Raw genomic sequence first — 71644 nt, 5'->3', positions numbered from 1 at the left:
TTTTGTTAGACTCCTGCGAATTCTTTGATCCTCTATTTGGCTTTTCTTCCCGAACGCCCAACAGAGCATCAGGGGCTACTGTCTATGCGGTAACATTATTTGAACATTCTTTACTTACCTCAAAGCCTGTTAAAAGGCTTGTACAAGCTTCAGTCAGTCCGCTTTTGGTAGACTCAACCTTCTGGATCACCGCACTCATAATAGTGCGGTGCCCCTGTCGATGGAGGCACCTTGGAGCGCCTCCAACATATTGTCCGGCGCCTCCGGTTGGACGGAGGTCACCGGCACGGTAGGCTTGCTCCTCTTGGAAGGAGATCGCCCGCCGGACTCTGGAACCCTTGAAGATTCCGGAGCTATGTCCGGCCTTAAGCCGGACTTGGAGCCCTGGGGGGGTTTTCATCCCCTCTACTCCTGGAGTCCGGGAGGTCGCCTTGCGGCGCCTCCAGGACCGCCTCCTCCCGGCTTGGAACCTGTTGGGACAGCACTTCGGTGTCGTCCGCATGGCAGGGGGATGAAGCCGTCGGAAGCGAGTTCACCTCTGACGAGTCCAGTGAGCCGCTCGATGATGCGTCGAGCCGGTCCTTGGGTGGGCTGCTAAACATATTCGACATAAGGAAAAGCTGTGCGAAAAATGAATACTATGAATTACCCTGGTATCCGGACACTTACGATTTCGCCAGGGGCTTGGCCCTGGGCTGCCACTCCTCTTCGTCGCCGGCGGCGTCGGTGGAGCAGTCCGGAGGAAGGGTTTTCCCCTTCTTGGACCCTCCGGCCTCCTCGGAGAGGGTGGCCTTCCTTTTCTTCTCTCCTCCCGCTGGAGAGGGAGAGGTCTCTTCTTCTTCCTCCTCGTCTTCATGAGAGGAAGGTGCTTCGGGACCGTCGGATGACGAATCCGACACCTCCTGGCGCCGGGCAATCTTTGGAGTCCCCGTGGCCCTTTTCGTGGCCTTCTTCTCCGGCACCACATAGGGCGCCGGAACCAGCAGCTTCGCCAAGCGAGCGTCCGCTGGGCCTTCGGGTAGAGGAGCCGGACAGTTGATCTGTCCGGACGTCGCCACCCAATCCTATCAAAAATAAGGGAACTCAGATCCCGCATAGAGTCAAACTATGAAAAACTGATAACCTGTAAAAGGACAAAAACGGCTTACCGCATGAGCGTGATGCTGAGTACTGAATCCGCAATCCTCGGCAGCGGATGCGGGAGCCTCGGCGCCCTTGAAAAGCACCCTATAGGCATCTTCGTACGTTGTGTCAAAGAGCCTGTTTAGAGTTTGATGCTGCGCCGGGTCGAACTCCCACAGGTTGAAGGCCCGTCGTTGACACGGGAGGATCAGGCGGATGAGCATAACCTGGACTATGTTGACAAGCTTGAGCTTCTTGTTCACCAGGGTTTGGATGCATGTTTGGAGTCCGGTCAGCTCTCCTTTTTTACCCCACAACAGGCCGGTCTCCTTCCAGGAGGTGAGCCGCGTAGGGGGTCCGGACCGAAACTCGGGGGCTGTGACCCCTTCGGGGTCGCATGGCTCGGTGATGTAAAACCATCCCGACTGCCACCCCTTCAGGGTCTCCACAAAGGAGCCCTCGAGCCACAGGACGTTGGCCATCTTGCCAACCATGGCACCGCCGCACTCTGCCTGGCTGCCGCGCACCACCTTCGGCTTGACATTGAAGGTCTTTAGCCATAAGCCGAAATGAGGGCGGATACGGAGGAAAGCCTCGCACACGAAGATAAACGCCGAGATGTTGAGGATGAAGTTCGGGGCCAGATTGTGGAAATCCAGGCCGTAGTAGAACATGAGCCCCCGGACAAATGGATGCAGAGGGAAGCCCAGTCCCCGGAGGAAATGGGGGAGAAATACCACCCTCTCATGGGGCCTAGGAGTGGGGATGAGTTGCCCCTTCTCGGGAAGTCGGTGCGCGATGTCGCTGGCCAGATATCCGGCCTTCCTCAGCTTTTTTATGTGTCCCTCCGTGACGGAGGAAACCATCCACTTGCCTCCCGCTCCGGACATGACTGGAGAAGGTCGAGGTGGTAGTGCGGACTTGGGCGCTGGAGCTCGAGTGTGCAAGAATGGATAGGCAAAGGAGGAAGAAGGCGTGGGTGAAAAGGTGGATCCTTACCCCCTTATATGGGTGGGCGCGACTACATGCCCTCACCAGCCTGGTAAAACTTGCTTATCTCCAAGCGCCGTAATCAAAGGCACGGTTGGGTTACCCACGCCCATATTGATGAGAATCCCGGAATAAAGGGACACGATCTCTGCTTTGACAAGACGTGCCAAGGAAACCGCCTCGCATAACGCGCTGAGGTGGGATAATGAAACGATTTGGATAAAGGCTTGGCCGTGGCGTGTCGCACCACGGAATACGTCAGTAGATTAGATTTGTGTTAATATTATTATTCTCTTTATGGCAATATGTGGAAACTTATTTTGCAGCGAAGGACACTATCTTTGTGTTCAAAATCTTCTATGAAGTGCTTGTAGGAGGAACCCGCCTTGCAATGCCGAAGACAATTTGCGCGCCGGACTCGTCCTCATTGAAGCCTGGTTCAGGGGCTACTGAGGGAGTCCTGGATTAGGGGGTGTTCGGATAGCCGAATTATACCTTCATCCGGACTCCTGGACTATGAACATACAAGATTGAAGACTCCGTCCCGTGTCCGGAAGGGATTTTCCTTAGCGTGGAAGGCAAGCTTGGCGATACGGATGTTCAGATCTCCTACCATTGTAACCGACTCTATGTAACCCTAACCCTATCTGGTGTCTATATAAACCGAAGGGTTCTAGTCTGTAGGACAACATACACATCAACAATCATACCATAGGCTAGCTTCTAGGGTTTAGCCTCTCTGATATCGTGGTAGATCAACTCTTGTATTACCCATATCATCAATATTAATCAAGCAGGACGTAGGGTTTTACCTCCATCGAGAGGGCCCGAACCTGGGTAAAAATTCGTGTCCCCTGCCTCATGTTACCATCCGGCCTAGACGCATAGTTCGGGACCCCCTACCCGAGATCCGCCGGTTTTGACACCGACAACGGGTGTAAGCCAGATTTACACACGCAATACACTTAGGTTGACTTGACGAGCCTAGCATGTACAGACATGGCCTCGGAACACGGAAGACCGAAAGGTCGAACATGAGTCGTATAGAAGATACGATCAACATGAAAATGTTCACCGATGATGACTAGTCCGTCTCACATGATGATCGGATGCGACCTAGTTGACTCGGATCATGTATCACTTAGATGACTAGAGGGATGTCTATCTGAGTGGGAGTTCATTAAATAATTTGATTAGATGAACTTAATTGTCATGAACATAGTCTAAAAATCTTTGCAATATGTCTTGTAGATCAAATGGCCCACGCTAATGTTGCCCTCAACTTCAACGCATTCCTAGAGAAAACCAAGATGAAAGACGATGGCAGCAACTACACGGACTGGGTCCGTAACCTGAGGATTATCCTCATAGCTGCCAGGAAAGCATATGTCCTTGATGCACCGCTAGGTAAAGCACCTATTTTCCCAGCAGAACAAGACGTTATGAACGCTTGGCAGACGCGTAGTGATGATTACTCCCTGGTTCAGTGCGGCATGCTTTACATCTTAGAACCGGGGCTCCAAAAGCGTTTTGAGCAACACGGAGCATATGAGATGTTCCAAGAGCTGAAAATGGTTTTCCAAGCTCATGCCCGGGTCGAGAGATATGAAGTCTCCGACAAGTTCTACACTTGTAAGATGGAGGAGAATAGTTCCGTCAGCGAGCACATACTCAAAATGTCTGGGTTACACAACCGCTTGTCTCAGCTGGGAGTTAATCTCCCAGATGATGCGGTCGTTGACAGAATCCTTCAGTCGCTCCCACCTAGCTACAAGAGCTTTGTGATGAACTTCAATATGCAGGGGATGGAAAAGACCATTCCTGAGGTATATTCAATGCTGAAATCAACGGAGGTGGAAATCAAAAAGGAACATCAAGTGTTGATGGTGAATAAAACCACTAAGTTCAAGAAAGGCAAGGGTAAAAAGAACTTCAAGAAGGACGGCAAGGGAGTTGCCGCGCCCGGTAAGCAAGCTGCCGGGAAGAAGCCAAAGAATGGACCCAAGCCTGAGACTGAGTGCTTTTATTGCAAGGGAAATGGTCACTGGAAGCGGAACTGCCCCAAGTACTTAGCGGATAAGAAGGCCGACAATGCCAAAGGTATATGTGACATACATGTTATTGATGTGTACCTAACCAGTGCTCGTAGTAGCTCCTGGGTATTTGATACCGGTGCAGTTGCTCATATTTGTAACTCAAAACAGGAACTGCGGAATAAACGGAGACTAGCAAAGGACGAGGTGACGATGCGCGTCAGGAATGGTTCCAAGGTTGATGTGATCGCCGTCGGCACGCTACCTCTATATTTACCTATGGGATTAGTATTAAACCTCAATAATTGTTATTTAGTACCAGCTTTGAGCATGAACATTGTATCTGGATCTCGTTTAATGCAAGATGGCTACTCATTTAAATCTAAGAATAATGGTTGTTCTATTTATATGAGAGACATGTTTTATGGTCATGCCCCGCTTGTCAATGGTTTATCCTTGTTTAATCTCGAACGTGATGTTACACATATTCATAGTGTGAATGCCAAAAGATGTAAGGTTGATAATGATAGTCCCACATACTTGTGGCACTGCCGCCTTGGTCACATTGGTGTCAAACGCATGAAGAAACTCCATGCAGATGGACTTTTGGAGTCACTTGACTATGAATCATTTGACACGTGCGAACCATGCCTCATGGGCAAAATGACCAAGACTCCATTCTCCGGAACAATGAGTGAGCAACCAACTTGTTGAAAATCATACATACTGATGTGTGCGGTCCAATGAGTGTTGAGGCTCACGGTGGCTATCGTTATGTTCTCACCCTCACTGATGACTTGAGTAGATATGTGTATGTCTACTTAATGAAACACAGGTCTGAGACCTTTGAAAAGTTCAAGGAATTTCAGAGTGAGGTTGAGAATCAACGTGACAGGAAAATCAAGTTCTTACGATCAGATCGTGGGGGAGAATATTTGAGTCACGAATTTGGCATGCACTTAAGGAAAGGCGGAATTGTTTCACAACTCGCGCCACCTGGAACACCTCAGCGTAATGGTGTGTCCAAACATCGTAATCGCACTCTATTGGATATGGTACGATCTATGATGTCTCTTACCGATCTACCGCTGTCATTTTGGGGTTATGCTATAGAGACTGCCGCATTCACTTTAAATAGGGCTCCGTCAAAATCCGTTGAGACGACACCGTATGAATTGTGGTTTGGTAAGAAACCTAAGCTGTCGTTTCTGACAGTTTGGGGATGCGACGCTTATGTTAAGAAACTTCAACCTGAAAAGCTCGAACCCAAATCGGAAAAATGCGTCTTCATAGGATACCCTAAAGAAACTATTGGGTATACCTTCTACCTTAGATCCGAAGGCAAGATCTTTGTTGCCAAGAATGGATCCTTTCTAGAGAAAGAGTTTCTCTCGAAAGAAGTAAGTGGGAGGAAAGTAGAACTTGATGAAGTATTGCCTCTTGAACCGGAGAGTGGCGCAGCTCAAGAAAATGTTTCTGAGGTGCCTGCACCGACTAGAGAGGAAGTTAATGATGATGATCATGAAACTTCAGATCAAGTTGCTACTGAACTTCGTAGGTCCACAAGGACACGTTCTACACCAGAGTGGTTCGGCAACCCTGTCCTGGAAATCATGTTGTTAGACAATGGTGAACCTTCGAACTATGAAGAAGCGATGGCGGGCCTAGATTCCGACAAATGGCTGGAAGCCATGAAATCCGAGATAGGATCTGTGTATGAAAATAAGTATGGACTTTGACTGACTTGCCCGATGATCGGCGAGCCATAGAAAATAAATGGATCTTTAAGAAGAGGACAGACGCGGATGGTAATGCGACCATCTATAAGGCTCCGCTTGTCGCTAAGGGTTATCGACAAGTTCAAGGGGTTGACTACGATGAGACTTTCTCACCCGTAGCGAAGCTGAAGTCCGTCCGAATCATGTTAGCAATTGCCGCATTCTATGATTATGAGATATGGCAAATGGACGTCAAAACAGCATTCCTTAATGGTTTCCTTAAGGAATAATTGTATATGATGCAGCCGGAAGGTTTTGTCGATCGTAAGAATGCTGACAAGGTGTGCAAGCTCCAACGCTCAATCTATGGGCTGTTGCAAGCCTCTCGGAGTTGGAACATTTGATTTGATGAGATGATCAAAGCGTTTGGGTATACGCAGACTTATGGAGAAGCCTGTGTTTACAAGAAAGTGAGTGGGAGCTCTGTAGCATTTCTCATATTATATGTGGATGACATACTATTGATGGGAAATGATATAGAATTCTTGGAAAGCATAAAGTCCTACTTGAACAAGTGTTTTTCAATGAAGGACCTTGGAGAAGTTGCTTATATATTAGGCATCAAGATCTATAGAGATAGATCGAGACGCCTCATTGGTCCTTCACAAAGTACGTACCTTGAGAAGATATTGAAGAAGTTCAATATGAATCAATCCAAGAAGGGGTTCTTGCCTGTATTGCAAGGTATAAGATTGAGCACGGCTCAATGCCCGACCACGGCAGAAGATAGAGAAAAGATGAGTGTCGTCCCCTATGGCTCGGACATTGGGTCTATTATGTATGCCATGCTGTGTACCAGACCTGGTGTAAACCTTGTCGTAAGTTTGGTAGGAAGGTACCAAAGTAATCCCGGCATGGAACACTGGACAGCGGTCAAGAATATCCTAAAGTACCTGAAAAGGACTAAGGATATGTTTCTTGTTTATGGAGGTGACGAAGAGCTCGTCGTAAAGGGTTACGTCGATGCTAGCTTCGACACAGATCTGGATGACTCCAAGTCACAAACCGGATACGTGTATATTTTGAATGGTGGGGCAGTCAGCTGGTGTAGTTGCAAGCAAAGCGTCGTGGCGGGATCTACATGTGAAGCAGAGTACATGGCAGCCTCGGAGGCAGCACAAGAAGCAATCTCGATGAAGGAGTTCATTACCGACCTAGGAGTTATTGCCAATGCGTCGGGCCCGATGACACTCTTCTGTGACAACACTGGAGCTATTGCCCTTGCCAAGGAGCCCAGGTTTCATAGGAAGACCATGCATATCAAGCGTCGCTTTTAACTCCATTCGTGAAAATGTTCAAAATGGAGACATAGATATTTGTAAAGTGCATACGGACCTGAATGTCCCAGATGTTGGGGAACGTTGCAGAAAACCAAAATTTTCCTACGGTTTCACCAAGATCCATCTAGGAGTTCATCTAGCAACGAGTGATCGTATTGCATCTACATACCTTTGTAGATCACGCGCGGAAGCGTTCAAAGAACGGGGATGAGGAAGGCGTACTCGACGTGATCCAAATCACCGGAGATCCTAGCGCCGAACGGACGGCACCTCCATGTTCAACACACGTACGGTCAGCGTAACGTCTCCTTCTTCTTGATCCAGCAAGGGGGAAGGAGAGGTTGAGGGAGATGGCTCCAGCAGCAGCATGACGGCGTGGTGTTGATGGAGATGCAGTACTCCGGCAGGGCTTCGCCAAGCACTATGGAGGAGGAGGATGTGTTGGAGAGGGAGAGGGAGGCACCAAAGATCAAGGTAAGAAGTCCTCCATCTCCCCACTATATATAGGAGGGCCAAGGGGGGGGCGCAGGCCCTAGGAGATCTAATCTCCTAGGGGGGTGCGGCCAAGGGGAGGAATCCCTCCTCCCCAAGGCACCTAGGGGTGCCTTCCCCCTTTGGGACTCTTCCCTCCTTGAAACCCTAGGCGCATGGGCCTCTTGGGGCTGGTGCCCTTGGCCGATGTAGGCCAAGGCGCACCCCCTACAGCCCATGTGGCCCCCTGGGACAGGTGCCCCACCCGGTGAACCCCCGGGACCCTTCCGGTGGTCCCGGTACAATACCGGTGACCCCGAAACTTGTCCCGATGCCCGAAATAGCACTTCCTATATATAATTCTTTACCTCTGGACCATTCCGGAACTCCTCGTGACGTCCGGGATCTCATCCGGGACTCCGAACAACATTCGGGTTACTGCATATACATATCCCTACAACCCTAGCGTCACCGAACCTTAAGTGTGTAGACCCTACGGGTTCGGGAGACATGTAGACATGACCAAGATCATTCTCCGGTCAATAACCAACAGCGGGATCTGGATACCCATGTTGGCTCCCACATGCTCCTCGATGATCTTATCGGATGAACCACAATGGCGAGGATTCAATCAACCCCGTATACAATTCCCTTTGTCAATCGGTATGTTACTTGCCCGAGATCCGATCGTCGGTATCCCAATACCTCGTTCAATATCGTTACCGGCAAGTCACTTTATTCGTACCGTAATGCATGATCCCGTGACCAGACACTTGGTCACTTTGAGCTCATTATGATGATGCATTACCGAGTGGGCCCAGTGATACCTCTCCGTCATACGGAGTGACAAATCCCAGTCTTGATCCGTGTCAACCCAACAGACACTTTCAGAGATACCCGTAGTATACCTTTATAGTCACCCAGTTACGTTGTGACGTTTGGCACACCCAAAGCACTCCTATGGTATCCGGGAATTACACGATCTCATGGTCTAAGGAAAAGATACTTGACATTGGAAAACTCTAGCAAACGAACTATACGATCTTGTGCTATGTTTAGGATTGGGTCTTGTCCATCACATCATTCTCCTAATGATGTGATCCCGTTATCAATGACATCCAATGTCCATAGTCAGGAAACCGTGACTATCTGTTGATCAACGAGCTAGTCAACTAGAGGCTTACTAGGGACATGTTGGTGTCTATTATTCACACATGTATTACGATTTCCGGATAACACAATTATAGCATGAATAAAGACAATTATCATGAACAAGGAAATATAATAATAATCCTTTTATTATTGCCTCTAGGGCATATTTCCAACAGTCTCCCACTTGCACTAGAGTCAATAATCTAGTTACATTGTGATGAATCGAACACCCATGGAATTCTGGTGTTGATCATGTTTTGCTCTAGGGAGAGGTTTAGTCAACGGATCTGCTACATTCAGGTCCGTATGTACTTTACAAATATCTATGTCTCCATCTTGAACATTTTCACGAATGGAGTTGAAGCGACGCTTGATGTGCCTGGTCTTCTTGTGAAACCTGGGCTCCTTGGCAAGTGCAATAGCTCCAGTGTTGTCACAGAAGAGTTTGATTGGCCCCGACGCATTGGGTATGACTCCTAGGTCGGTGATGAACTCCTTCACCCAAATTGCTTCATGCGCTGCCTCCGAGGCTGCCATGTACTCCACTTCACATGTAGATCCCGCCACGACGCTCTGCTTGCAACTGCACCAGCTTACTGCCCCACCATTCAAAATATACACGTATCCGGTTTGTGACTTAGAGTCATCCAGATCTGTGTCGAAGCTAGCGTCGACGTAACCCTTTACGACGAGCTCTTCGTCACCTCCATAAACGAGAAACATTTCCTTAGTCCTTTTCAGGTACTTCAGGATATTCTTGACCGTTGTCCAGTGTTCCTTGCCGGGATTACTTTGGTACCTTCCTACCAAACTTACGGCAAGGTTTACATCAGGTCTGGTACACAGCATGGCATACATAATAGAACCTATGGCTAAGGCATAGGGGATGACACTCATCTCTTCTATATCTTTTGTCGTGGTCGGACATTGAGCTGAGCTCAATTTCACACCTTGCAACACAGGCAAGAACCCCTTCTTAGACTGATCCATATTGAACTTCTTCAATATCTTATCAAGGTATGTGCTTTGTGAAAGACCTATGAGGCGTCTTGATCTATCTCTGTAGATCTTGATGCCTAATATATAAGCAGCTTCTCCAAGGTCCTTCATTGAAAAACTCTTATTCAAGTAGGCCTTAGTGCTGTCCAAGAGTTCTATATCATTTCCCATCAAAAGTATGTCATCTACATATAATATGAGAAATGCTACAGAGCTCCCACTCACTTTCTTGTAAACACAGGCTTCTCCATAAGTCTGCGTAAACCCAAACGCTTTGATCATCTCATCAAAGCGAATGTTCCAACTCCGAGATGCTTGCACCAGCCCATAAATCGAGCGTTGGAGCTTGCACACCTTGTCAGCATACTTAGGATCGACAAAACCTTCCGGCTGCATCATATACAATTCTTCCTTAAGGAAACCATTAAGGAATGCCGTTTTGACGTCCATTTGCCATATTTCATAATCATAGAATGCGGCTATCGCTAACATGATTCGGACGGACTTCAGCTTCGCTACCGGTGAGAAAGTCTCATCGTAGTCAACCCCTTGAACTTGTCGATAACCCTTAGCGACAAGCCGAGCTTTATAGATGGTCACATTACCATCCGCGTATGTCTTCTTCTTAAAGATCCATTTATTTTCTATGGCTCGCCGCTCAACGGGCAAGTCAGTCAAAGTCCATACTTCGTTTTCATACATGGATCCTATCTCGGATTTCATGGCTTCTAGCCATTTGTCGGAATACGGGCCCGCCATCGCTTCTTCATAGTTCGAAGGTTCACCATTGTCTAACAACATGATTTCCAAGACAGGGTTGCCGTACCACTCTAGTGCGGAACGTGTCCTTGTGGACCTTCGAATTTCAGTAGGAGCTTGATCAGAAGTATCTTGATCATCATCAATAACTTCCTCTCTAGTCGGTGCAGGCACCTCAGGAACATTTTCTTGAGTTGCGCCTTTTTCCGGTTCAAGAGGTAATACTTCATCAAGTTCTACCTTTCTCCCACTTACTTCTTTCGAGAGAAACTCCTTCTCTAGAAAGGATCCATTCTTGGCAACAAAGATCTTGCCTTCAGATCTGAGGTAGAAGGTATACCCAACAGTTTCTTTAGGGTATCCTATGAAGACGCATTTTTCCGACTTGGGTTCGAGCTTTTTAGGTTGAAGTTTCTTGACATAAGCATCGCATCCCCAAACTTTTAGAAACGACAGCTTAGGTTTCTTCCCAAACCATAATTCATACAGTGTCGTCTCAACGGATTTCGACGAAGCCCTATTTAAAGTGAATGCGGCAGTCTCTAAAGCATAGCCCCAAAAAGATAGCGGTAAATCGGCAAGAGACATCATAGATCGCACCATATCTAATAGAGTGCGATTACGACGTTCGGACACACCATTACGCTGAGGTGTTCCAGGCGGCGTGAGCTGTGAAACTATTCCACATTTTCTTAAGTGTGTGCCAAACTCGTGACTCAAGTATTCTCCTCCACGATCTGATCATAGGAACTTGATTTTTTTGTCACGTTGATTCTCAACCTCACTCTGAAATTCCTTGAACTTTTCAAAGGTCTCAGACTTGTGTTTCATTAAGTAGACATACCCATATCTACTTAAGTCATCAGTGAGGGTGAGAACATAACGATAGCCACCGCGAGCCTCAACACTCATTGGACCGCACACATCAGTATGTATGATTTCCAATAAGTTGGTTGCTCGCTCCATTGTTCCTGAGAATGGAGTCTTGGTCATTTTACCCATGAGGCATGGTTCGCACGTGTCAAATTATTCATAATCAAGAGACTCTAAAAGTCCATCAGCATGGAGCTTCTTCATGCGTTTGACACCTATGTGACCAAGGCGGCAGTGCCACAAGTATGTGGGACTATCATTATCAATCTTACATCTTTTGGTATTCACACTATGAATATGTGTAGCATTACGCTCGAGATTCATTAAGAATAAACCATTTACCATCGGAGCATGACCATAAAACATATCTCTCATATAAATAGAACAACCATTATTCTTGGATTTAAATGAGTAGCCATCTCAAATTAAACGAAATCCTGATACAATGTTCATGCTCAAACTTGGCACTAAATAACAATTATTGAGGTTTAAAACTAATCCCGTAGGTAACTAATCCCGTAGGTAAATGAAGAGGCAGCGTGGCGATCACATCGACCTTGGAACCATTCCCGACGTGCATCGTCACCTCGTCCTTCGCTAGTCTCCGCTTATTCCGCAGCTCCTGCTTTGAGTTACAAATGTGAGCAACTGCACCGGTATCAAATACCCAGGAGCTACTACGAGTACTGGTAAGGTACACATCAATTACGTGTATATCACATATACCTTTTGTTTTGCCGGCCTTCTTGTCCGCTAAGTATTTGGGGCAGTTCTGCTTCCAGTGACCACTTTCCTTGCAATAAAAGCACTCAGTCTCGGGCTTGGGTCCATTCTTTGGCTTCTTCCCGGCAGCTTGCTTACCGGGCGCAGCAACTCCCTTGCCGTCTTTCTTGAAGGTTTTCTTACCCTTGCCCTTCTTGAACTTAGTGGTTTTATTCACCATCAACACTTGATGTTCCTTTTTAACTTCTACCTCTGCTGATTTCAGCATTGCAAATACTTCAGGAATGGTCTTTTCCATCCCCTGCATATTGAAGTTCATCACAAAGCTCTTGTAGCTCGGTGGAAGCGACTAGAGGATTCTGTCAATGACCGCGTCATCCGGGAGATTAACTCCCAGCTGAGTCAAGCGGTTATGTAACCCAGACATAGTGAGTATGTGCTCACTGACAGAACTGTTTTCCTCCATCTTACAGCTGAAGAATTTGTCGGAGACTTCATATCTCTCGACCCGGGCATGAGCTTGGAAAACCATTTTCAGCTCTTCGAACATCTCATATGCTCTGTGTCTCTCAAAACGTTTTTGGAGCCCCGGCTCTAAGCTGTAAAGCATGCCGCACTGAACGAGGGAGTAGTCATCGGTACGTGCCTGTCAAGCGTTCATAACGTCTTGTTCTACAGGGAGAACAGGTGCGTCACCTAGCGGTGCTTGTAGGACATAATCTTTCTTGGCAGCTATGAGGATGATCCTCAGGTTCCGTACCCAGTCCGTGTAGTTGCTACCATCGTCTTTCAGCTTGGTTTTCTCTAGGAACGCGTTGAAGATGAGGACTACGTTGGCCATTTGATCTACAAGACATATTGTAAAGATTTTAGACTAAGTTCATGATAATTAGGTTCATCTAATCAAATTATTCAATGAACTCCCACTTAGATAGACATCCCTCCAGTCATCTAAGTATAACATGATCCGAGTTAACTAGGTCGTGTCCGATCATCACGTGAGACGGACTAGTCAACGTCGGTGAACATCTTCATGTTGATCGTATCTTCTATACGACTCATGCTCGACCTTTCGGTCTTCTGTGTTCCGAGGCCATGTCTGTACATGCTAGGCTCGTCAAGTCAACCTAAGTGTTTTGCATGTGTAAATCTGTCTTACACCCGTTGTATGTGAACATTAGAATCTATCACACCCGATCATCACGTGGTGCTTCAAAACAACGAACTGCCGCAACGGTGCACAGTTAGGGGGAACACTTTCTTGAAATTATTATGAGGGATCATCTTATTTACTACCGTCGTTCTAAGCAAACAAGATGCAAAAACATGATAAACATCACATGCAATCAAATAATAATAGTGACATGATATGGCCAATATCACATAGCTCCTTTGATCTCCATCTTGGGGCTCCATGATCATCTTGTCACCGGCATGACACCATGATCTCCATCATCATGATCTCCATCATCGTGTCTCCATGAAGTTGCTCACCAACTATTACTTCTACTACTATGGCTAACGCGTTTAGCAATAAAGTAAAGTAATTTACATGGCGTTTCTCAATGACACGCAGGTCATACAAAAAATATAGACAACTCCTATGGCTCCTGCCGGTTGTCATACTCATCGACATGCAAGTCGTGATTCCTATTACAATATCATGAACATCTCATACATCACATATAGATCATTCATCATTCATCACAACTTAGGACATATCATATCACAAAGCACTTGCTGCAAAAACAAGTTAGACGTCCTCTAATTGTTGTTGCAAGTTTTACGTGGCTGAAGTAGGGTTCTAGCAAGAACGTTTTATTCCCTACGTGAAAGCCACAACGTGATTTGTCAACTTCTATTTACCCTTCATAAGGACCCTTTTCATCGAATCCGCTCCGACTAAAGTGGGAGAGACAGACACCCACCAGCCACCTTATGCAACTTGTGCATGTTAGTCGGTGGAACCGGTCTCACGTAAGCGTACGTGTAAGGTTGGTCCGGGCCGCTTCATCCCACAATACCGTTGAAGCAAGATAAGACTAGTAGCGGCAAAAAAGTTGACAACATCAACGCCCACCACAAATTGTGTTCTACTCGTGCAAGAGAACTACGCATAGACCTAGCTCATGATGCCACTATTGGGGAACGTTGCAGAAAACAAAAAATTTCCTACGGTTTCACCAAGATCCATCTAGGAGTTCATCTAGCAACGAGTGATCGGATTGCATCTACATACCTTTGTAGATCACGCGCAGAAGCGTTCAAAGAACGGGGATGAGGAAGGCGTACTCGACGTGATCCAAAGCACCGGAGATCCTAGCGCCGAACGGACGGCACCTCCGCGTTCAACACACGTACGGTCAGCGTAACGTCTCCTTCTTCTTGATCCAGCAAGGGGGAAGGAGAGGTTGAGGGAGATGGCTCCAGCAGCAGCACGACGGCGTGGTGTTGATGGAGCTGCAGTACTCCGGCAGGGCTTCGCCAAGCACTATGGAGGAGGAGGATGTGTTGGAGAGGGAGAGGGAGGCACCAAAGATCAAGGTAAGAAGTCCTCCATCTCCCCACTATATATAGGAGGGCCAAGGGGGGGGCGCCGACCCTAGGAGATCCAATCTCCTAGGGGGGTGCGGCCAAGGGGAGGAATCCCTCCTCCCCAAGGCACCTAGGGGTGCCTTCCCCCTTTGGGACTCTTCCCTCCTTGAAACCCTAGGCGCATGGGCCTCTTGGGGCTGGTGCCCTTGGCCCATGTAGGCCAAGGCGCACCCCCTACAGCCCATGTGGCCCCCCGGGACAGGTGGCCCCACCCGGTGGACCCCCGGGACCCTTCCGGTGGTCCCGGTACAATACCGGTGACCCCGAAACTTGTCCCGATGCCCGAAATAGCACTTCCTATATATAATTCTTTACCTCCGGACCATTCCGGAACTCCTCGTGACGTCCGGGATCTCATCCGGGACTCCGAACAACATTCGGGTTACTGCATATACATATCCCTACAACCCTAGCGTCACCGAACCTTAAGTGTGTAGACCCTACGGGTTCGGGAGACATGTAGACATGACCAAGATCATTCTCCGGTCAATAACCAACAGCGGGATCTGGATACCCATGTTGGCTCCCACATGCTCCTCAATGATCTTATCAGATGAACCACGATGTCGAGGATTCAATCAACCCCGTATACAATTCCCTTTGTCAATCGGTATGTTACTTGCCCGAGATCCGATCGTCGGTATCCCAATACCTCGTTCAATCTCGTTACCGGCAAGTCACTTTACTCGTACCGTAATGCATGATCCCGTGACCAGACACTTGGTCACTTTGAGCTCATTATGATGATGCATTACCGAGTGGGCCCAGTGATACCTCTCCGTCATACAGAGTGACAAATCCCAGTCTTGATCCGTGTCAACCCAACAGACACTTTCGGAGATACCCGTAGTATACCTTTATAGTCACCCAGTTACGTTGTGATGTTTGGCACACCCAAAGCACTCCTACGGTATCCGGGAGTTACACGATCTCATGGTCTAAGGAAAATATACTTGACATTGGAAAACTCTAGCAAACGAACTATACGATCTTGTGCTATGTTTAGGATTGGGTCTTGTCCATCACATCATTCTCCTAATGATGTGATCCCGTTATCAATGACATCCAATGTCCATAGTCAGGAAACCGTGACTATCTGTTGATCAACGAGCTAGTCAACTAGAGGCTTACTAGGGACATGTTGGTGTCTATTATTCACACATGTATTACGATTTCCGGATAACACAATTATAGCATGAATAAAGACAATTATCATGAACAAGGAAATATAATAATAATCCTTTTATTATTGCCTCTAGGGCATATTTCCAACACCAGATTCGTTGACTAAACCTCTTCCTCGAGCAAAACATGATCAACACCAGAACTCTATGGGTGTTCGATTCATCACAATGTAACTAGATTATTGACTCTAGTGCAAGTGGGAGACTGTTGGAAATATGCCCTAGAGGCAATAATAAAATGGTTATTATTATATTTCCTTGTTCATGATAATTGTCTATTGTTCATGCTATAATTGTATTATCCGGGAATCGTATTACATGTGTGAATACATAGACCACAGCATGTCCCTAGTGAGCCTCTAGTTAACTAGCTCGTTGATCAATAGATGGTTACGGTTTCCTGACCATGGACATTGGATGTCATTGATAACGGGATGTGATGGACAAGACCCAATCCTAAGCAGAGCACAAGATCGTGTAGTTCGTCTCCTAAAGCTTTTCTAATGTCAAGTATCTTTTCCTTAGACCATGAGATTGTGCAACTCCCGAATACTGTAGGAATACTTTGGGTGTGCCAAACGTCACAACGTAACTGGGTGACTATAAAGGTGCACTACGGGTATCTCTAAAAGTGTCTCTTGGGTTGGCACGGATCGAGACTGGGATTTGTCACTCCGTATGACGGAGAGGTATCTCTGGGCCCACTCGGTAAGACATCATCATAATGAGCTCAATGTGACTAAGGGTTGGTCACGGGATGATGTGTTATGCAACGAGTAAAGTGACTTGCCGGTAACGAGATTGAACAAGGTATTGGGATACTGACGATCGAATCTCGGGCAAGTAACGTACCGATTGACAAAGGGAATTGTATACGGGATTGCTTGAATCCTCGACATCGTGGTTCATCCGATGAGATCATCGTGGAACATGTGGGAGCCAACATGGGTATCCAGATCCCGCTGTTGGTTATTGGCCGGAGAGTTGTCTCAGTCATGTCTGCATGGTTCCCGAACCCGTAGGGTCTACACACTTAAGGTTCGATGACGCTAGGGTTATTAGGAAGATTTCTATGTGATTACCGAATGTTATTCGGAGTCCCGGATGAGATCCCGTACGTCACGAGGAGTTCAGGAATAGTCCGGTGGTGAAGATTTATATATGGGAAGTCATCATACGGTCACTGGAAATATTCGGGGGTATACCGGTATTGTACCGGGACCACCGGAGGGGTTCCGGGGGTCCACCGGGAGGGTCCACCTGCCCCAGAGGGCCTTATGGGCTGTAGGTGGAAGGGAACCAGCCCCTAGTGGGCTGGGCGCCATTCCCCCCTAGGGCCCATGCGCCTAGGGTTTGCGGGGAACCCTAAAGGGGGGCGCCCCCCTTGCTTGGGGGGCAAGCCCCCTCCCCCTTGGCCGCCGCCCCCCCTCTAGATCTCATCTAGAGGGGCCGGCCCCCTTCTCCCTATAAATAGAGGGGCGAGGGGAGGGCTGCAGCACCACATCCAAGGCGCAGCCCCTCCCCTCCCCAACACCTCTCCTCCTCCGCGTGAGCTTGGCGAAGCCCTGCCGGAGAACTACCACTCCATCACCACCACGCCGTTGTGCTGCTGCTGGAGCCTTCTTCCTCAACCTCTCCCTCCTCCTTGCTGGATCAAGGTGCGGGAGACGTCACCGGGTTGCACGTGTGTTGAACGCGGAGGCGCCGTTGTTCGGTGCTTAAATCGGATTCGACCGCGATCTGAATCGCTACGTGTACGACTCCTCCAACCGCGTTCTTGCAACGCTTCCGACTCGCGATCTTCAAGGGTATGAAGATGCACTCCCCTCTCGTTGCTAGTTACTCCATAGATTGATCTTGGTGATGCGTAGAAATTTTTTAATTTCTGCAACGATCCCCAAGAAACACGTGCATATATGAACTTGTCATAACTTTCGCGCCCAAGCTCCAATTTAGGTTGTTCTTATTTTCTTGGAGAGGCAACGCAATGGTGAACTCCAATGCTCAAATTGACCGCGCGCATCCTTCGGTGTGTTCAAGTCATCCTTTGGGATTATGTCATTTTTGAGAGTCCAACATCGGAGCAAGCTGGTCAGTCTGCTTCCACGAGCTTCTTTGCAATAAGAGAATGATATTTGATTGCACTTGGGTCCGTGTGAAAAATGCCAATAGAGGACGAGCTCCTTGAGCTCGTCTTCAAAATATCATTTTCTACAACCCGCTCAGAAAAATCATTTTTTTATGAACATACATACACATGTATAACATGTATGCAAAATTTCATAACATTATGCTTTCATATGTGGCGTACAAAAAATAACAACAAATACATATTTACAAAATGGGCTGACTTTTTTATTGTTGGGCTGGAATTTTTTACAGCCTATATACATCACAATGTTTTCAAACTAATTTTCACACGGTCGTGCTGAACACATGTAAGTTTCCAAGGAGCCCGTCCTCCAAAGTTTGAAACTAATAGATGTGCCTTTTGAATTTTGTGAAAATAGCGGCCTCCAACGAGCCCGTCCTTCAAAAATCCGCACTCCGGGTCTGTGGCCCTTTTCCTCCAAATTCCAAGCGGTTGAGCTTTAAGTTCGTGTAAAGTGACATACGTAGGGTACGTGGGTTGCAGATGCTGGCACATTCTGCAGCATCGGCCGTAAAACTGCCCGTGATGTACCGATCTAGGAGCATGATGACCAGCTGTCCACCTGACCCGGGGCTTGATGGAACAGTGGTACGAAGCATAGGACACAGTACGCGACCGACCATATCTCCTCGGGATGCACGCAGCGTATTGCATCTTTTTGGGCAGAGGCCTGCAGGCTGCAGCAGCTGTACACACCCACCCATTGCTTGCCCGCTGGCCTGGGTCTGGGTGGATCGCCGACCGACCCTGATCGCCTTGCTGTTTTGGTTTGTCTACTTGCTCGGTGGCGCGCTTTGCCCGCCTAAGCCTAGCGCCTAGTGGCATCCTCTCTCCGGCCGGCCCTCGCCACCGTACGTACGACGGCGTGCATGCATGGAGTACGTGCAACGACGCAGGCAGCTGGCCTGCTTCCTTTTTCTCGCTTCTTGCTTGGGGGCTCCTCGCAAGTGCGATCCTGCATGGGTCACACGTAATGCACGGGCCTCACACAGGCACAGCCATCATGGCCTTTCTTTCACCGCAACGGTGGAGCTAGCTTGATTAGGCGGCCCTCCTATGCTAGTTTGGTGCTGCGTCCCCTCTGTCCCTCTCCACCCACTCTGCCGCTTCTCTCCTTCCCGATCAAACATTGGTGCTAACAGCACGTCCATTTCTGTGTTCTCGTTCATTGATCTGGGGTTGGTGCCTGTTCGCCGCGCCAACATGCACATTTGCGCTATCCCGCCTTTTTGGCGGGCCAAAATGCCATCCATGGCCAACAGATTTCAGCCACTTTACTCTCTTGTTTGAAACTTTGGGTGCTACTTTACCATGCAGGTGTCCGCATCACAAGTCATATTTTTCCAGGGAGACAAACGTCCTCCCCAATCTGGTGGTTTCACGTCAAATTACGCCGTACGTGGCATCCACCCCGTCCGGAAAAGGACAAGTGCAGGTCGTATCATCCAGTCAAATGCAACAGATGCTCAGTTTCACCGACAATACAGTAGAGAAATCATGTGCGCTGCCATACATTGTAAATTAGAGTACTGCATGCAGAAGTCATGTGTGCCATCCATTGTAAACTGACTTACTCCCTCCGTTCCAAAATAGATAACCCCATTTTGTACTAACTTTGTACTAAAATATTTATTTTGGAACGGAGGGAGTATTAGCGACCCATAACTGCGAAGATCATCTTCATGATCATTCGATGCGCCTACCAAGAAAAGCAGGCATTTGGCAACGACGCAACAGAAGAGCGGCCTGACTGGATGATGAAGGCCGATATGGAGATTTGAGCGCACACCAGATGATATGACAAATGAAACAATGGGCAGACAACTGAGGGAAAAACAAGTTTTTACTTACTAGTCGGAATGAAATAAGGGTACTGATTAGGTACAGCCAAACTGCTACTAGAGACCTTATCTACTTGGTAATCTTTCCTCGTACCATGACAAACAGAACAAAATCAAACACTGGCACTAATCAATTCCTCCCTCACTTAATAATGGTAATATAATAGCAACATATAATATAAGCAACACACGAACTGCGGAACTGCGGTTAAGCCTTGGTTTTGGTTTTTATTGTGCTCCCGTCGACACCACCCTTGGAACCAGCTCTGTGAAGCCAAGTTGTAAAAGTGAAGCCCATCTGCACAACAAGGAGCGATTACATACTGAATCAAACTGACTTATTAATGTGTATGTACATTGACTTCTGAATTCTGAGATGGATACCTTGGTTAGTGACTCATACCACCATGAAGAGTCGAAGTGATAGAAAGGTCTAACACTTCAAACTTCTAGTTATTATCTTTCTGGTTGATCAGAACTCGAAGCTCCATTAGGAGGTGTGGACATGTTGCTCGTCGATCCATTCTCCGCTGGTGGAGGAATTCCCCACTTTCTCTCAGATTCCAACGGTTCCATGACATAAACGCTGCCATCGGTAAGGCCTAGAGCAAACTGATTTGCTTCCGAAGGATGTGCCGCAACCACAACTGGATGAACATTTGAACTATAAAAGAAACATGTCAGCAGTTTACTCACAATTCAACAAAACCAGTTTCTGAGTGGCAAATGTACTAATGACTTGCTTGTTAAAAGAATAGTTTTAAGGAAAGCAAACATGTGGGTGGCGAGGAAAAAAAAACTGTTCTATAGAACAGTTCTGTTGCAACTTTAGTTCAACAGAGCAACTAGTTTGTGGTTACACTACTGAGAGCCACAACGGCTTGCTGATCTTTAGATTCTTTATAACATATATTCTAAGTTTTCCTAAAAGCCTAATGATGTATTCCAATTCAGTTTGATACATGTAGCAATCCAAACCCATATACTTCTTTAAATATGGTAGTAAACTGGCAGGGTGATGCAAATACAGAACTTCCTCATGGAGACAATCCACAATCCAAATGCATTGAGAAAAAAAATCACTGCGAATTGAAACAATCTTTGTTCTATAATACCATACGATGGATTTTTATTCAGGTATATGTATCTTAAGGATTTAGTTGCTCAAGGCAACAAAAAATATAAATCTACCAAACAAGTATTAGCAATCTGTTAAGGACATGCACTTGCTAGTCTAAGCAGCACTTCAGATACCTCGAATCTGTTACTTCCCTTAGAAAGGTGTGTCATGTTATTGCACTGAACTAAAGTAATTGCATGAGAACAAATACCAATAATTCAAACACAGACCCTCTAAAATGAGGCCAACCAAGATCCTTTCAGAATAGCTACACAATTAACCCAGTAACTGAGACAGGTAGAAAACCCCACAGAGTCCCTGACAGAGTAAATTATGTTTGGTTTGAGCCTTATAGAATACCTGATATTTTGAGGAAGATAAGAAGCTGGAAGAATTCGGCATTGAAGTCTCAAACTTGATGCGCTAAATATGCAGACAGTGGCATCTAGAAAGCTTGCATAAATCAGTTGACTATCACATGAGAATGTAGCATGCGTTATTGGAGGAGCAGATGTCTCCCGAGGAGGCCACTGAAAGCAAAGTTAAGGAGAGTGAGCCACAAGACAACATTCATAGCAAGAAAGACTAAGCGTCAAATGATAATGAAAGAAATTTCACCTGCTTCACGGGTTCTAATTTTGAGGCATCATAGATGGCAATCTGGGTCTCATGGACAACAAGACAATGCTGTTGATCTTGGTGGAACTGAACTCGTGTGTCTAAGATGTTGGACGTTGGGCGACCAGATGGTATCTGCAAAAATCTGCTCCTTTGCCTCTCCCACCCATCAGTGTTCCAAACACATATCTACAACAGGAACAATCAGAAACTGAAGATGGAACAGAACTTGCTTGATAGACGTGATCTGACTAGATAGTTCAGTAAATAACCTGTGCATCAGCTCCAGAGGATACCAAAACATTTAACACATTCGAAAAGGCAAGACCTGTAATTTTCTTAGAGTGCCCTCTAAGTTTACTTTTGACCTGTACAAAAAACGAATACATCTTATCTGAGTGCACCTTGTTGACTACAGAAAAGAACAATGGTAATCATGTTATAGCAGGTGCTAATACCTCATCAATCCGAACGTTGTAAATTTGGATGGTTGAATCATCCATTCCAATTGCAATTATGTTGTTATCTTGAGGATGGAATGCGAGGAAAGTAGCTGCTGGTGGCGGAGGCATAAACGTCGTCATCGTCTGCGGTCACCATAAATGTTAGGGCATCTTCTACCGTAAAAATGATAATTACACATGATCACAATGATTTACTAACCTTAAAAGTCATCATGTTGAATAGAGAGATTTTCCCTCCTGAAGCTGACATGACATATGAATCATTCTTTGACAAAGCAAAGCAGTGAACGGCCTCATCAGGACTATTGTCAATTGTGTCATTAGTCATGAGAATGCCACTTGGAGGTTGCCATAATTGAGGAGAAACACTAGCAGTAGCCTAGAAGAGTGAATAGCAAACTAAAACAATTAGTAACAATCAAATATACAGTGTTCACCTGTGATGTACATATCTACTCCCTCCGTTCCTAAATATAAGCATTTTTAGAGATTCCAATACAGACTACATACGGAACAAAATGAGTGAATCTATATTCTAAAATGCGTGTATATACGTCCGTATGTAGTTCTTATTGAAATCTGAGCAACTATGGAGGGAGTAGTAAGAAAGCTGAGAAACTGTGCACAAACAACCAGAATTTCACCTTTCCAGTTGAATTTCGTTCATTACGTGGCCATTTCCACAGTAGATGGACGGCATTTGAAGCTAAAGCCAAGATAGCAACACCTGAATTTGTGTAGATCAGTCTCGAGATCTGCAATTAAGAAAAATAAAAACTTATGACAAACTAAGCATTGACACTAGCACACCAAACGGAACAATCCATAATACAAGTAAAAATGTGAGATGCCTTTCATGCATTATACAGTACATGCATCATTGACTGACTTGTAAGCCGTAGGTGCATACAGATAAGCATGTGCATAGCTTCACTTAGCAGTCATAATGAATGTTCATGTCCGCAAGACACTTGTCAAACATCAAGCATGTAACGAGAGCTAAAACAGTTGTTCTACACGTAGAAATCACTATGAATTAATTTAACAAAATATTAATCTTATAAATGGCAGTGCACCTACAAAGATTGCTAGAAAATGATGCATATTCAAACATATACAGAGGTAAAAGGCAAGGGAAGAAGTATCACCTTAGCTGTCCTAATACTATCACCTAGTTTTAATGATCTGCACTGAGCTGTATCAGTTATCTCCATAAGCTTCCAGACCTTTGACTTATCCATTGACTCATCAGCTATTCTAGGTTTTACATCAACCATGCTTCTGTTGTCCCCGTTCTGTCAAAAGAAGTCCAGAGTAAGATCAAGTTAGTTGGGATCACAATGTAAATTCTTTATAATATTAGAGACCAAATGAATCTGGATCAAAACAAACCATTGCAGTTATAGGTGATGGAGCAGCAGTTCCAGAACTGGTTGCAGCGGCGGCAGCGGCGGCGGCTGCCGCAGCAGCAGCAGTCAATGGGTTTATTAGAGGCTGCACCAATAAGAAATGATTGAGCCATGCGTGCGGGAAAAATAATCTCAAGTTGTTTCTTGGTTAAAGTAACTACCTTTGTTACAGTCTCAGATGCACTACGTGAAGCATCAAAAGAACGATTTTCCAGTGTGCGCAATAAACGAACACCATCAGCATTTGCTAAGACTTTGATACCATTATCAACAGTAGAGACTGCCAACAGAGTACCCTCCTTGTTAAAGCGGATACGCGGGCTTGCCTGATAATTGTGGGACCAGCCACCAAGTTAGAACAAGGAAGGAGATTCTTACTACATTTACATCAAATCACAAATTCACCAACATAAGCACACACAAACGAAAAGAACTCACAGGTAGGCCACCATCAGCTTCAATGGTAGTCAGAAGACTAGTGTTGTCCATGTCCCAAATCTTTATCACGAATTCATCTCCAGCAGCCAAAAACCTATTTCGCGTCGTATCGAATTGTACAACACCCATAGATCGCTTACGAAATCCCTGGTATGTTCTCTTCACCGCACCTTCACTCTCATTCCATTCCACCAGGTGTGATTCACCATCCTTGCTGGTCCCACAAGAAAACAATCTACATAGAGGCAAGAAAAGAGTGAAACAAAGAACAAACACCTGCATAATCCTAGCTAAAAATGTTAACAATGAATTTAGATACGAACCTTGAACCATCCGCACTATATGCCATCGTAGTGCACCAATGACCTGGTGCATCATAGTCAACTCTGGACCCAAGATTATCATACAGCCATGCCTTTATCTTTCCATCTAAAGCAGTTGAAAAGATGAACTGCGTAATAGGAAGGTAACATGAGGTAAAAAAACATTAGCTTCTGATAGAAAAAACAATACAATCTGGTGCAAATGCTTGAAATAATAAATGCTTTTCAAGTACCTGAATATTTTCCTTGTAATGTGGACAAACAGAATAGACAGGAGCTTCATGACCTTCGAAGGTAAATTGTTTTGTTCCACTAGTGGCCTCCCACACCTAGAATGCAATTATTGTAGACTTCATATTTCTAGTTAAACAAGATACAATACAGTACCAGAATTAATACCATCACAGAAACTCACCTTTATCGTCTTATCGTCTCCACAGGTAATTATACACAGCTGCTTATTTGGATGGGCGAATGCAATGTCATTTACGCCACCAACATGTGCATCAATCTAATCAACAGACAGTTTATAATCATATTCAGGACACAAGATAGCAAACCATGTACACAAGACAATGAGCCATAAAGCAGATAGTGAGTGATAAGTATATGCAGTCATACCTCCAAGTGTTGCCTAATATCATCGCCACCATGATAAGAATAAATCTGTACTATATGCCTTGAATAAGCAACACCTTTTAAACAGAAGATAACATTAGAAGAGGGCTAACTTGAAAGAACAGCAATACAAAAACTGTTCACGACATCTTACCAAACAAGGTTCCATCAGGACTCCAAATTATGCGATTAACTGACACGGTAGGATCCTTAACCAGTGCTGCCTGTTGGTACAATTTACATTTACACATACTTATATTATTGAGTACAGGTAAAAATACTAGGTTACTGAACTACATATTGCAGTGAACAAACCTGGAGGGCCATAGAACATTTCCCAAGCTCCCAAACCTTGAAGTTTCTTACAACAAGTCTCTCCTTGGTGCCAACATCCCACAATCCAATGTCACCAACATTGGTACCAACTAAAACAGATACCAAGTGAAAAATGCACAAGAATGAGATGCTATGGTAGAGATAAAGATTTATCATGGGCACAGACATTAAAGAGCTTACCAAGAAGAAGAGTTTGTTGAACTGGATGGAAATCCATGCTCATTGGAGCTGATCCTTGACTCAATGTCCGTGCGACAGCTTTATGGAAATCATCTTGCGGGTAGCTATGGCTCTGCGGATAAGTTACTGGCATCATATTCACCGGAAGATTCACCTGTGAAATACAACCCAGTTGCAATCAGGTATATATCGAGGATTGATTAGGCATAGCATGACAGTATTATCAAGTACCAACTGCAAGAATCCAATAGCGGTAACAGATTTTTGAGGGAGTGAAATTGCTAATACCTCCTCAGACAACCCAACTGGCCTGGGTCTCTTACTGACATGATCAGAATCTCCAGATGGATAGTCCATAGAAGGGTTAGCAGCCGAGGGTGTCCTAGGATGCTTCAACATAGCAGCTACAAGATATATGTGCAGAAGTGTTAATCAACCATGCAATGCCACCTATTCATAACGTTCGCGAATTCCTTGCAATATTAACAAACATAAGTACCAGGATTCGTAGGAGTACCAAATCCAATAGCACCTCCAGAAACAGCAGGATGTGTTACTGCTGGAGGGTTTGACATCCAACCGGCCAGAGGTGCGACAGGTGTTGGTGCAGGTTGAAAGGGCTGAAACAGATATAAACCAGATTATCAATAAATGTACACTTCCACATATAGATGAATTGTCCAGATATGCTCAACAAGCTTACTCCATGGGCGCCCAATTGGGGGAAACCACCAGGTTTAGGTATAGATCCAAGTAGTGGATTGTTTGCTGGTGATGGAGCACGTGCACCATTTGGTTGTCCACAAGAATGATCAACAAAGAGGGTCTTGATGTCAGGATTAGGCCTGGGATTTTTGCAAAGCTGGTGCTGCCAGTTTAAGCTGCCATATATTACAGAATAACATTACTACTATGATAAATGGAGTTAATGGTGGGTCCCCACCTTCCACCTCCTTCAAAAATAACAAACAAAAGCAAAAATAACAACAATTTCACAAGCAAATTAAGTTAAACAGAATTTTATTCTTATCCAAACAACATCCTCCATCGTGTTAATTACCCCACTCAGGCCTGGCGGCAGAGCAAAGAACATGGTTTAGGCCTTGCATGTGGTGGGGCGCAATGTCATCTAGGATGGAGCTCGGTTGAGCGTGACACCCAGGTTGATTGCATCGAGCAAATTGAAGTTGACAATAACTCACCATGCTGCAATAATATGATTTTTTTTTACACATAGCAAACCGTGCCCATAGATAGACTTCTTAATTAATGATCTTTCCCTCCACATCCAAACATATATGGTAAATCTAAAGATTCACAAACGTGTGGATGTGAAATTAAACCCAGAAACGTCAACTAGGACTGACTCTGATAATCTAATGGAATACCCACTTATTGACAATAAATAATGGAAAGGTAAATAGTAATGAATCAAGGAATGAATCTGCAAATATTTGTAACATCTTTACAAGTTTCGGTTCCAAAGAAATGGAGACTGCAGGTTAACAAATATTGGTGGCAATTTATACAGAGATTCTTTACTTATTTAAACTTCAAATTGTATTGGACTGCTGGAAAAATGTAAATGCAAACAGGTGACTCAATTTTTTGGACATTTATGACTGTAGGACCCACAAAACTCGTCACAAAGAGCAACCTTATTTACAATGTAAATACCTAATTGTTGAGATGTGTCAATGTACAAGATTATAACATTAAGAAACCAAGATTTGCATCTTCTTAAAAATGAATGAACAGCAGCCCTCACTTAACTTATGGCAAATAAAGCCAGGTCAAATTTTCCTAACCAAGAACGGTTGGTTTAAATAAATTTGGGGAGAACAGAATGTGGGGCACAGCCTCATTAGCTTATAACATTTTACTGGGTCAGCTTTACAAAGGATGAAATGAGGGTAAGTAATTTTATTGGATTAAAGAATGTTCGCCTAGTAGATCTATAACTAGCATCAGCAGTTCAGCAGCAAGAAATATGCAGCATATAAGAATAAATAAGATGCCCATACAACAAAGAGTAAGGGTGCCAAGATTATTATGTTTCTTTATGTGCTACCTCTGATTGATAAGTGTCCGTAATCTAGAACTCTTCAGATTGGGAAACTGAAGCTTGTCGCGGAATAAGGGGTTAGCTTCGATCAGCTTCTTCAGCTCAACAAGCATTATTGCTCTTGCAGATTTTGTATCACCATACTTGGAGAGCTGCTCATTCTCCCTATCAATAATAAAAGCAAAAACCAATCACTGAGCAGTCCAGTAACGGTTTGAGCCACACAAATGATGGCAAGAACCTAACGTTATAAGCAAATGCAATCGCGCAGATTTTACCTGAAGTTCTCCAGAGTCAATAGCTGTGTGATCTCCTTAAACAGCTCCTCATTAAAGGATGCAAACACCTTCAAGTCCTTGACCAAGATTTCAACCGCCTTGGACCGATCATGCCTGGCAGAAAACGAACAGATAATCAGTCATCAATTCAGTCCAGCATTTACAATTCTACATACACCTCTTCCCCCTGCACTTACTTGTCGAGGGCCTCGAGATACTTCTGCTTGCGGATCTCAAAGAATATCTTCATCGAGTAGCGGTTGTCGTCGACTTTGGTGAAGCCCCCGAGGTAGCGCTCCACCTCATCCCAATTGCCATTGATCACCTCATCCTCGAAGTACTTCATGTTGAAGTAGAAGCCAGACTCCTGCTCAAGCCTACACAGGGACAAGGGCTCCAAGTGAGCACGCTAGACAAACGAACAACACCAATTTTTGACTTTTTTGGGGTGGGGGTTTGAATCACTCACTTGTGGACGGTCTCCTTGAACTTCTCCTCATCGAGGAACTGCAGGATGAGGAAGACGAGCTCCCGGCTGAGAGAAGACATCCCCGCGTCCCCGACTCCTCACCCACCCAGGCGGGGCGGATGCAACCTGGCCGTAAACCTAGCCTGCGGGGGCGCAGGACCCCCCACTGCAGAATAAGATTCGGACTCCAGGTTCAGTTCACGATCGCTCACAGCCCAGCCGCGGCGGAAACAACATACGACGGGAAGAAAAAAAACAGATCAAAAGCGAGATCGATCCAGGCGGGCTAGGGCTTTACCGGCGGAAGGAACCTCCCCGGCTCGGATCTCCTCCGCTCCGCCCCGCGCGGGGCGAGCAGAGCGGGGCCGGCGGAGGGCTCGAGGCGGCTCGGCGGGGCGGCCGGCGGCGGAGATCCGGGGGCTGCGCGGCTTCCGATTTGGGGGGCGGCCGGGGCGGGGCTATCGCGAGAGGACCGAGAGGGCCGGGAGGATGAGACTGAGGCAAGGGGCAGTATCGTAAGTCAACAAAAGGGAACGGGGGTGTGGAGCAGAATTCCCCTATTTATATCGGACGAGACGAGACGATAATGGAACCCCCTCCCCCCTCCCCTGCGCGTCTATATATACCCGCACACTCCCCAAACGACATACGAGAACGTGCAGGATAAAATATCTTTATCGTTGCGGACAGGAGAAGAGAAGAAAAAAAGAAACACACGCCTTATTACGTTCGCTGCACGCGTTCGCCCCGAACCCAAACCCTAGATCTGTTCCGGAACCTGCCATATATGCACGCACATATCCCAACGATTTTGAAAAAAAAACTCGCCCAGAAATGCAGATCCAAGCCCAGGAATCGGGCCCGTGCAAAGCCGGGGCTCCTCCTTTCCGACCCTGCTGCCGGATCTTTTTCGGCATGGGTGGCATACGCAGAACGAACTCCGTGCCCCCGCAAAAAAAAAAATCCAGGATCGAATTCGAATCGAAGACATCCAACCAACGACTGCATAATTCGGAACGAAAAGCAAAATCAGAGGCTGTGCTGCACTTACGGAGCTCTGTGGCTGGAGGGGCCGGAGAAGAGCTGTGGGGGGAGGAAATGGGTTGTTGGGGGCTAGCTAGGGCAGGGAGGGGCAACCACCTCGCGGTCCTATTTATAGGAACTCTCGTGTTTGCCACTGATAAGAGTGGTTGCTTATCGATCAGCCCGTGTGCGTCTCGAGATCTGCTTATCGGCTTATCCCGTCTGATAAGCGGTGTGTGATAGGCTGATCAGACGCGGGAGGTGGTGGTAGGGTCCATCGGGCTCCATCGCCATTAGCGCAAGGGAATCCGCGTTTGGATTTGCTTTTAATGAAGACGTGTCCAGTCTGTACCCAACAACTAAAAGACGCCTTTTAATGCTCTCCTCTCTCAAAGAAAATCGGCCTTTTCCATCTCTTACTATTATTATTATTTTGATTCGAAACTAGTATTTCTTATCTTACTATAGTATTATTATTAAGGAGAACACGCAAGGCAAGACAAATTAAGATATCAGGATTTGCCATTCCGTTCACAAATATTTTATTATCCATGTATTACCTCCGTCCTAAATTAGTTGTCTTAGATTTGTCTAGATACGGATCGCTAGATACATCCGTATTTGTCTAGAACAAGTCTAGATGCATCCGTATCTAGAAAAATCTAAAACAACTAAATAAGAACGGGTGAGTATTTGCTATCAATAAGGGGTGTTCGTGCAAACAAAAAAGGACCAAGAGACAAACGACCAAAACCCTAGCCACCGCCCCATCTATTCCCTTCCGTGGCCGCTAAGGCGCGTCGTCGGGCAAAGTTCATGCAGCCTTTGTCAGGCGGTGTGCTTAAGTTCATGCGGCAAAGGAGATGTGTGCTTAAGTGTCAGTCTTTGTCAGGCGGTGCTCAACGGTGGAGCTAGTGATCCAGCGCAACGATCTTCAACGGCAGCCTGGCCTAGCTGGGTCAACGGAGAAGAGGGAGTTTGTGCATGGTCCTAGACGGGGGGGGGGGGGGGGAGGAGAGCTCGACATTAGACCCGTACTTGACGTGCAGTGACATGAGTGATTTTTTTCAGGTTTTCTTTAGGGAGTCTTCAAGTTTGGTTTGGAACAACAAGACGGTGGTGTTGTTTCACTGTAGAAATAATGTGCTCCTTGTTTTTTTCCCTTTCATTGTCGTGCTTAACGTCGGTGGGCGTGGAGCCGTCTCTCCCGCAGGTCTTTCGAGATTCGATTAATTTAGGTTTTCGTTGGATCCATCTGGATTTATGGTTTTTGTTGCCTTCGAAATTTCTTCCAAGCCCTTATATGCGCTTTCTTCTCCGAGCCACTCGCCGTCAATGTAGAATGATGTCGTTGAAAAGAATGGAATGTTGTTTCGCTCTGCTGGATGCGTCGAATACCATATAAGATGCTCACTGAAAGTGCAACTATCTCTAGGTGGTTTTGGTAATTCATAACAACATATAGCTCATTGAGCTAATGCTATTCCAAGATGATCATTTCAGGAAAGCTCAATGATTGGCATGGCATGGATGTGAAAGTGGAACCCTCAAAATGCTAAGGACAAAGAATTGGCTCAAGCTCAAAAGCTCAAGACTCTTCATTTTATATTTTAGTGATCCAAGATCACATTGAGTCTTTAGGAAAAGCCAATACTATTAAGGAGGGATGAGTGTTGGAAATATGCCCTAGAGGCAATAATAAATTAGTTATTATTATATTTCCTTGTTCATGATAATCATTTATTATCCATGCTAGAATTGTATTGATAGGAAACTTAGATACATGTGTGGATACATAGACAACACCATGTCCCTAGTAAGCCTCTAGTTGACTAGCTCATTGATAAATAGATGGTTACGGTTTCCTGACCATGGACATTGGATGTCATTGATAACGGGATCACATCATTAGGAGAATGATGTGATGGACAAAGACCCAATCCTAAGCCTAGCACAAGATCATGTAGTTCGTATGCTAAAGCTTTTCTAATGTCAAGTATTATTTCCTTAGACCATGAGATTGTGCAACTCCCGGATACCGTAGGAGTGCTTTGGGTGTGCCAAACGTCACAACGTAACTGGGTGGCTATAAAGGTACACTACAGGTATCTCCGAAAGTGTCTGTTGGGTTGGCACGAATCGAGACTGGGATTTGTCACTCCGTGTAAACGGAGAGGTATCTCTGGGCCCACTCGGTAGGACATCATCATAATGTGCACAATGTGATCAAGGAGTTGATCACGGGATGATGTGTTACGGAACGAGTAAAGAGACTTGCCGGTAACGAGATTAAACAAGGTATCGGGATACCGACGATCGAATCTCGGGCAAGTATCGTACCGATAGACAAAGGGAATTGTATACGGGATTGATTAAGTCCTTGACATCGTGGTTCATTCGATGAGATCATCGTGGAACATGTGGGAGCCAACATGGGTATCTAGATCCCGCTGTTCGTTATTGACCGGAGAGTCATCTCGGTCATGTCTGCATGTCTCCCGAACCCGTAGGGTCTACACACTTAAGGTTCGGTGACGCTAGGGTTATAGAGATATTAGTATGCGGTAACCCAAAAGTTGTTCGGAGTCCCGAATGAGATCCCGGACGTCACGAGGAGTTCCGGAATGGTCCGGAGGTAAAGAATTATATATAGAAAGTGCTATTTCGGCCATCGGGACAAGTTTCGGGGTCACCGGTATTGTACCGGGACCACCGGAAGGGTCTCGGGGGGTCCACCGGGTGGGGCCACCTGCCCCGGGGGGCCACATGGGCTGTAGGGGGTGCGCCTTGGCCTATATGGGTCAAGGGCACCAGCCCCAAGAGGCCCATGCGCCAAGAATCAAGGGAGAGGAAGAGTCCTAAAGGGGGAAGGCACCTCCGAGGTGCCTTGGGGAGGATGGACTCCTCCCCCCCTTGGCCGCACCCTTCCTTGGAGGAAGGGGCAAGGCTGCGCCCTCCCCCTCTCCCTTGGCCCTATATATAGTGGGGGGAAGGGAGGGCAACCATACCTAAGCCCTAGCGCCTCCCTCTCCCTCCCATGACACATCTCCCTCCTCCCGCAGCGCTTGGCGAAGCCCTGTTGGAATCCCGCTACTTCCACCACCACGCCGTCGTGCTGCTGGATCTCCATCAACCTCTCCTTCCCCCTTGCTGGATCAAGAAGGAGGAGACGTCGCTGCTACGTACGTGTGTTGAACGCGGAGGTGCCGTCCGTTCGGCGCTAGGATCATCGGTGATTTGGATCACGACGAGTACGACTCCATCAACCCCGTTCTCTTGAACGCTTCCGTGCGCGATCTACAAGGGTATGTAGATCCACTCCTCCCTCGTTGCTAGATGACTCCATAGATAGATCTTGGTGACACGTAGGAAAAATTTGAATTTATGCTACATTCCCCAACAGTGGCATCATGAGCTAGGTCTATGCGTAGTTTCTATGCACGAGTAGAACACAAAGTAGTTGTGGGCGTTGATTTTGTTCAATATGCTTGCCGTTACTAGTCTTATATTGATTCGGCGGCATCGTGGGATGAAGCGGCCCGGACCGACCTTACACGTACTCTTACGTGAGACTGGTTCCACCGATTGATATGCACTAGTTGCATAAGGTGGCTAGCGGGTGTCTGTCTCTCCTACTTTAGTCGGATCGGATTCGATGAAAAGGGTCCTTATGAAGGGTAAATAACAATTGGCATATCACGTTGTGGTCTTTGCGTAGGTAAGAAACGTTCTTGCTAGAAACCCATAGCAGCCACGTAAAACATGCAAACAACAATTAGAGGACGTCTAACTTGTTTTTGCAGGGTATGCTATGTGATGTGATATGGCCAAAGGATGTGATGAATGATATATGTGATGTATGAGATGATCATGTTCTTATAATAGGAATCACGACTTGCATGTCGATGAGTATGACAACCGCAGGAGCCATAGGAGTTGTCTTAATTTATTTATGACCTACGTGTCAACATAAACGTCATGTAATTACTTTACTTTATTGCTAACTGTTAGCTGTAGTAGTAGAAGTAATAGTTGGCGAGACAACTTCATGAAGACACAATGATGGAGATCATGATGATGGAGATCATGGTGTCATGCCGGTGAAGATGATGATCATGGAGCCCCGAAGATGGAGATCAAAAGGAGCAATATGATATTGGCCATATCATGTCACTATTTGATTGCATGTGATGTTTATCATGTTTATACATCTTATTTGCTTAGAACGACGGTAGTAAATAAGATGATCCCTCATTAAAATTTCAAGAAGTGTTCTCCCCTAACTGTGCACCGTTGCTAAAGTTCATCGTTTCGAAGCACCACGTGATGATCGGGTGTGATAGATCCTTACGTTCACATACAACGGGTGTAAGACAGTTTTACACATGCAAAACACTTAGGGTTAACTTGACAAGCCTAGCATGTACAGACATGGCCTCGGAACACAGAGACCGAAAGGTCGAGCATGAGTCGTATGGTAGATACGATCAACATGAAGATGTTCACCGATGATGACTAGTCCGTCTCACGTGATGATCGGACACGGCCTAGTTGACTCGGATCATGTAATCACTTAGATGACTAGAGGGATGTCTATCTGAGTGGGAGTTCATAAGATGAACTTAATTATCCTGAACATAGTCAAAAGGTCTTCGCAAATTATGTCGTAGCTCGCACTTCAGTTCTACTGTTTAGTTATGTTCCTAGAGAAAATTTAGTTGAAAGTTGATAGTAGCAATTGTGCGGACTAGGTCCGTAAACTGAGGATTGTCCTCATTGCTTCATAGAAGGCTTATGTCCTTAATGCACCGCTCAGTGTGCTGAACCTCGAACGTTGTCTGTGGATGTTGCGAACATCTGACATACACATTTTGATAACTACGTGATAGTTCAGTTAAACGGTTTAGAGTTGAGGCACCAAAGACGTTTTGAAACATCGCGAAACATATGAGATGTTTCGAGGGCTGAAATTGGGATTTCAGGCTCATGCCCACGTCAAGAGGTATAAGACCTCCGACGATTTTCTTAGCCTGCAAACTAAGGAGAAAAGCTCAATTGTTGTGCTTGTGCTCAGATTGTCTGAGTACAACAATCGCTTGAATCGAGTGGGAGTTGATCTTCCAGATGAAATAGTGATGGTTCTCCGAAGTCATTACCACCAAGCTGCTAGAGCTTCGTGATGAACTATGATATATCAGGGACATATATGATGATCCTTGAGATATTCGCGATGTTTGACACCGCGAAAGTAGAAATCAAGAAGGAGCATCAATTGTTGATGGTTGGTGAAACCACTAGTTTCAAGAAGGGCAAGGGAACAAAGGAATACTTCATGAAACGGCAATTCAGCTGCTGCTCTAGTGAAGAAACCCAAGGTTGAACCCAAACCCGAGACTGAGTGCTTCTGTAATAAGGGGAACAGCCACTGGAGCAGAATTACCCTAGATACTTGGTAGATGAGAAGGCTGGCAAGGTCGATAGAAGTATATTGGATATACATTGTGTTAATGTGTACTTTACTAGTACTCCTAGTAGCACCAGGGTATTAGATACCGGTTCGGTTGCTAAGTGTTAGTAACTCGAAATAAAAGCTACGGAATAAACGGAGACTAGCTAAAGGTGAGCTGACGATATGTGTTGGAAGTGTTTCCAATGTTGATATGATCAAGCATCGCATGCTCCCTCTACCATCGAGATTGGTGTTAAACCTAAATAATTGTTATTTGGTGTTTGCGTTGAGCATAGACATGATTGGATTACGTCTATCGCAATACGTCTATTCATTTAAGGAGAATAATGGTTACTCTGTTTATTTGAATAATACCTTCAATGGTCTTACACCTAAAGTGAATGGTTCATTGAATCTCGATCATAGTGATACACATGTTCATGTCAAAAGATATAAGATAGTAATGATAGTACCACCTACTTGTGGCACTGCCACGTAAGTCATATCGGTATAAAACGCATGAAGAAGCTCCATGTTGATGGATCTTTGGGCTCACTCGTTTTTGAAAAGTTTGAGGCATGCGAACCATGTCTATTGGTGTATATGCATGAAGAAACTCCATGCAAATGGAGCGTTTGGACTCACTTGATTTTGAATCACTTGAGACATGCAAATCATACCACATGGGCAAGATGACTGAAAGCCTCGTTTTCAGTAAAATGGAACTAGAAAGCAACTTGTTGGAAGTAATACATTTTGATGTGTGCAGTCCAATGAGTGGTGAGGCATGTAGTGGATATCGTTATGTTCTTACTTCATAGATGATTTGAGTAAATGTTGAGTATATTTACTTGATGAATCACGAGTCTGAATTATTGAAAGGTTCAAGTAATTTCAGGGTGAAGTTGAAAGATCGTCGTGACAAGAGGATAAAAGATCTATGATATGATCATAGAGATGAATATCTGAATTACGAGTTTGGCACAAAATTAAGACATTGTGGAAATTGTTTCACAACTAATACAGCCTGGAACACCATAGTGTGATGGTGTGTCCGAACATCATAACTACACCCTATTGGATATGATGCATACCATGATGTCTCTTATCGAATTACCACGATAGTTTATGGGTTAGGCATTAGAGACAACCACATTCACTTTAAATAGGGCACCACGTAATTCCGATGATATGACACCGTATGAACTATGGTTTAGAGAAACCTAAGCTGTCATTTCTTAAAAGTTTGGGGCTGCGACGCTTATGTGAAAAAGTTTCAGGCTGATAAGCTCGAACCCAAAGCGGATAAATACATCTTCATAGGACACCCAAAACAGTTGGGTATACCTCCTGTCTCAGATTCGAAAGCAATAAGGGATTGTTTCTAGAATCGGGTCCTTTCTCGAGGAAAAGTTTCTCTCGAAAGAATTGAGTGGGAGGATGGTGGAGACTTTATGAGGTTATTGAGCCGTCACTTCAACTAGTGTGTGGCAAGGCACAGGAAGTTGTTCCTGTGGCACCTACACTAATTGAAGTGGAAGCTTATGATAGTGATCATGAAACTTCAGATCAAGTCACTACCAAACCTCGTAGGATGACAAGGATGCGTACTACTTCAGAGTGGTACGTAATCCTGTCTTGGAAGTCATGTTGCTAGACAACAATGAACCTACGAGCTATGGAGAAGCGATGGTGGGCCTGGATTCCAAAATGGCTCGAGGCCATAAAATCCGAGAGAGGATCCATGTATGGAAACAAAGTGTAGACTTTGGCAGAACAGCTCGATGGTCGTAAGGCTGTTGAGTGCAGATGGATTTTAAAAGGAAGACGGACAATGATGGTAGGTATCACCATTAAGAAAGCTCGACTTGTCGTTAAGATGTTTTCCGACAAGTTCAAGGAGTTGACTACGATGAGACTTTCTCACTCATAGCGATGCTAAGAGTCTGTTGGAATTATATTAGTGATTACTGCATTATTTATGAAATCTTGCAGATAGGATGTCAAAACATTGTTTCCTCGACGATTTTGAGGAAAGGTTGTATGTGATACAAACCGGAAGGTTTTGTCAATCCTGAAAGATGCTAATAAGTATGCAAAGCTCCAGCAATCCTTCTAAGGACTGGAGTAAGCATCTCGGAGTTGGAATGTATGCTTTGATAAGATGATCAAAGTTTTGGGTGTATACAAAGTTTATGAGAAACTTGTATTTCCAAAGAAGTGAGTGGGAGCACTATAGAATTTCTGATGAGTATATGTTGTTGACATATTATGGATCAGAAATGATGTAGAATTTCTGGAAAGCATATAGGGTTATTTGGAAAGTGTTTTTTCAATGGAAAGCCTGGATTAAGCTACTTGAACATTGAGCATCAAGATCTATAAGGATAGATAAAAACGCTTAAATGAGCACATACCTTGACATGATCTTGAAGGTGTTCAAGATGGATCAATTCTTGCCTGAGTTGTAAGGTATGAAGTTAAGACTTAAAGCTCGACCGCGGCAGAAGAAAGAGGAAGGACGAAGGTCGTCCCCTATGCTTTTATCATAGGCTCTCTACAGTATGCTATGCTGTGTACCGCACCTGAAGTGTGCCTTGCCATGAGTTAGTCAAGGGGTACAAGAGTGATCCGATAATGGATCACAGGACAGCGGTCAAAGTTATCCTTAGTAACTAGTGGACTAAGGAATTTTCTCGATTATGGAGGTGGTAAAAGAGTTCGTCGTAAAGGGTTACGCCGATGCAAACTTTGACACTAATCCAGATTATTCTGAGTAGTAAACTGGATTCGTATAGTAGAACAGTTATTTGGAATAGCTCCAAATGTAGCGTAGTAGTTGCATCTACAAGATGACATAAGAAATTTGTGAAGTACATACGGATCTGAAAGATTCAGACCCGTTGACTATAACATCTCTCACAAGCATAACATGATCAAACCCAGAACTCATCGAGTGTTAATCACATGGTAATGTGAACTAGATTATTGACTCTAGTAAACTCTTTGGGTGTCAGTCACATGGGGATGTGACCTTGAGTGTTAATCACATATTGATGTGAACTGGATTATTGACTCTAGTGCAAGTGGGAGACTGTTGGAAACATGCCCTAGAGGCAATAATAAATTAGTTATTATTATATTTCCTTGTTCATGATAATCATTTATTATCCATGCTAGAATTGTATTGATAGGAAACTCAGATACATGTGTGGATACATAGACAACACCATGTCCCTAGTAAGCCTCTAGTTGACTAGCTCGTTGATCAATAGATGGTTACGGTTTCCTGGCCATGGACATTGGATGTCATTGATAACGGGATCACATCATTAGGAGAATGATGTGATGGACAAAGACCCAATCCTAAACCTAGCACAAGATCATGTAGTTCGTATGCTAAAGCTTTTCTAATGTCAAGTATTATTTCCTTAGACCATGAGATTGTGCAACTCCCGGATACGTAGGAGTGCTTTGGGTGTGCCAAACGTCACAACGTAACTAGGTGGCTATAAAGGTACACTACAGGTATCTCCGAAAGTGTCTGTTGGGTTGGCACGAATCGAGACTGGGATTTGTCACTCCGTGTAAACGGAGAGGTATCTCTGGGCCCACTCGGTAGGACATCATCATAATGTGCACAATGTGATCAAGGAGTTGATCACGGGATGATGTGTTACAGAACGAGTAAAGAGACTTGCCGGTAACGAGATTGAACAAGGTATCGGGATACCGATGATCGAATCTCGGGCAAGTATCGTACCGATAGACAAAGGGAATTGTATACGGGATTGATTAAGTCCTTGACATCGTGGTTCATCTGATGAGATCATCGTGGAACATGTGGGAGCCAACATGGGTATCCAGATCCCGCTGTTGGTTATTGACCGGAGAGTCATCTCGGTCATGTCTGCATGTCTCCCGAACCCGTAGGGTCTACACACTTAAGGTTCGGTGACGCTAGGGTTATAGGGATATTAGTATGCGGTAACCCGAAAATTATTCGGAGTCCCAGATGAGATCCCAGACGTCACGAGGAGTTCCGGAATGGTCCGGAGGTAAAGAATTATATATAGGAAGTGCTATTTCGGCCATCGGGACAAGTTTCGGGGTCACCGGTATTGTACCGGGACCACCGAAAGGGTCCCGGGGGGTCCACCGGGTGGGGCCACCTGCCCCGGGGAGCCACATGAGCTGTAGGGGGTGCGCCTTGGCCTATATGGGCCAAGGGCACCAGCCCCAAGAGGCCCATGCGCCAAGAATCAAGGGAGAGGAAGAGTCCTAAAGGGGGAAGGCACCTCCGAGGTGCCTTGGGGAGGATGGACTCCTCCCCCCCTTGGCCGCACCCTTCCTTGGAGGAAGGGGCAAGGCTGCACCCTCCCCCTCTCCCTTGGCCCTATATATAGTGGGGGGAAGGGAGGGCAACCATACCTAAGCCCTGGCGCCTCCCTCTCCCTCCCATGACACATCTCCCTCCTCCCGCAGCGCTTGGCGAAGCCCTGTTGGAATCCCGCTACTTCCACCACCACGCCGTCGTGCTGCTGGATCTCCATCAACCTCTCCTTCCCCCTTGCTGGATCAAGAAGGAGGAGACGTCGCTGCTCCGTACATGTGTTGAACGCGGAGGTGCCGTCCGTTCGGCGCTAGGATCATCGGTGATTTGGATCACGACGAATACGACCCCATCAACCCCGTTCTCTTGAACGCTTCCGCGCGCGATCTACAAGGGTATGTAGATCCACTCCTCCCTCGTTGCTAGATGACTCCATAGATAGATCTTGGTGACACGTAGGAAAATTTTGAATTTATGCTACGTTCCCCAACAATGAGGTGTTGCTTAATGAGCCTCTTGCTTCATGTGCTTAGTGATATGCTCCAAAACCCTCAACTACTTTCCCATATCCACATATGACCTAAACCCTAAGCCAAACTCGGTCCTACCGATTCTTCCTATCCGGCGCCACCGAGTTTCACTTGTCATTAGCCACTGCCAAACCCTAGCAATTCGGTCCTACCGATAGGGATCTCGGTCTCACCGAGATGGGGTTGCAAACTCTCTGTTTCCCTTTCGTAACTTTTCGGTCCCACCAAAAGAGCGAATCGGTCCCACCGAGATTGCAATGTAAACTCAGTGTTTCCCCTTTGAAACTTTTCGGTCTCACCGAGTCCCACTCGGTCTCACCGAAAGAGCAAATCGGTCCCACCGAGTTTTCCTGACCAACTCTCTGGTTAGCTAATTACCAAATTTGGTCTCACCGAGTTTGCGTAATTGGTCTCACCGAGATTACGTTATGCCCAAACCCTAACCATATCGGTCCTACCGAGTTGCATGTCAGTCCCACCGAAAATCACTAACGGTCACTAGGTTTACATTTTCGGTCCGACCGAGTTTATTGATTCGGTCCCACCGAGATTGGAAAACTGTGTAACGGTTGGATTTTGTGTGGAGGCTATATATACCCCTCCACCTTCTTCTCATTAGAGGAGAGAGCCATCAGAACACACACATCATTCCAACTCATATGTTCTGAGAGAGAACCACCTACTCATGTGTTGAGACCAAGACATTCCATTCCTACCATATGAATCTTGATCTCTAGCCTTCCCAAGTTGCTTTCCACTCAAACCCTCTTTCCACCAAATCCAAATCCTATGAGAGAGAGTTGAGTGTTGGGAAGACTATCATTTGAAGCACAAGAGCAAGGAGTTCATTGCCTACACACCATTTGTTACTTCTTGGAGAGTGGTGTCTCCTAGATTGGCTAGGTGTCACTTGGGAGCCTCCGACAAGATTGTGGAGTTGAACCAAGGAGTTTGTAAGGGCAAGGAGATCGCCTACTTCGTGAAGATCTACCGCTAGTGAGGCAAGTCCTTCGTGGGCGATGGCCATGGTGGGATAGACAAGGTTGATTCTTCGTGGACCCTTTGTGGGTGGTTGCTTCTTCGTGGACCCTTCGTGGGTGGAGCCCTGTGTGGACTCGCGCAACCGTTGCCCTTGGGTGGAGCCCTGTGTGGACTCGCGCAACCGTTACCCTTCGTGGGTTGAAGTCTCCATCAACGTGGATGTAGGATAGCACCACCTATCCGAACCACGGGAAAAACATCCGTGTCTCCAATAGCGTTTGGATTCTCCAAACCCTTCCCTTTACATTCTTGCAAGTTGCATGCTTTACTTTCCGCTGCCAATATACTCTTTGCATGCTTGCTTGAATTATGTGATGATTGCTTGACTTGTTCCAAAATAGCTAAAATCTGCCAAGAAATAAAATTGGGAAAAGGCTAAGTTTTTATTTGGTCAAGTAGTCTAATCACCCCCTCTAGACATACTTCCGATCCTACAAGTGGTATCAGAGCTTTGGTATCCATTTGCTTGATCTCCATAGCTTTTGGTGGTCATAGCCTTGGTTTCACAACCTAGGAGAGTATGGCGTCTAGCGAGGTAAATTATCACCGTAGAGGTCCTTACTTTGATGGTACTAATTTTGCTAGTTGGAAACATAAAATGAAAATGCATATTCTTGGACATAACCCCGCCGTTTGGGCTATTGTGTGTGTTGGTTTGCAAGGTGATTTCTTTGATGGGAGAGAACCGAACCGTGAAGCTACCGCGGATGAGTTGAAGATGTTGCAATACAATGCTCAAGCTTGTGATATTCTCTTCAACGGATTGTGCCCCGAAGAATTCAACAAAATCAGCTGCCTTGAGAATGCAAAGGAAATTTGGGACACTTTGATTGATATGCACGAAGGTACCGACTCCGTCAAGGAATCCAAGTTGGATGTGCTCCAAAGCCAACTTGACAAGTTCAAGATGAAGGATGGTGAAGGTGTCGCTGAAATGTACTCTAGGCTTGCTCTCATCACAAATGAGATTGCCGGCTTAGGAAGTGAAGAGATGACCGATAGATTCATCATCAAGAAGATCCTAAGAGCCTTGGATGGAAAATATGATACCGTGTGCACATTGATCCAAATGATGCCCAATTACAAAGATCTCAAGCCAACGGAGGTGATTGGAAGAATTGTTGCTCATGAGATGTCACTTAAGGATAAAGAGGAACTTCACAACAAATCAAGTGGTGCCTATAAAGCCTCATGTGAAGCCCCTACATCATCAAGTGAGAAACAAGACTTCAATAAAGAATTGAGCTTAATGGTGAAGAACTTCAACAAGTTCTACAAGAGTAGAAGCAAAGATAGAAGCTCCAAGTCAAGGTCCTACAATGACAAAAGATCTTCTAGTCGAGAGCGAAACTGTTACAATTGTGGAAGGCCCGGACACTATTCCAATGAGTGTACGGCTCCCTACAAGAGAAGAGAAGATTCTCCAAAAAGAAGAAGCAAAGGATCACCACCAAGAGAGAGAAGGAGTAGAGATGATCGTTATGAACGAAGATACTCACGGAGAAGCAAGGATTCGGAAAGGAAGGAAAAATCATCAAGGAGCTACACAAGACGAAGACATCAAGCTCATGTTGGTGAATGGGTATCCGGCTCCGACTCCGACAGCCACTCCGAGAAAAGTTATCACTCCGACTCCGAAGATACTCAAGATGAAGGTGTTGCCGGTCTAGCACTTGTGTCAACCAACTCCTACGACATATTTGACTCACCAAATGAAGGAATTGGAAGATGCTTCATGGCCAAAGGTCCTAAGGTAACACACCCCGAGTATGTTGATTTCAATAGTGATGAAGATGACTTGTTAGGTGATGATTTGCTTGGTGACAACTCTAGTGATGAATACTATGATGAAAGACCAATTAATCATGCTAATCAAGATAAAACGAATGACAATGATAAGGAGAAGATTGAGGCTCTAACTAAAGAACTAAAAACTCTTAAGTTAGCTCATGACACTATCTTCGAAGATCATCGAGAACTTTTAAGAGCTCATGAGAAACTATGCTTTAAAAAGCTCAATCTTGAGCAAGAGCATGAGTTCTTAAAGGCAATCAATGATGATCTCCGCAAGAAAAGTTCTTCTTACATTGCCAAGCGTTTACTCTTATCCACTTACATGCCTCAGGTCAAGTCTAACAAGAAAGATTCTTCCTCTAGTAGTAACAATGATCATGCTAAATCCAATATTGTTGCTTCTAGTAGCTCTCTTGATTCCACTAATGATTCTCTTAGCCAAGTTACACTTGAGCAAGAAAATAGTTTATTGAAGGGAATTATAGAGAAAGGAGTGTACAAAAGCCTTGCCGGGAGTAAGCAATTCGAGGAAATTGTGCGCAAGCAAGGAATGCACCGGAAGAATCAAGGTGTTGGTTTTGAACGAAAGTTCAATGCCAATGGAGTTGAGTGGGAAGAAGATCAATACCCCAAGACAAAGTTTGTCCCTCAACAAGAGAAGTATACTTCTTTCAAGGGGACACAAGCTCAAGATGATCTTCCACCACAAGACTACGAGCAAAAAGGCAAGGACAAGCTTCAAGAGGAAATTGATGCATTTGAAGAAGCTCCTAAGACCTTAGTCAAGTGGATTCCCAAGACTACTTCAAGTTCCACTTCATCAAGTACGACTACAACTCCAAGGATTCCCATCAAGATGATGTGGATCCAAAAGAAGAAGAACTAGAGAGTTCTTGAGGGTGACTCCGCCAACATACTTCACTCTTATCATTTTGGCAAGAACAAGTACAATCAACTTCCACATCTTGCACTAGTTCAAGGAGTCACAAACCCTCTTGTTGGTAAGACAAGGGACAAGGTAACCTAAAAGTTTTCATGGACATCATCTTTTGTGTGCATCACTCCATGTCTATGGATATCCTTGTTTGTTCCTTGTGGGACTAACCCATGTAGGTATTGAAAGTGCAATTCACTCAAATGGGTAGCTCCAAGAGATCTACATCAACATTGAGCATCCACATCTTCAATATCTACATGAAGTCATCATCGACAAAACCCAAGGTTAGTTCATCCCTCTTAGGGGGGATATCACATCTAGGGGGAGCTTTACTCTAAGACTTGAGCTAAAGCAACTTTAAAGATGTGAACACAACAATGCTTTATGTAAAAGTGGTAACCCCACTTGAGCTTAAACGATGAGTATGACCTATGATCAAGTGTTCTCACTTGACTCCTAAGTCAATATACTCATATATAGATGACCTACTCATCGCAAATTGCTTGATAGATGCTAGAATTGGTTGTGCATGCCTTGCCACATATTTCATTTGCCATCTTATTGAGTGAGCATGCTGGTTGCATATTTTACTCATTCGAGGACATCCACTTGTTGTTTTGATTGTTTGGTTTTATCTTCTTTTGCCAAGTGGATGGACAAGAATGCCTAAGAACCTCCTCTAGCTATCTATGCTTTTCTCGTCTCAAACTCTATTCATGCTGCATCACAAAATTTGATCAAGTCAGATTCGAACCACTCTGTGTGAGGAGCGCTTGGAGTCCCCGATTCGTCATAGACTTAAACTTCCAAAACCTCTTTATGATTCTCGATCTGACCGATACCCCACTTTCGGTCCTACCGAGATCATTAAGTTGATCTAGGTTTTCGATCTCGGTGCAACCGATTTGAACCTTTCGGTCACACCGAGTTTCAGTAACTGCACGCAGTTATGAATCTCGGTGCCACCGAGTCGTTCCACTCGGTCACACCGACAGGGTCGGGCTATATATAGTCACGGGCAAAATTTGGAAATTTCTTTGAACCCCTTCGCCCGCGCGATAGCCTGCTCTGCCCTCGTGGTCTCCGGATCGTCTTCTCGCCGCCAGCAGCCTCCAGTCGCTGGTCTCCGTCGCCGTCAACGGGAATTCTGCCCCGCCGTTGCCGCTGTAGCAAGTCCCCGCCGAACTAGGGTATGGACTTGATCTTTGTGCTATTCCTCAATCTGATTCCTAGCACATTGTGATCATATTGTTTCTAGCCACGTTTGATAAACTTCTATCCAGTCAAAACGCTCATAGATTAGGTTTGATTCAAAAATTCTAGGTTTAGGTTTCCGCCGAAACTATCTCGGACCCACCGAGTTGAAAAACTCGGTCCCACCGATTTGGCTTACGCCATTGCACAAGTGAGACTCGGTCTGACCGAGAATTACTTATCGGTGTGACCGATTTTTGAACTCAGTGAAACCCTAGCAGTCTCGGTGCCACCGAACTGTGACTCGGTCCTACCGAGTTCACTAGTTTAGGTTCCAAAACTGCTTCGGTATCACCGAGTTTGAAAATCGGTAGATCCGAGATGATTTCAGTGGGAAACTAAAACTAAGTTTTTGGATCATTCTTTTTGCAAAAATCTCTGCATTTTGTGATGCTCATCCACTCTAACTCTTCTATAATCTATTCACAGGGTCAGCAGTCAGTTTGCAGCATGTCTGATCACAGTGATAGCCAAAATATGTCAGAGCAGCAAGTGGTGATGAGTGAGGGCACTAGTCCCTCCAGTTCATCTGATGAAGGCAGCAGGAGCACTCCCAGTAACTTGCCAAAGGCTGCCACAAGACAAAGGAAGAAGAGGACTTCAGATTCCGAAGATGAGGACTATCTGGTAGAGGAAGAGGCCACTTCCAAGAGAGTTGAGCCAGCTCAAGGCACTAAGCCAGGCCTGAAAATCAAAAAGCCAGCAGGCAGGCAGCCCATGTCAACCCTCAACTGAGAAGCCCACTCCCCAAGAGCCAGTTGAAGCTGAGGGCAAGAAAAGGAAGGAAAGGGTGAAGAAGACTGTTGCCAGAGTGCTTGGCAAAGCTTCCATCATGGAAGAAGAAGAGGAAGAAGAGGTAGGTGCACCAGCACCCAAGGCACCCAAACTGATGGGTGATGCCATTAGGTCAGGGGCTACTGCATCTAAGCCCAAAGCTGCCTCCAAGCCAAAGCCTAAGAGAAATACAAGGAGCATTCCTGCAGCTGAGAAGAACAAGGCCCCAGTGCCTGAGACTGTTGCTGAGGATGAGGAAGAGAATGTCCTGAGAAAGCTAAAGCCCAAGATCCCAGACCACAACGATGCTCATCCTGTGGCTGAGGACATGAAGCTCAGGAGAGATTCAGGGCTAAGGAAATGGAGAGAAGCAGACCCATATGCTTCAAGGAGAAGGACTGCCGTGGACTACAGGTTTCACACCAAGGAGCAGCAGGATTTCTATGAGACTGTGCTGTTAGATAAGAAGCCCATTGTCTGTGATATGCGTTGGGTTGATTGGACATACATCAAGGACAATGAGGAGCACTATCCTGGAGTGCAAGACAGCTTCATAGCTTGTGGAGTAGCTGACTTTGTTGGGCAGAAGCTCACAAAGTGGAACGAGGAACTCATCATGCAGTTCTACTCCACAGCTCACTTTTATCCAGATGGGAGGATCACATGGATGTCTGAGGGTACAAGGTACCAATCTACAGTGGCTGAGTGGGCACAGATCATTAATGCCCCAGAGGAGCAAGATGAAGACTTGGATATCTATGCCAAGAAGAAGATGGACCACAACTCCATGTCCAATATGCACAAGGAAATTCCCAATGAAGCTCTTGACACCTTCAAGTTTGGCTCTGTGCATTACCTTCTGTCAGGACTGCCTACGATCAATTGGATACTAAGGCACACCTTATTGCCTAAGTCTGGAGATCACAAGATGATCAGAGGCCATGCTATCAACTTGCTACATGTGTTTGATGTGCCTCAGAAGTTCAAGGTGATGAGCCTCATAGTGGAAACAATCAAGAGGACTGCAGCAGATCAGAAGAGGAGTTGCGGATATGCCCCTCAGATTCAGGAGCTCATCAACTCCAAGATGGGCACGGGCATATATCTATTGGATAAGGAACATTTGCCCATCCGTCCAGATTTTGAGGATAACCAAGTGATCATGACTGAGAACGAGCCATCATCTGCCCAAGCATTTGCAAAGAAGGAGAAGGCGAGGAAGGAGAAAGCTGCCAAGATGCCTACTCAAGAGGAGGCATCTGAGTACTTCTTGAAGACCAAACAAGAGCAGCTTGGTTACTTGATTGCATCCACGCTGAGGATTGAGCAAAGTCTGGCCACCCTCACTCAGAATCAGCAGAGCCTAGAGAGAATCATGGAACAGAAGTTCTATGACTTGGATGACAAGGTAACGGAAGTTCAATCTGCAGTGGAGCAGCTCCAGGAGGACATGCAGGAGAGGAGAGGCAGGACTACTACTCATGCCTTTTCCAGAGTGCCAAGAGGCCCGAGGTCATCTGCCGTGCCAGTTGCTGACACAAGAGCCACCACTTCAGCACCAGCTACAGCCTCAGCTCCAGCATCTACTTCAGCTCCAACTCCAGCGACTACTTCAGCATCTACCGAAGCCTTCGTCCTTGGAGTGATCCGGACTCCACCACCACCTGAAGATCAAGCCTGAGCGTCGATCTAGTGCTATGCATTTTCTAGGAACTTTTTGGTAACTTGTTGCCAAAGGGGGAGAAGATGTATAGATCATAGGCTTCGAGAGAGAGAGTGTTGCTTTTCTCTCTTGCTTTATTTGGTGGTTTTTCGAACACTTGTTTGCTTTTGTGTGCTTTTGAGATACTACGTCATTATTTGTGAGACATTGATGATCATGTGTTTGATCATAAGCTACACTTAATGTTTGCTTAATATTATCATCTTATCTATCTTGTGTGATCATTCACTTTTCTTGGTGATGAGTGCATGTATTTCATTCTTATCATTTTGAGCGCTCCACCAAGATGTATGTGACATGGAAGAGTAACCCATGACTCTAACTCTTTGTGCATTTGCAGTCCAAAGCAAATTTTAAATATGCACAAATTTAGGGGGAGCTCTTACTTATCACATACTTCTCAAAGCGACGATATATTTCATGATTATTATCTTTTGTCGAAGCTTTGATCTACATGTTGTCATCAATTACCAAAAAGGGGGAGATTGAAAGTGCAACTATCCCTAGGTGGTTTTGGTAATTCATAACAACATATAGCTCATTGAGCTAATGCTATTCCGAGATGATCATTTCAGAAAGCTCAATGATTGGCATGGCATGGATGTGAAAGTGGAACCCTCAAAATGCTAAGGACAAAGAATTGGCTCAAGCTCAAAAGCTCAAAACTCTTCATTTTATATTTTAGTGATCCAAGATCACATTGAGTCTTTAGGAAAAGCCAATACTATTAAGGAGGGATGAGGTGTTGCTTAATGAGCCTCTTGCTTCATGTGCTTAGTGATATGCTCCAAAACCCTCAACTACTTTCCCATATCCACATATGACCTAAACCCTAAGCCAAACTCGGTCCTACCGATTCTTCCTATCCGGCGCCACCGAGTTTCACTTGTCATTAGCCACTGCCAAACCCTAGCAATTCGGTCCTACCGATAGGGATCTCGGTCTCACCGAGATGGGGTTGCAAACTCTCTGTTTCCCTTTCGTAACTTTTCGGTCCCATCGAAAGAGCGAATCGGTCCCACCGAGATTGCAATGTAAACTCAGTGTTTCCCCTTTGTAACTTTTCGGTCTCACCGAAAGAGCAAATCGGTCCCACCGAGTTTGCCTGACCAACTCTCTGGTTAGCTAATTACCAAATTCGGTCTCACCGAGTTTGTGTAATCGGTCTCACCGAGATTACGTTATGCCCAAACCCTAACCATATCGGTCCTACCGAGTTGCATGTCAGTCCCACCGAAAATCACTAACGGTCACTAGGTTTACATTTTCGGTCCGACCGAGTTTATTGATTCGGTCCCACCGAGATTGGAAAACTGTGTAACGGTTGGATTTTGTGTGGAGGCTATATATACCCCTCCACCTTCTTCTCATTAGAGGAGAGAGCCATCAGAACACACACATCATTCCAACTCATATGTTCTGAGAGAGAACCACCTACTCATGTGTTGAGACCAAGACATTCCATTCCTACCATATGAATCTTGATCTCTAGCCTTCCCAAGTTGCTTTCCACTCAAACCCTCTTTCCACCAAATCCAAATCCTATGAGAGAGAGTTGAGTGTTGGGAAGACTATCATTTGAAGCACAAGAGCAAGGAGTTCATTACCTACACACCATTTGTTACTTCTTGGAGAGTGGTGTCTCCTAGATTGGCTAGGTGTCACTTGGGAGCCTCCGACAAGATTGTGGAGTTGAACCAAGGAGTTTGTAAGGGCAAGGAGATCGCCTACTTCGTGAAGATCTACCACTAGTGAGGCAAGTCCTTCGTGGGCGATGGCCATGGTGGGATAGACAAGGTTGATTCTTCGTGGACCCTTTGTGGGTGGTTGCTTCTTCGTGGACCCTTCGTGGGTGGAGCCCTGTGTGAACTCGCGCAACCGTTGCCCTTGGGTGGAGCCCTGTGTGGACTCGCGCAACCGTTACCCTTCGTGGGTTGAAGTCTCCATCAACGTGGATGTAGGATAGCACCACCTATCCGAACCACGGGAAAAACATCCGTGTCTCCAATAGCGTTTGGATTCTCCAAACCCTTCCCTTTACATTCTTGCAAGTTGCATGCTTTACTTTCCGCTGCCAATATACTCTTTGCATGCTTGCTTGAATTATGTGATGATTGCTTGACTTGTTTCAAAATAGCTAAAATCTGCCAAGAAATAAAATTGGAAAAAGGCTAAGTTTTTATTTGGTCAAGTAGTCTAATCACCCTCCTCTAGACATACTTCCGATCCTACACTCACTCTTTACCCCTGAGTATATCCCACCTTATCTTAGAACGGTCTTGCGACTATTTGCTTTGCAGATCACGGCTGTTGTCGTCTCTTGATCTACATCAATGATTTTTCAGCCACTGTCTCTACAAACTCATGGGTTAAAAAATTGCTCTGCCTAGGCGAAGGTCCAAAGACGACATCAAACTATGCTCACGGCGTGTCGCCTATGGATGCAGGAGGAAGAAGACTTGGGCACCCCCAAATATTTGAATATGAATTATTAGTTTTTGTATGTATGTGTTTGTAAGGACATGTTTGATTCGATCGGAGGGCGGACGATATACCCCTCCTTTATAATCTGGACAATCGCCTTTTTGAGTTAATAAATTCCCTTTTACCTTGAGAAAAAGGACGTGCGATATTTAATATATAGCATTAGGCCCTTTCGCAAAAAATATAAAAATACAAAGTGTCGTATATTTGAGGATTAATTCTTTTATCACAAAATGCATGACCTTGGACATTCAAATACTTAATTTCATACCCTGCAAAAGAAACTTAATTCCATACCACGCATAAAAAGCATCATGGGAGTAGAACTCGAGTATACTTCTTTTGCGCAGGGAAAGAAACTTGTGTACTTGGTCAACGTCTTTACTTGCTTTTCGGTTTCGGGGAAGATACGTAATTTACCGACCACCAACCCAAATAATATGTCGTGATAGAGAACATTGTTGAGTACTCAACATTGTTAGTAGCTGTAGCCATCAAGCCAAATAAAATAGAGCATATTGTTAGCTGTAATCCGCTAGTAGTGTGTTTGGTTGCTATCCTCACAAGTCGCTCTCCTGGTTTCACATTATTTCCAATTATGTCCTTCTGTTTCTGTTCATGCAAACTCAACACACCCCTTTCCTAGCAGAAAGTGTAAAGTCAAGAAATGCGTGCTTAGAAAACACGATTAGACACAACCAAGGACAAATTAAGGCGATTGGAGATTAATGTTGTCACTGACAGTGACCCCGTGTAATGGTCCAAACTGTCGCCTGCTGTCGTGAGCAAGCAGGACAATATAGAAGCACCGAATCATCATCAAACAATCCGATATATCTCCTTCGTTTTCGAGATCTCAAAAATGATCATATTATCAGTGCATACAGAGTATACTCCATATTATAACACACATTGCATTTCAATTGACGCCAGACGACGTCTGCTTCAGATGCCAGGGAACAGAGACTGACGTGCAAGCACGAGAGAATATCTGTTGTGGTACTGGTACAGCAGGAGAAAAGCGCATCATGTTTTGGTACCATCCATACCATACTGGCGCACATAGAAAACACAATATCAGTATCTTCAACAAGTGGACAAATGTTCTATTGCTCACATTGACTGGTTGTCTTGTCCAGACCAAACTGCTCATGCCACAAACTTTTATTTTCGGAGATCAACATATCTTTTGGTGTACACTAATCCAATGTATATTCTAGGATACAGGTTTGGTACAAAACTGCAAACTGCTTAGCAAAACCCTGAAATGTGGCAGATGAAAGAGAGGGAGGAGAATATATAAGAGGGCCTTCTCGTTCCAAGGCGGGTATTATGCATTTATGCTAGATCTGGTGCCAACGCAGGTGTACTGTTCGCAGAGCCAATTGGTTCTTGTAGGGCAAGGTTCAGCGGGAACATCTCGCATTGAGCAACATGTGCCATCAGTTGGTCCATGAGGACCAATGCGGCCATCGTCTCCACCATTGGAACAGCTACAAAAGCAATGACGGGGGAAAGATCAGATGATAGGACACTACTTCCTCTGTGAACTGCAAAAATGTCTTATATTTAGAGATACCAGAGGGAGTACTAGATAACAAAAGGTAGAATATTAGATGGGTCCATTACCCCGAGGGACAACACATGGGTCATGGCGACCCCTTGTCTTTAGTTCGATATCCTCATGATCCCTTGTTACAGTATTTTGCTTCTTCTGGAAAAATGAAATTAACACCTCAGATAAATGACTATATAAACAACTGTTCCACATGTAGCATGCATGAAATATTGCCCTACTATACTCCAACGGAAAGAAAGCAAATGTTTTGCAACAAATAAACATTTTAATATTCATAGCTGCTAACAAGTTTAATACTTGACATAGCAGTGGTTATAAGTTGTTACGGCATAATATCATAGTTCTTGTCATTCGAAAAGCATGCCATGGAACATTGCTACCCTTTCAATAACATTTTCTCTGTTTTGTGATTCTGAAAGGAAGTTCTCTGCACCGGAATGGCTTACCCCAATAGTTGCTGTTGGCTTGAAAGCTACTTTGAAGTATATAGTTTCACCATTTGATATCCCTCCCTGCATGAACACAAATTAACAATGTACTGTCACACTTCTGATTTTAAGTACTCCCTCCGTTCCTAAATATAAGTCTTTGTAGAGATTTCACTATGAACCACATACGGATGTATATAGATGCATTTCAAGCTTAGATTCATTCATTTTGCTCCGTATGTAGTCCATCTAGTGGAATCTCTATAAAGACTTATATTTAGGAACGGAGGGAGTATTGAAAATGAACATTGTAATAGTAAAGCAGGGTGCTTTGATAAATACCTGTACACCGCCTGAGCGATTGGTTCGTGTTCTCACATTTCCAGCCTCATCCATATAAAACTCATCGTTATGCTCACTTCCAGTTAGGTCAGTACCTGCGAACAAGTTACTAATAGTCAGGCGATTTGGAAAGTAGGAGGCATTCCCACAGCAACTAATTTTGTGCAAACCAATTTCCTACCTGCAAATCCACTACCGATCTCAAACCCCTTGCTTGCAGGAAGAGAAAGCATAGCCTTTGCCAGTAGAGCTTCAAGTTTGTCAAATACAGGAGAGCCAAGCCCCTATAAATTATACCAGCAGGCAGAAGACAATGCATTACTATTACTGAATTATGTCAACGAAGATTGTGCAACAAATATGATGTATGATAATCATGAGTCGAGAACAAAATAGAGTGAGGCCTTGTTTGGTTTATTATGCTGGAACACACCAAAATCAACATAACAGAATCTTAATCTTAATACTTACACGAGGAACATTTCTGGCAATGCATGTGACCACCCCACCAATCGAATTCCCATTAATCCGTACTTTATCAATTGCATCAATCATCTTCTGTGCATATTCTGGATCAGGACATCTACAAATGTTGCTCTCTATCTGGAAATTAAAAAAAATAAAAAATCCAGTAAATCACTGAGAGTATCCTGTACTGTTAGTTAAGAGGGTGGCAACCACGGACCTGATCCAGGGTAAGAGTTTCGTAATCAACTGCGTCTTCAGGAAGTACCACTTGATGCACTTTGGAAACAAATGCCAGAATCTGCAGGTAAATATTTATCCGCCATAAGGTACTGAAAAATTAAGAGATAACCACAAAATATGCCCTTCTGCGTGGGAATGAAATGGTGAAATAAATCAGTATTCACTGCAGCACGATACAGATTGCTCTATGCAACAGTATACAAGATGGATCGAAGTACATAGACAACTGAGTTGTCATATTTAGGTCAAGCAAGAACTGAAATAAAAGCAAAATAAAGAGGGGCCATCCAATAGGAAAACCACTGCTTATTTGCAAAATCCAGAGATGCTAATATTTAATTAAGACAAAAGTTGAATGCTTCGACATATTTAGGATGTATCCACATGCAAGTTTTCTTTATTCAGGCTATATTGTTTATCAAGCAGTAACCAGGGGAGTGACAAGGCTTGGTTACAGATGCGGAATAGTTAAAAAAAGTAAGTGCCAAGTAGGACCAAACCTCTACTCCACATTTGAGCTTAAGAATTTTCTTTGCAACAGCTCCTGCAGCTACCCTTCCAATGGTTTCTCTTGCTGATGACCTTCCACCTCCCTATTATACAGTTCACATAGAAAATTGTTCAACTCAACTATTCAAGTACAGAAAACACCCACATGTAAAGTTGTAGCAGAAAAGTGCAGCAGTTAGTGCATCACTGTGATAACTGATCTATACACCTTATATATGTATGACAACAGGTACCTGAACAGATCTAACACCGTACTTGAGGTCATAAGTTAAATCCGCATGGGAAGGTCTGTATGCCTTAGCCATTTCAGTGTAATCCTGTGGAACCAAATATGATTGTGAAACAAAAGGGTCAGTGCCAACAATTATTGCCCTTCCATGAGTATAGTTATTATAAATCTTATACTAGATACTTACACCCCCTCTTTGATCCGTGTTTGGGACAAAAACATGAATCGGCGTCCCAGTGGTCATTCCTGCAGAAAATACATCCAGCCTTGTCATAAAACTGATGCAAACTAATGCATTCTTATTTAAAAATCAAATTCACCAAGGATATCCCATGTCTTGAAATGTACCCTACCTTCATATGTCCCTGAAAGAATTTTACAAGTATCGGTCTCCTTCCTTGGGGTTGTTATTCTGCTCTGACCTGGCCGCCTGTGATAATCAACCTCTTCGTATTAGTTTACATCATGGAAATATCTAATGATTATATCTCCAAGAGGTTAACAGAATGCATTTGCAATGTCCTAATTCTGGCAGCAGCTGGAAAACTAATGAAATCTTGAAGCACACCTTCGATCAAGGTCTCCTTGCATGTCTTCCTCGGTGAGTGGGATTCTGGGTGGACAACCACTGATAACGCAGCCAACGCCACCTCCGTGAGACTCTCCATAAGTTGCAACCTGGAAGTAGTCCCCGAAGATATTTCCAGCCGCCTTCACCTCTGTTCTCCAATTGACAAAGCAACACATGTCAGAGTTAGCTCTTTTATGGTTCTCGTTCAAAGACAACTGCAGTTATGCAGCCATGCCGACCATCTCAGAATTCACATAAAACGTACAAATGCAGGACACAAAAAATAACAGCATTGGAACTAGGTGCTGTCACAACCCCTGAGATCTCAAAACAACAATAGAGATGCAACAGTGAACCTGTACTGAGCTATGGGTGATATGGCCAAACAATCATCTTTGAAATTGCGATCGCGGAAATACGGTCCCGAAAATGGCATCAGAAAGACGGCTTTTCTCTACATAACAGTTCACAAACCCTCTTCTCCATGCCACGAACGACGGCCATACTATACTATCAGGCAGCAGCTGACCAAGCAATCCTAAGCTCGCCTTAAGGCAATCAACCAGTTACCCCCAACCCCATAAACGGAGCAGACACGGCGAAGCGCGTTCTAACGACGGGAATCGAGGAGGCGCGGAGCAGCGGGACGGACCTAGGCGGGCGGCGCGGCGGCGGCCGACGGAGAAGCGGACGGAGGCGGGGGCGGAGTCCGTGAGCGCCCGGAACCCGCCGCGGGGGAGGGAGCTCCAGGGCGCCCCGGCGGCGAGCTGGTGCGACGTGGGCGCGGCTGCCATTGGAGGGGGGGGGGGGGGGGGGGGGGGTAGATTGGTTGGTCTGGTTACGGTTGGTGAGGCGGAACGGAGGAGGAAGGAGAGGGGGTGGACTCTAAATACGCGACGGAGAGGCGCCGCCTACCTACCCCCTGGCTCCGGCGGCTCGGCTCGGGTCTGGTGGTCTGGTTTGGTTTCGTGCTGTATGCCGCACCTACGACGACGAGACCGGAGGCCCCGGTCCGGTGCGGGTTGGTGAGCGGATTGACTCGCTAAGCACAACACAAAGTTTTTTTTTGCGACTAAACGCAACACAAAGTTTTTTTTATACAATAATAATGACCGGCCCTCTAAATGGACGGGCCGGCCGGGTCGAGCCGCTTGTCCCCGCGCGGGCCGAGCTAGAGCTGCTCCGCTCCTACACGGGTGGAACAGTGGCGATGACCGAAGCTACTCTGCCCTCTTGGAGTTGTCCGCGCGGGGGCATGGTAGGAAAAGCCGATTGCCTATTCACCTTCATTGGTGTGACCTGTTGGTGGGGAGATCCCTTTTTCTCTCCGATGCCTTTGACGTTATACAATGACGACTTGGTGGTCCGTGACATTAAGTATCGGTCTTTGACCATGAAGGAGCCAAAATGATCGTTGTTGCCATTTGTATTAATGCCATGCTCCTCAAGGAGAGCATCGAAGCTTCGCACCTATGAAACAAGAAGAAGGCCGAGGGGGGAACCCTAGACGGAGATCTAAAGCGAACTCGGATCTCCCAGGCCCTTGCCGTCCTGCATGATTCTAACGCATCTATGGTCGGCTCCTCTCCCGACTCTGATTTTGACAGGCCCGACGACGACCCCTGTGCCATCTTTGAGCTCTACTACTGCCATAAAGATGCTAAGGAGAAAGGCAAACGCCGATGAAGATCCTTCCACTTTGTTGCCGGACATGCACGAAGACAAATGGGAGGCTCAAATGGTCATTTGTGGTTGGGGATGATATTAGTCTGAACAGGTTGAAGTTTCATCATAATCTCTATTAAGGACAATGCAATATATAACAATTAGATAACAGTGGAGTGGAAGAAGTTCCAATTGATGAGCAACTCATACATACATATATTAACATGGCTAATCTTTGGATTTCCAGCTTTTTTTAGTTTTTTTAACTGGCTCTTGGGAGATTATGTGGGACCGTTTCTCTTATGAGGATTGGGCGGGGTAAAAACTATCATGTTGCGATTGTTCTCGTTGCTCGATGCATTTTTCTCGAACCATTTCCATCGCTTTCTATGCATATCTCCCTCTTTCTTTTAGCATGGTGCTCTCTCCCTAGCTTCTGCCACGAAGATTGTTAGTGGAAAGGCGAAACCCTGGATTAAACCGAGCAGAATATCCTCGGCAAACCGTCATAAAAAATGGAGCCATCACTTGTATTATGTGATCTTCTCACTCAATACATGAAGGAGCATAAAACATAAGGGTGGATCTAGAGACATTGAATTCAAAGAGCCTCTATTAGAAAATGATCACATAAATATTGATATTGTTGCGTCTCCTCGCAACAAGGAAACCATTTGATATTTTATCCATTTGTATACAACATGGTAGCAATTTTTGTTTCTCGTGGTTTCTCGAAAACACTGCGAAGAACTGACACAAACATGCAAACTTTTGTACACAACAAATTTCACCCGTTGTAGTTATTGAGAAAAATGGGTTGCATATCAAACATGAAAACTGATCATACACAATAAACCAAAAATACCTTTTGCAACATGGGCGCAACATCGGACACCTAGAATGTTGGCATGCGTACGAAGCAAAATACATATACTAGCTTGTAACATGTTGGCATGTGTATGAAATGAGACATGCGAGCTTGCATGTCTAAACAACCTCAAAGATTTCCTAAGCTTGCTTACCTAACCATCAACATTTGAGGCAGTTGACCTTCCCACCTTTGGACTCAAGACCCCAAATCTGCCTAGCCAGACAACGTCACCGGATATAGCGGGAGTCGAGGTTCCGCTACAAATCAAACGTCACATTTTTTAGCAATTGAATGCCGAGATGGCAAATTATGTTGTTGCGAGGATGACAATTTCCTCTAGCAAGCATGGCAAATCCTTGTCATGTTTAGTTTTTTGCTAGAAATTGCCATGCTTGCTAATGGTAACTATCATCCTCGTGATAACATAATTTGCCATTAAAAATGTTTAATTTGCCATGCTTTTAAACCCAACATCAGATTTTTAACATTTATGTTATTCTAAGGCCTCTTTGGTGTACGGGAATTTGTAAGAATTCTACTCCTAGAGCCCGTTGGTTTGCAGAATAGAATCACATTTCTGTACATGATTGGTTCCAATCCGACGTATTTCAAAGTAAAAGAAACTTTAACTCAGACCTAATGGAAGAGGTCATATCATGTGAATCGAATGATGTCTGTTTTCGTATCTCTGTTCATAGGATCTGGGATACAAACCATCTCACTTCTCATAGCTTTCATATTCAAAAAAGGCCTAAACGAAGAGACAATGTAGCGGTCGAATGAGTTTTCACGAAAAGAAAAACGATCCAACTCAAAAGTAGCCTCTTTTTTTTTGCCTCTGCTAAGCATCGGCAAGTGACGATCTGACGTCTGAAAAAACAGGCAGACGTTGTGACCTTTGGTCCTTGACACCAGCGACAGATGATGCTGGTGGAGAGGGTTGGTGGCTCTGTGTTCCTCGTTTATCACACGTTAAGTTTTTTTTTTGCGGTAAATTGGAGCACGCGATGCCAGCGACAGATAGAATACACTCTATCCTTACACAAGTGGAATAATTATCATAACTCATCAGCCACAAACAGAGAACCCACATAAGAGAAATGTGTCAACCTCAAGGTAATTTATGATATGATAGAAATTACGAGACTTTGTACAAACCTGGAGGCACCTTCCGTGCCTCTTTCCCCCCCTCCCCCGACAGAGGAAACCAGGCAGGCACGAGGCACACCCCCAACCCTGCTGCAACTTCTTCAGCTAGCCAACAGCACACGCATGAACGTATAAGATGTCCTCATCTCGGCATCTGCAGGGCTCCCCGCCGGGAGTCGGCGAGCCGCTTCGTGGTGCCAGAAGCTTTACAACACGCTTTACATACACTACAGGTAACCGAGGCGAGTTTAACAGTTACATCCCGTATGCTCAGACGAAGTGAGCACCCTGCAGGGGGAGAAGGCCCGAAGACCGCAATCTAGAAGCATATAGTGTTTTTACGCTGTTCGTGATAGGCTGTAGCTACACCTCTTCCTGATGCAGAGCAGGGGGTGGAGGTAGCGGAGGCGACTGGGACGTCTGCTGGGGCGGCTCTTCAGCTTTGTTGTTCACTTTGATCTCCAGCAGCCGCTCGACCGGCTGACGGCAGATGGGGCACCTGGTGGTCTGGTACCTCAAGACCTTGGCGCACTCGCTGCACATACACTGCGGCAAAAAATTTAGTGTCAGTTACTAGAGATGCTAGCACAGAATCGGTTGCCAAACAGCCCATAGCACTGGAAATGGACATCAATCAGTGAATATTGTAGGAGATTTTTCTGGAACAGTAAATAGAATATGAAAGATTCAAGATCACGCTTGGTAAACAATATAGTAGAAGTGTAATAACAGACTAAATCTCTGGAATTTATGTTTTTTCTACAATAGCATAACTGCAGCATTATAGCTTAATTAACTTCAAACGTAGATATTCACACATAAGCTTCTATATTTATAGATTTGAGACTTACCATATGCCTACATGGAAGGACAGTAGTATCCCTAGGTTCTGAGAGGCATATGACACATTCTTTCCCAGGATCATTTGCATCAGTGTCCCCTTCCACAGAGTTTCCTATCCCATATATTTCCTGCAATTCATACCTGGTGCCATTCACCCAAAGGATCTGACTAACAACTCGTACTTGATAGTCACCGCTTTCTTTCTTTTCAAACACAGCCTGTGTGATCTGCGAGTTTGGAGTTTTGGGTTTCTGGTCTTCCCCCTCCGATGGTTGATCAGCAGCCAATGTTGTTTCAGCTTTAACTGCAAGTGGATATATTTCCATTCCCCCCTGTTTCAACAACTCAGAGTCCTCAAACGCTGAGAAGTCAATTCCTGTCCCTGAAGGTTGCCTAAACTTCTGGCCAAGACCCTCTTTGAAGCTAACAGTAACAGGCTTAATCAAGTCTGGCTTCATTGCTGTTAGATTGCAGTTGAGCTCTTCCTTTGCAAAGAAGTAGACAGTCATGCTGTTCAAGGAAGTAGATCAAGAAGAATGGTAAATCACCTAATAACATTACAGAAAGATAAAGACTTCTTTTGACTGTATTAAGGAAGCTGTAATGCTTTAGTTATACAACATGAAAGTACAACAACACTACATAATTAATAACAATGCAGCTCTAGCACAAAACACCAAAATCCTCTACAAACATACCAGTGTCATATTTGCAGGAAGGACAAATCCAGTGTGCTTGGTATAGTGCTCCCAGAATAAACAAATTTAATTCAAATACATATTTCGCTAACCATTAGCAATTTCGCAACTATTACACTTAAAATTATTTTTGAGAAAAATGTAGCAAGATGCATGCTTTATAATGGAACAGTATCGACAGCTTGGTAGAACTGAAATTCTAAGAATTCTTTTTGGTGGCTCATAATCAGAACACATCAATTCCAAACAAACTAGAAAGAAAGACTTGCTTTGTACAAAAATCTGGGTCACAGACAGATTATTCAACCAAGAGTGGTTGTGCTACAAAAATGATGATGAAAGAGGGAAAATGGTACTACTGGGGATGAAGACCTTAACAGTTCCAAATATAACTCCAAGGATGGAAACATGTTGGTTTAGAGAATAAAATATATGCCTACAGTAACAACCGAGCAGAAAGTAATGCAGGGAAGAATGAGTGGGGATAATATACATAATATCTATCGTTGACTAGGCCACCTCGGAGAATAGGGCATAAGTAACACTTGGTGTTAACAATGCGATGGAGCGAGCATCCTCTGTAAGTCTCACAATCAATGCAAAAAATACAATGGTTTGACCAGGCAGGAACCCAAATATGTAGTGTTCTGCCTCCAGAGTACAGACACACAACTACCAAAGTTTAACAGTTGCCAAGGGATCAAAGTGTATGGCAACTGTAGATCATTGAAACTTCATCCTTACTACCGTATTGTCGACCAACGAGTTTTTTACTAAAGATTTTTTAGAACAATCTAATAATGAATGAAACATGCATATAATACTATAGCTGGCTTTCTAGGCTTTCTGGCTATTGAAGAAGAATTATTTGCAAGGACCAGGGTAACACTTTTGTAGACAAAAAGTCTTTATGTACGGTTTTTACTAATTTCCATTTTCTGTTTTGATCAATAGAGGGAATCGTCAATTAACAAACAAATGGAGGTCAAAGATCGCTGAAATTGACGAATACCACCCGCCCTTAACCTCAAGCAAGTGAAAGCATCACCATCATCAGAGACCGAGATTAATTCCTCAACGCATCAACGTCGACATACAAAACAAATCCATGCAAACAAGAACATGTTGCACACAAATTCTGCTCCTGGCCACTGGCGGGTAGCTGCCGGCATACATATAACGGCCCAAACATAAAGATTTAAGAGAAGGAAGAAAGTTTTCACCTTCCAGCGACGGTGGCATCGAAGGTGAAGGCGACGAGGAAGCGGCCGGGACAGCCTTCATCGGGCTCAATCCGGAGCGTCTCCTTCTTGAGGTTGACGTCGTTGCGGATGGTGACGGCCTTCTGGTGCTCGACGTAGGGCGTGGGCATGGGCGGCTGGAGCCCGTAAGGGTACCGTCCGGCCCAGCCGGGGTAGTGGTGCGAGTGGACGGAGGGCGGGAACTCCGTGGGCGGCACGTTGGGCGGCGGCGCGGCGCCCCTGTGGTGATGGTCGTAGGGCGCCGGGAGGGGCACCTGCACGGAGGGCGGCGGCGGCGGGTAGTAGTTCCCGTACTGCGGGTAGTACTGCGGCGGGTTGGGGTTGGGGTACTGCGGCGGGTAGGGCGTGGCGGCGGCGAAGACGTAGCGGTTGGGCGCGGCCTCCGGCTGCTGCGGGGGCGGCGGCGCCTGGTGGTGGTGGCCGTGGCCGTGGCCGGAGCTCCGGCGGCGGTGGCCCGGGCCGCCTCCCCCGCCGTTGCTGCCCGCGTTGCCCATAGCTCCCGCTGCGAGCCCGGGGGAGACGCGCTCAGGCTCGGATCTCGGGGCCCTGGAGCATCAAAATCGGAGGAGCCTCGCCCTCCTCCCAACAACGTCCCCAGAAAGAAAACCCAAGAATCCAAGAACACGCACGCCGGCTCCGGGGATCGGAAGCAGCGGCGCAGCGGGAATTGGAACGAGCCCCCGATTGATTCCCCCCACGCGGATCGAAATCGAACACGATCGATCGATTCGATCGGGGGAGGGGACGGGGAAGGGTGGGGAGGGGAGGGGAGGGGAGGGGAGGAACGGAGCGCTTGCCGGCGCGCTCACCCACACTTGTTGCTTTCTCGTCTGTGTCGTATTTTTGGGGCTATAATGGAAGGTTGCGCGTAAAGCACACCACTATCGTCTCTCCCTTTTCTCTCCCCCCCTCGCCCCCGGTGGTTACAGCTATGGTTGTCATCACACCCCCCCAGCCCCTTTAACTCCCCCCCGAATCGCCCGCCGGCCACGCGGGGCTTGTGCGCCGCGTGCGGGCGCGAAACCACCGGCGGGGCTCCCTCGCACCCCCTCGGAGGCACGGCGAGCCTTTTCACCCCACACGTGCGACTGACCCCCTGCGAGGGAGTGATGGCCAGCCTATTTTTGGCGAGGTAGTACGTGCGAGAGTGGTGGTGTGGAGTGGCTCCAAGCCGCACGGTAAACTCCTGGCCGCACGTGTAAAAACCTTCTAGACTCGAAAGAAAAAACGTGCAAAAACCTCTTGAAACTGGAGTGAAATGGCGACGACCAATGCATTGCCAGTTTTTGAGGCCTTGGAAACGGAGAGGCTGCTTGTCAAGTGGCAACAATTCTCATATTCCTTGCCCTTTTTTTGTTAATAAAGCTTTCTGGGAAAGAGGTTCTTGTAGTGGGAGGAGGTAGTGGTAGTGGTCAGGTTTCAGCCTAACCGGAGGCGTCGCTGCTCCGCTTTTGCTAGTGGGCTTCTCCGCTCGACTAATGACAAGGAGACAATAATACATTTATACCTTGTTCGGTTTGTGTCCTCGGAATAAAGCTTCCTGTAATCGCACGGCTCCCTTGAATGGCCGAAATGAAAGGCGTGCACGATACAGGTGCAATAATTGAGGAGGCCACAAGAGACGGACGGTGCCGTCAGGCCTCGAAGTGGTCGATGGGATGGTTGATTTAGGCCTGAAAATGTGGGTGCTCCTCTAACTGGCGACACCCTTTCCGTCGTCGCACTCATTTACTCGGGTCCGGATCGGGTGGCCTGGTTAGCGTTCAAAGTGGGGGTGCGTCCCTACTTGACTAGATAAACACTTGCTATCAGATGCGACCGCAGCTGGCCTGGAACCCGGGACGATGGCTGGACCCCAACAGCTTGTTTGGTTGGGGGATATTAGAGATAGGGAACGGGAATTTAAGAGGTACGTGACATATACGCGGTGTTTGCTTTCAGGAATTTTTGTGTGTAGGGACTAGAAAGAATCTATCTTAGAGATTTTTTTATCAAACAGGGGAAAACTTTTTAGAGACTAAATTAGGCATTTGGGGCTAAATGCTTGACAGTCTTTTTGGAACCTTTTGGGACTTTTCCAACAATGCCCCTTCATGCACCCATTGGCCCGCCACCACATGGTGTTGTTTGATTGTTTTTTTTTCTATATACTAGGGGCAACATGGTCATTTAATAACCTCTAGGAAGGGACTAGGGACTTTTTAGTCTCTGAAAACAAATAGGGAGGGACTTTTTAGGACTATAGACTTTTTAGTTAAAATTAGAAAAAGTCTTAGGACTAGAGAACCAAACACCACCATAATTCACTGTTTGGTTAGAGGGCAAGGGAATTAAGGTGGGATGGAGAAGGGGAATTAAGGAGGTCAATTCCCACGTATCTCTTCCGAGCCTCCCCCCTGTTAATTCACATGGAAAGTTATTTTCTCTCAAATTCCCTTTTTTAATTCCCGCCACACACCAAACATGAGATTGGAACTAAAATTCAACTTCCCACGCCTAATCCCCTACTAAACTCCCACCTGTAAACTCCCACTCCCATTCCTCGTTCTAACCAAACACGCTGTAAACTGTAAAGGGAAGGCGATCGATCGTGAGGCACCACCGGTCAGTACGTACCAAATGCCAGGCTTCTTTTTTAGGTTCAATGCAAGGCTTGTTGATGATGTCGAGATGGAGTATACGCCGCGCCCCGATCTCAACCTTCCACGACAAATGAGACCGTGCATGAAGCTGGAGAAAACATTTGTCGGCCAGAGACGTTGTGTAAATGAAGTCGGACGGGTTTATCCGGGTAGAGCTTCTTGAGGTCCAGTCCATACTTTTTCCCTTTTTTGCGAGAAAAAGGGAAATTTTTATTAACTCAAGGAGGCAAGTCAGCCGGTACCATTACAACAATATTGCTTAAGCTTGAGCCCAGCCAAACTACAGCATGAGGAGTACTTTTACCATATGCAGCAAGCTCATGACTAATTTTATTTTACAAACAACTAATAGCATTAATAGAAATCTTCCTAGGGTCATCAGTGACCATCCTCTTGATCTCCTCAACGAGTACATGAAATTTCGATCTGTCCACCGACGTGGCCTTTAGAGCAACTCCAATGGGGCGATCTAAACGGACGCGCGCTTTATCCGTTTTTTTGTCCGTTTGGGTCGGCCAGGCGGACGTGCGCGTTCGCATTTTAAAATGGGTCGGCTTGACCGCCCAACGGGGAGGCCGACGCAAATGTACCGCCGTGAAAAAAAAACAAGTTGCACGGAATAAACATAATTAAACATAAAGTGGCCGGTCAAACGCCGGCCAAAGTCCACCTAAATTAATAAACATTAAATAAAACATTAAAAAAAGTCTGTGCCCGCCTGCTGCCGCCCGGCACGCTGCCCTAGACGTCGCCGGCCTTGCTCTTACCCTTGCTGTCGACGCCGCCGTCGTCGGTGAGGTCGATGAAGACCGGAGCAGGGCCAGCCCACCCGAACGTCGTCTAGTACGCTGCCAGGGCAGCCTCCTCCGGCGTCTGCTGGGGCGGTGGCATTGCGGCAAGCCGCGTGCTCCTCCTCCTCCACTTCGTGTCGGAGCGCCTCCGCGTCGCGTTGGAGCATGGCCTCGTAGCGCATCTGCTCCTCGTCGTCGGCCTGCTCCTGGCGGAGCCAGTGCTCCTTCCATCGCTCGAGGTTGGCCGCCTCCTCCTCCGGCGTCGCGGCGAAGTGAACGGGAGGCGCGCTTACCCACTCGCGGGACTGGCCCGTCCATGAGTAGGCCTCCTCCGGCCAAGTGGGTGGACGCGGGGAGCGCTTACGCGTCGGCTCCGGCTCCGGCTTGGGCTGGACGGGCGGCGACGGTGGCGGTGGCGGCACGAAGAGCGGGGTGTGGACGGAGTCCCCCGCCGCCGACAGGGCAAGAGCTTGCTCCAGCCCATCCCAGTGCGCATCCTCCTCGAGGCGGCTAGCCTCCAGCGCATGTTGCAGGGCCTCCTCGAGGGCGGCTTGGTACTCCGCATCCATGTCCTCCGGCTCTACCTGCGGGGGCGGCGGCGGGAACGGCGTCGGGACGCCCGAGCGCCGTTGCTCCTCGTGTTCGAGGGCGAACCACGCCTCCTAGTTGGGGGAGTCGGCGGCATACTCTGGCAGTCGATGCTGCTCCGGCGTGAGCTGCGTGCGGCGCCTGCGCACCTCGTCGTCGTGCGCTCGCTGGGTACGAGGAATCTATTGGGGAACATAGCAATAATTCAAAATTTTCCTACGTGTCACCAAGATCAATCTAGAAGATGCTAGCAACGAGAGAGAGGGAGTGCATCTTCATACCCTTGAAGATCGCTAAGCGGAAGCGTTACAAGAACGCGGTTGATGGAGTCGTACTCGCGGCGATTCAAATCATGGAAAATCCGATCTAGCGCCGAACGGACGGCGCCTCCGTGTTCAACACACGTACAGCCCGGCGACGTCTCCTCCTTCTTGATCCAGCAAGAGGAGAGGAGAAGTTGAGGGAGAACTCCAGCAGCACGACGGCGTGGTGGTGGAGTTTGTGGTATTCCTGCAGGGCTTCGCCAAGCTCTACGGAGGAGAAGGAAGAGTTGGAGGAGGGAGGGGCTGCGCCAGGGAAGGGGTGCCACTGCCCTCTCTCTCCCTCACTATATATAGGGGGAAGGGGGTGGAGGAGGCGCCCTAGGGTTCCCTAGGGGAGGGGCGGCGGCCATAGGGAAAACCCTAGATGGGTTTGGGCGCCCCCACCCTAGGAAACTTGCCCCCCAAGCCGGGAGGGGTGGCTGCCCTAGGGGAGGCGCCCCCACCTCTCCAAGTTACGTGAGATGGGGTGGGAGGGGCGCTCAGCCCCTTAGTGGGCTGATGTGCCCCCTCCTCTTGGCCCATAAGGCCCCCCAACGCTTGTCGGGGCCTCCGAAACCCCCTTCGGACACGTTGGTCGTCACCCGGTACCCCCGGAACAATTCCGGACTCAAATACCCTTCGTCCAATATATCGATCTTCACCTCCGAACCATTCCGGAACTCCTCGTCACGTCTGGTATCTCATCCGGGACTCCAAACAACCTTCGGTAACCACATACTATTTCCCATAACAACTCTAGCGTCACCGAACCTTAAGTGTGTAGACCCTACGGGTTCGGGAACCATGCAGACATGACCGAGACATCTCTCTGGCCAATAACCAATAGCGGGATCTGGATACCCATATTGGCTCACACATGTTCCACGATGATCTCATCGGATGAACCACGATGTCGGGGATTCAATCAATCCCGTATACAATTCCCTTTGTCTATCGGTATGTTACTTGCCCGAGATTCGATCGTCGGTATCCCCATACCTCGTTCAATCTCGTTACCGGCAAGTCTCTTTACTCGTTCTGTAACGCATGATCCCGTGGCTAACTCATTAGTCACATTGAGCTCATTATGATGATGCATTACCGAGTGGGCCCAGAGATACCTCTCCGTCACACAGAGTGACAAATCCCAGTCTCGATTCGTGCCAACTCAACAGACACTTTCGGAGATACCCGTAGTGTGCCTTTATAGCCACCCAGTTACGTTGTGACGTTTGGCACACCCAAAGCATTCCTGCGGTATCCGGGAGTTGCACAATCTCATGGTCTAAGGAAATGATACTTGACATTAGAAAAGCTTTAGCAGACGAACTATACGATCTTGTGCTATGCTTAGGATTGGGTCTTGTCCATCACATCATTCTCCTAATGATGTGATCCCGTTATCAACGACATCCAATGTCCATGGTCAGGAAACCATAACCATCTATTGATCAACGAGCTAGTCAACTAGAGGCTTACTAGGGACATGCTGTGGTCTATGTATTCACACATGTATTACGGTTTCCAGTTAATACAATTATAGCATGAACAATAGACAATTATCATGAACAAGGAAATACAATAATAACCATTTTATTATTGCCTCTAGGGCATATTTCCAACAGTCTCCCACTTGCACTAGAGTTAATAATCTAGTTCACATCACTATGTGATTGTAATGAATCCAACACCCATGGGGTTTGTTCATATCTCACTTGCGAAAGAGGTTTATTAGTCAATGGGTCTGAACCTTTCAGATCCATGTGTGCTTTACAAATCTCTATGTCATCTTGTAGATGCAGCTACCACGCGCTACTTGGAGCTATTCCAAATAACTGCTCTACTATATGAATCCGGTTTACTACTCAGAGTCATCCGGATTAGTGTCAAAGTTTGCATCGACGTAACCCTTTACGACGAACTCTTTTACCACCTCCATAATCGAGAAAATTCCTTAGTCCACTAGTTACCAAGGATAAGTTCGACCGCTGTCGTGTGATCCATTCCTGGATCACTCTTGTACCCCTTGACTGACTCATGGCAAGGCACACTTCAGGTGCGGTACAAAGCAGCTTGTTTCTTATGAGCAGGGAAATATGTAGCAGAGAAGTAATAAATCATATCCTGGGGACTACACACACAACCAAGATCAAGAGAATTAAACCATACCTTAGCATCACCCTTTAATGAGAACGGAAATATTTTAAGGATATATAAGTAACGAGTTCTCTCATCAGTAGTGAACATGATGGCTATATCATTTAATTTAGTAAGATGTGCCACAACAGTTTCAGATTCATAGCCATGAAAAGGATCAGATTCAACCAAAGTAATTATATCAGGATCAACAGAGAATTCATAATCCTTATCGGTAACACAGATAGGTGAAGTAGCAAAAGCAGGGTCAGGTTTCATTCTAGCATTTAGAGATTGCTTGTTCCATTTAGCTAATAACCTCTTAAGTTCGTTTCTATCTTTGCAAGCTAAAATAGCTAAAGAGGCTTCTTGATCAAAAACATAACCCTCAGGAATAACAAGTGATTCTTCATCATCACTTTCATCAGTATTATCAGATTCAATATTTTCAATCTCTCTAGCCCTAGCAAGTTGTTCCTCAAGGAATTCACCAAGTGGCACAGTAGTATCAAGCATAGAAGTAGTTTCATCACAAGTATCATGTATAGTAGAAGTGGCATCATCAATAACATGCGACATATCAGAACGAATAGCAGAAGCAGTTTTAGGCGTCGCAAGCTTACTCAAAACAGAAGGTGAATCAAGTGTAGAGCTAGATGACAGTTCCTTACCTCCCCTCGTAGTTGAGGGATAAATCTTGGTTCTTGGATCTTTCAAGTTCTTCATAATGATAAGCAGATATAAATCCCAAGTGACTCAAAGAATAGAGCTGTGCTCCCCGGCAACGGCGTCAGAAAATAGTCTTGATAACCCACAAGTATAGTGGATCGCAACAATTTTCGAGGGTAAAGTATTCAACCCAAATTTATTGATTCGACACAAGGGGAGCCAAAGAATACTCTCAAGTATTAGCAGCTGAGTTGTCAATTCAACCACACCTGGAAACTTAATATTTGCAGAAAAGTATTTAGTAGCAAAGTAATATGATAGTAGTGGTAATGGTAACAAAAGGTAACAATAGTAAAAGTAATGTTTTTGGTATTTTGTAGTGATGATAGCAATAGCAACGGGAAAGTAAATAAGCGAAGAACAATATATGAAAAGCTCGTAGGCAATGGATCAGTGATGGAGAATTATGCCGGATGCGGTTCATCATGTAACAGTCATAACCTAGGGTGACACAGAACTAGCTCCAGTTCATTGATATAATGTAGGCATGTATTCCAAACATAGTCATACGCGCTTATGGAAAAGAACTTGCATGACATCTTTTGTCCTACCCTCCCGTGGCAGCGGGGTCCTTACGGAAACTAAGGGATATTAAGGCCTCCATTTAATAGAGTACCAGAACAAAGCATTAACACATAGTGAATACATGAACTCCTCAAACTACGGTCATCACCGGTAAGTATCCCAATTATTGTCACTTCGGGGTTAACGGATCATAACACATAATAGGTGACTATGGACTTGCAAGATAGGATCAAGAACACTCATATATTGATGAAAACATAATAGGTTCACATCTGAAATCATGGCACTCAGGCCCTAGTGACAAGCATTAAGCATAGCAAAGTCATAGCAACATCAATCTCAGAACATAGTGGATACTAGGGATCAAACCCTAACAAAACTAACTTGATTACATGGTAGATCCCATCCAACCCATCACCGTCCAGCAAGCCTACGATGGAATTACTCACGCACGGCGGAGAGCATCATGAAATTGGTGATGGAGGATGGTTGATGATGACGATGGCGACGGATTCCCCTCTCCAGAGCCCCGAACGGACTCCAGATCAGCCCTCCCGAGAGGTTTTAGGGCTTGGCGGCGGCTCCGTATCGTAAAATGCAATGAATTATTCTCTCTGATTATTTTCTCGCCGAAACACAATATATGGAGTTGGAGTTGGAGTCGGAGAGGCACCAGGGGGCCCATGAGGTAGGGGTGCGCCCTAGGGGGGCAGGCGCGCCCCCACCCTCGTGGACAGGTGGTGGGCCCCCTGGCCTTCATCTTTTGCAGGTATTTTTTATATTTTCCAAAAAGTTGCTCCGTGAAGTTCCAGGTCATTCCGAGAACGTTTGTTTTTGCACATAAATAACACCATGGTAATTCTGCTGAAAACAGCGTCAGTCCGGGTTAGTTCCATTCAAATCATGCAAGTTAGAGTCCAAAACAAGGGCAAAAGTGTTTGGAAAAGTAGATACGACGGAGACGTATCACACATGTACTTGATTTTTTGGTCAATGGTACGCCTGGTTTATTAGGAAACATCGCACAGGTAACTGACTTATGGGTCATTAACGCAAAAAAAACACAGACGGATATGGCACAGAAACTGTGTGTTTTGTGATCTTCTAATGATTAACGCAAAAAGAATGCACACGGTCACACATGCTAATCAACGCTCAAAGCCCTCAAAGGATGCTCTTACCGACATTGTACGTTAATACTACAAACTTAAAGTACTACTGGTAATTTGCTCTAATACTACAAACTTAAACTACGTCTCACATGCTGCCATCAGGGCCTGCTGGCCAGACGCCGGCTTTCTCCTTCCCGGCCTTGTAGGCGGCAGCCCACCGTGCTTCGATCTCTGCCAAGCTCTCCTCACCACGGCGTGCGGCCTCTTTTTTATTGCGGCGGCGGGACTCTCTTTTCTTTACTGCTTTCTACCTTTTCCGCTCCTTCTATGCGGCTTTGGCCGCCTCTAGATCCACCACCCATTCGACCATGGCATCCTCAAAGTCCGCCCATGTAACTGTCTAGACGCCGCCGGCGATGAACTCGGCGCGGCGATGTAGGATCGAAAGTATGTCTAGAGGGGGGGTGATTAGACTACTTGACCAAATAAAAAACTTAACCTTTTCCCAATTTTAGTTCTTGGCAGATTTTAGCTATTTTAGGACAAGTCAAGCAATCATCACACAATTCAAGCAAGCATGCAAAGAGTATATTGGCAGCGGAAAGTAAAGCATGCAACTTGCAAGAATGTAAAGGGAAGGGTTTGGAGAATTCAAACGCAATTGGAGACACAGATGTTTTTCCCGTGGTTCGGATAGGTGGTGCTATCCTATATCCACGTTGATGGAGACTTCAACCCACAAAGGGTAACGGTTGCGAGAGTCCACGGAGGGCTCCACCCACAAAGGGTAACGGTTGCGCGAGTCCACACAGGGCTCCACCCACGAAGGGTCCAGGAAGAAGCAACCACCCACAAAGGGTCCACGAAGAAGCAACCTTGTCTATCCCACCATGGCCATCGCCCACACAGGACTTGCCTCACTAGCGGTAGATCTTCATGAAGTAGGCGATCTCCTTGCCCTTACAAACTCCTTGGTTCAACTCCACAATCTTGTCGGAGGCTCCCAAGTGACACCTAGCCAATCTAGGAGACACCACTCTCCAAGAAGTAACAAATGGTGTGTAGGTAATGAACTCCTTGCTCTTGTGCTTCAAATGATAGTCTCCCCAACACTCAACTCTCTCTCATAGGATTTGGATTTTGTGGAAAGAAGATTTGAGTGGAAAGCAACTTGGAGAGGCTAGAGATCAAGATTCATATGGTAGGAATGGAATATCTTGGTCTCAACACATGAGTAGGTGCTTCTCTCTCAGAACATATGAGTTGGAATGGTGTATGTGTTCTGATGGCTCTCTCCACGAATGAAGAGGAGGTGGAGGGGTATATATAGCCTCCACACAAAATCCAACCGTTACACACAGTTTTCCAATCTCGGTGGGACCGAATCAACAAACTCGGTCGGACCGAAAATGTAAACCTAGTGACCGTTAGAGATTTTTGGTGGGACTGACATGCAACTCGGTAGGACCGATATGGTTAGGGTTTGGGCATAACGTAATCTCGGTGAGACCGATTACACAAACTCGGTGGGACCGAATTTGGTAATTAGCTAACCAGAGAGTTGGTCAGGCAAACTCGGTGGGACCGATTTGCTCTTTCGGTGAGACCGAAAAGTTACAAAGGGGAAACACTGAATTTACATTGCAATCTCGGTGGGACCGATTCGCTCTTTCGGTGAGACCGAAAAGTTACGAAAGGGAAACAGAGAGTTTGCAATCCCATCTCGGTGAGACCGAGATCCTTATCGGTAGAACCGAATTGCTAGGGTTTGGCAGTGGCTTATGACAAGTGAAACTCGGTGGCGCCGGATAGGATGAATCGGTATGACCGAGTTTGGCTTAGGGTTTAGGTCATATGTGGATATGGGAAAGTAGTTGAGGGTTTTGGAGCATATCACTAAGCACATGAAGCAAGAGGCTCATTAAGCAACACCTCATCCCTCCTTGATAGTATTGGCTTTTCCTAAAGACTCAATGTGATCTTGGATCACTAAAATATAAAATGAAGAGTCTTGAGCTTTTGAGCTTGAGCCAATCCTTTGTCCTTAGCATTTTGAGGGTTCCACTTTTACATCCATGCCATGCCAATCATTGAGCTTTCCTGAAATAATCATCTTGGAATAGCATTAGCTCAATGAGCTATATGTTGTTATGAATTACCAAAACCACCTAGGGATAGTTGCACTTTCAATCTCCCCCTTTTTGGTAATTGATGACAACATATAGATCAAAGCTTCGACAAATGATAATAAGCATGAAATATATCGTCGCTTTGAGAAGTATGTGATAAGTAAGAGCTCCCCCTAAGTTTGTGCATATTTAAAATTTTCTTTGGACTGCAAATGCACAAGGA

At 45.7% G+C, this 71644-nt stretch overlaps 3 protein-coding genes across 4 annotated transcripts; all 3 read right to left on the bottom strand.

Annotated features, from left to right (window-relative positions):
• Positions 1-19936: 19936 nt before the first annotated feature.
• LOC125552242 (protein TPR3) lies at positions 19937-28850 on the bottom strand. The gene is made up of 27 exons (XM_048715732.2): positions 28569-28850; positions 28271-28436; positions 27999-28178; positions 27802-27915; positions 27530-27688; positions 26162-26339; positions 25958-26078; positions 25747-25862; positions 25459-25612; positions 25258-25367; positions 25097-25166; positions 24946-25019; positions 24740-24835; positions 24558-24653; positions 24325-24452; positions 24002-24236; positions 23725-23889; positions 23547-23648; positions 23303-23449; positions 22799-22909; positions 22354-22533; positions 22149-22277; positions 21963-22058; positions 21691-21879; positions 21433-21602; positions 20337-20616; positions 19937-20250 (listed from the first exon to the last, which is right to left on the bottom strand). The coding sequence occupies exons 2-26, from the start codon at positions 28348-28350 to the stop codon at positions 20409-20411; spliced, it is 3408 nt and encodes a 1135-aa protein (XP_048571689.1). The 5' UTR covers positions 28351-28436; positions 28569-28850; the 3' UTR covers positions 19937-20250; positions 20337-20408.
• A 21847-nt stretch (positions 28851-50697) lies between these two features.
• Positions 50698-54951, bottom strand: EMB1144 (chorismate synthase, putative / 5-enolpyruvylshikimate-3-phosphate phospholyase). 2 transcript variants are annotated; one of them, XM_087518655.1, is made up of 13 exons: positions 54632-54951; positions 53977-54127; positions 53762-53838; positions 53596-53654; positions 53413-53496; positions 53170-53262; positions 52647-52727; positions 52433-52564; positions 52143-52245; positions 51962-52056; positions 51638-51703; positions 51242-51326; positions 50698-51162 (listed from the first exon to the last, which is right to left on the bottom strand). In XM_087518655.1, exons 1-13 carry the CDS (start codon positions 54771-54773, stop codon positions 50951-50953), a joined length of 1380 nt encoding a protein of 459 aa, XP_087374781.1. In that variant the 5' UTR covers positions 54774-54951; the 3' UTR covers positions 50698-50950. The 2 variants fall into 2 exon arrangements, with proteins under 2 accessions (XP_087374781.1, XP_048571691.1); XM_048715734.2 differs by having other exon boundaries at positions 50698-51105; positions 54632-54946.
• A 2665-nt stretch (positions 54952-57616) lies between these two features.
• LOC125552244 (putative E3 ubiquitin-protein ligase LUL2) lies at positions 57617-61417 on the bottom strand. The gene is made up of 3 exons (XM_048715735.2): positions 60429-61417; positions 58516-59017; positions 57617-58210 (listed from the first exon to the last, which is right to left on the bottom strand). The coding sequence occupies exons 1-3, from the start codon at positions 60959-60961 to the stop codon at positions 58028-58030; spliced, it is 1218 nt and encodes a 405-aa protein (XP_048571692.2). The 5' UTR covers positions 60962-61417; the 3' UTR covers positions 57617-58027.
• Between the last annotated feature and the right edge of the window lie 10227 nt (positions 61418-71644).

This window comes from Triticum urartu, chromosome 4A (assembly GCF_056163025.1).
Source record: "Triticum urartu cultivar PI428250 chromosome 4A, HENAU_Tu73, whole genome shotgun sequence".
Taxonomy (NCBI): Eukaryota; Viridiplantae; Streptophyta; class Magnoliopsida; order Poales; family Poaceae; genus Triticum; species Triticum urartu.
The sequence above is the reverse complement of the archived record's forward strand: the minus strand, read 5'-3'. Positions and strand labels throughout refer to the sequence as shown.

Excerpts from the sequence above, each read along its gene's own strand:
- LOC125552242 (XM_048715732.2), bottom strand. The coding sequence starts at position 28,350 with ATGTCTTCTCTCAGCCGGGAGCTCGTCTTCCTCATCCTGCAGTTCCTC. Across the intron at positions 24,836-24,945 it reads ATATTAGGCAACACTTGGAG|ATTGATGCACATGTTGGTGG; the intron begins GTATGACTGCAT and ends TCTGTTGATTAG. Across the intron at positions 22,278-22,353 it reads TCAACATGATGACTTTTAAG|ACGATGACGACGTTTATGCC; the intron begins GTTAGTAAATCA and ends TGGTGACCGCAG.
- EMB1144 (XM_087518655.1), bottom strand. The coding sequence starts at position 54,773 with ATGGCAGCCGCGCCCACGTCGCACCAGCTCGCCGCCGGGGCGCCCTGG. Across the intron at positions 52,565-52,646 it reads AAACTCTTACCCTGGATCAG|ATAGAGAGCAACATTTGTAG; the intron begins GTCCGTGGTTGC and ends TTTAATTTCCAG. Across the intron at positions 52,057-52,142 it reads GATCGGTAGTGGATTTGCAG|GTACTGACCTAACTGGAAGT; the intron begins GTAGGAAATTGG and ends ACTTGTTCGCAG.
- LOC125552244 (XM_048715735.2), bottom strand. The coding sequence starts at position 60,961 with ATGGGCAACGCGGGCAGCAACGGCGGGGGAGGCGGCCCGGGCCACCGC. Across the intron at positions 59,018-60,428 it reads GATGCCACCGTCGCTGGAAG|CATGACTGTCTACTTCTTTG; the intron begins GTGAAAACTTTC and ends TTCCTTGAACAG. Across the intron at positions 58,211-58,515 it reads TCCTTCCATGTAGGCATATG|TGTATGTGCAGCGAGTGCGC; the intron begins GTAAGTCTCAAA and ends TTTTTGCCGCAG.